Source organism: Malaclemys terrapin, chromosome 2 (assembly GCF_027887155.1).
Source record: "Malaclemys terrapin pileata isolate rMalTer1 chromosome 2, rMalTer1.hap1, whole genome shotgun sequence".
Lineage (NCBI taxonomy): Eukaryota > Metazoa > Chordata > Testudines > Emydidae > Malaclemys > Malaclemys terrapin.
The window spans coordinates 143,783,293-143,852,613 of NC_071506.1; the positions used below are offsets into that span (position 1 = coordinate 143,783,293).

At 54.3% G+C, this 69,321-nt stretch overlaps 3 protein-coding genes across 4 annotated transcripts; 2 read left to right on the plus strand and 1 right to left on the minus strand.

Moving 5' to 3' along the window:
* Positions 1 to 16,483: 16,483 nt before the first annotated feature.
* LOC128832049 (PAX-interacting protein 1-like) lies at positions 16,484 to 28,043 on the minus strand. The gene is made up of 2 exons (XM_054019085.1): positions 28,009 to 28,043; positions 16,484 to 17,099 (listed from the first exon to the last, which is right to left on the minus strand). The coding sequence occupies exons 1-2, from the start codon at positions 28,031 to 28,033 to the stop codon at positions 16,606 to 16,608; spliced, it is 519 nt and encodes a 172-aa protein (XP_053875060.1). The 5' UTR covers positions 28,034 to 28,043; the 3' UTR covers positions 16,484 to 16,605.
* Positions 28,044 to 31,450: 3,407 nt separating this feature from the next.
* On the plus strand, positions 31,451 to 35,291 carry LOC128831818 (phosphoglycerate mutase 2). The gene is made up of 3 exons (XM_054018592.1): positions 31,451 to 31,932; positions 33,626 to 33,806; positions 35,079 to 35,291. Exons 1-3 carry the CDS (start codon positions 31,519 to 31,521, stop codon positions 35,246 to 35,248), a joined length of 765 nt encoding a protein of 254 aa, XP_053874567.1. The 5' UTR covers positions 31,451 to 31,518; the 3' UTR covers positions 35,249 to 35,291.
* A 12,175-nt stretch (positions 35,292 to 47,466) lies between these two features.
* On the plus strand, positions 47,467 to 53,106 carry LOC128831992 (melanin-concentrating hormone receptor 2-like). 2 transcript variants are annotated; one of them, XM_054018985.1, is made up of 4 exons: positions 47,756 to 47,775; positions 48,271 to 48,745; positions 49,460 to 50,002; positions 52,493 to 53,106. In XM_054018985.1, exons 2-4 carry the CDS (start codon positions 48,366 to 48,368, stop codon positions 52,698 to 52,700), a joined length of 1,131 nt encoding a protein of 376 aa, XP_053874960.1. In that variant the 5' UTR covers positions 47,756 to 47,775; positions 48,271 to 48,365; the 3' UTR covers positions 52,701 to 53,106. The 2 variants fall into 2 exon arrangements, with proteins under 2 accessions (XP_053874959.1, XP_053874960.1); XM_054018984.1 differs by having other exon boundaries at positions 47,467 to 48,745.
* Positions 53,107 to 69,321: the final 16,215 nt, after the last annotated feature.

The following is a 69,321-nucleotide window of genomic DNA, read 5'->3' on the forward strand; positions in this document are numbered from 1 at the left end:
CAGGCGTTGCTCCTGGACTTGGCCCCCTCTGGCAGAACCAGCGTAGTAGCCAGCACCTCCCCAGTGAACGAAAAAGTTGGCTATTTCCTAACATGCCCCAGATTCCGGGCAGCTCCTCTTTGAGGCCTCTGCATGCGTGGGATCACTGATTCCACACAGCAGTATGTACATGGCCAGCTGCTCTTTGTGCTGAATCTGCTAATGCACAGAGTCAGTATAATGTTCAGCACACCTGAGCCATCTGCGTGCATTCTTTTTTAGTGCTCATCCCCCACGTCCTTCACTTCCATCCCTTATTCACAATGCCTGCGCCATAGCGGGATTGTCCCTGTTTCACAGATGGAGATACTGAGGCACAGAGTCCAAAATCGCGCATCAGAGCACAGGCCCCCTTGCCCACACTGCTAGCTGTAGGAAATACTGTCCTTGGGTCTAGGTCTGATTGTTTCTAGCCATCTCCGAAAGATGCTTCACACTAACAGGCTGTGCTGCTTTGGCGGCCTACAAGGCTGTAGTTTGGAATTCCAGAGGTGTGATGGGAACTGAACAGATGCCATAGACTCTGGTGAGGGTGAGTCACCAAGGGCAGGGTTGCCCCCAGGCGGCAGTGGTAGAGGCTGCTCCGCCTTCTGTTGCAATTTCATCTTGGCCATCTGTCAAAAGGTTTCAAAGCTCAGTGCCCAGATTCCTGCCTTACAACGGGCCTGGGATGACTGGGGGAAAGGGGTGTATGAAAAAAAGGGACGGGGGAGGTATGAAATCAGGCAACTTAATTAGAATCCTAGGGTTGGAAGGGACCTCAGGAGGTATCTAGTCCAACCCCCTGCTCAAAGCAGGACCAACACCCAACTAAATCATCCCAGCCAGGGCGTTGTCAAGCCTGACCTTAAAAACCTCTAAGGAAGGAGATTCCACCCTCTCCCTAGGTAACCCATTCCAGTGCATCACCACCCTCCTAGTGAATGTGAAAAAGTTTTTCCTAATATCCAACCTAAACCTCCCCTACTGCAACTTCAGACCATTACTCCTTGTTCTGTCATCTGCTACCACTGAGAACAGTCTAGATTCATCCTCTTTGGAACCCCCTTTTAGGTAGTTGAAAGTAGCTATCAAATTCCTCCGCATTCTTCTCTTCTGCAGACTAAATAATCGTAGTTCCCTCAGCCTCTCCTCATAAGTCATGTGCTCCAGCCCCCTAATCATTTTTGTTGCCCTCTGCTGGACTCTTTCCAAATTTTCCACATCCTTCTTGTGGTGTGGGGCCCAAAACTGGACACAGGACTCCAGATGAGGCCTCACCAGTGTTGAATAGAGGGGAACAATCATGTCCCTCGATCTGTTGGCAATGCTCCTACTTATACATCCCAAAATGCTGTTCTCCTTCTTGGCAACAAGGGCACACTGTTGACTCATATCCAGCTTCTCATCCACAACCCCTAGGTCTGCTGCCTAGCCACTTGGTCCCTAGTCTGTAACAGTGAATGGGATTCTTCCATCCTAAGTGCAGGACTCTGCACGTGTTCTTGTTGAACCTCATCAGGTTTCTTTTGGCCCAATCCTCTAATTTGTCTAGCTCCCTCTGTATCCTATCCCTACCCTCCAGCGTATCTACCACTCTTCCCAGTTTAGTGTCATCTGCAAATTTGCTAAGGGTGCAACCCACGCCATTCTCCAGATCATTAATAAGATATTGAACAAAACCGGCCCCAGGACCGACCCTTGGGGCACGCCGCTTGATACCGGCTGCCAACTAGACATCGAGCCGTTGATCACTACCCGTTGAGCCCGATGATCTAACCAGCTTTCTATCCACATTATAGTCCATTCATCCAGCCCATACTTCTTTAACTTGCTGGCAAGAATTATGTGATCCTGCCTCAGCTGTGCTTTTACACAGCTGTTTTACCACTTGCTGTGGGAGTTTCCATTAGGCGAAGACTGCAGCTAACCACTTCCCCTCCCCCCAGGAAACCCAAGAATCTTTAAAAAGAACAGGAGTACTTGTGGCACCTTAGAGACTAACAAATTTATTAGAGCATAAACTTTCGTGGACTACAGCCCACTTCTTCGGATGCGTACAGAGTGGAATAAATATTGAGGATATATATATATATATATATATATATATATATATATACACACATACAGAGAGCATAAACAGGTGGGAGTTGTCTTACCAACTCTGAGAGGCCAATTAAGTAAGAGAAAAAAAACTTTTGAAGTGATAATCAAGATAGCCCAGTACAGACAGTTTGATAAGAAGTGTGAGAATACTTACAAGGGGAGATAGATTCAATGTTTGTAATGGCTCAGCCATTCCCAGTCCTTATTCAATCCTTTGTTGATTGTGTCTAGTTTGCATATTAATTCCAGCTCAGCAGTCTCTCGTTGGAGTCTGTTTTTGAAGTTTTTCTGTTGTAATATAGCCACCCGCAGGTCTGTCACTGAATGACCAGACAGGTTAAAGTGTTCTCCCACTGGTTTTTGAGTATTATGATTCCTGATGTCAGATTTGTGTCCATTAATTCTTTTGCGTAGAGACTGTCCGGTTTGGCCAATGTACATGGCAGAGGGGCATTGCTGGCACATGATGGCATATATCACATTGGTAGATGTGCAGGTGAACGAGCCCCTGATGGTATGCTGATGTGATTAGGTCCTATGATGATGTCACTTGAATAGATATGTGGACAGAGTTGGCATCGGGCTTTGTTACAAGGATAGGTTCCTGGGTCAGTGGTTTTGTTCAGTGATGTGTGGTTGCTGGTGAGTATTTGCTTTAGGTTGGGGGGTTGTCTGTAAGCGAGGACAGGTCTGTCTCCCAAGATCTGTGAGAGTAAAGGATCATCTTTCAGGATCGGTTGTAGATCTCTGATGATGCGCTGGAGAGGTTTTAGTTGGGGGCTGAAGGTGACAGCTAGTGGTGTTCTGTTATTTTCTTTGTTGGGCCTGTCTTGTAGGAGGTGACTTCTGGGTACTCGTCTGGCTCTGTCAATCTGTTTTTTCACTTCAGCTGGTGGGTATTGTAGTTTTAAGAATGCTTGATAGAGATCTTGTAGGTGTTTGTCTCTGTCTGAGGGACTGGAGCAAATGCGGTTGTGTCTTAGAGCTTGGCTGTAGACAATGGATCGTGTGGTGTGTCCTGGATGGAAGCTGGAGGCATGTAGGTAAGTGTAGCGGTCAGTAGGTTTCCGGTATATGGTGGTATTTATGTGACCATCGCTTATTAGCACAGTAGTGTCCAGGAAATGGACCGCTTGTGTGGATTGATCTAGGCTGAGGTTGATGGTGGGATGGAAATTATTGAAATCATGGTGAAATTCCTCAAGGGCTTCTTTTCCATGGGTCCAGATGATGAAGATGTCATCAATGTAGCGCAAGTAGAGTAGGGGTGTTAGGGGACGAGAGCTAAGGAAGCGTTGTTCTAAGTCAGCCATAAAAATGTTGGCATATTGTGGGGCCATGCGGGTACCCATAGCAGTACCGCTGACTTGAAGGTATATATTGTCCCCAAATGTGAAATAGTTGTGGGTGAGGACAAAATCACAAAGTTCAGCCACCAGGTTAGCTGTGACATTATCGGGGATACTGTTCCTGATAGCTTGTAGTCCATCTGGACAGCTAACCTGGTGGCTGAACTTTGAGTTAGAGTAGGTGCGCTGTGGTTGGGGTCAGAAGGGCCTATGTTACGTCACCGGGGTATGCATGCCCAATGAGCACATGATGGCCCGGTTATCCTTCAGACTCTGGAGTCTGGAGTCAGTTTTGTCTGAAAACAGCCCCTGGCCATCAAAGGGCAGGTCCTGAATCGTTTGCTGCAGCTCCAGTGGGAGACTGGAAACCTGCAACCACGAAATGCGGCGCATAGCTATGCCCGAGGCTAGAGTCCTAGCCGCAGAGTCTGCCGCATCTATTGAGGCCTGCAAGGATGTCCTGGCTACTTTCTTGCCCTCCTCTAGCAAGGCCCCGAACTCCTCCCTGGACTCCTAAGGAACTAGCTCTTTAAACTTCCCCATCGAGTTCCAGGTATTATAACGACTCAAGAGGTACTGCTGGTTAGCCACCCTGAGTTGGAGTTGTAGAAAAGATCTTGCACCCGAATAAATCCAGGCGTCCTTGGAATTAGGGGCAGGAGCTTGTTGACCCTGTCTTTCCCTCTCATTACTGGACTGTACAACGAGAGAGCACGGTTGGGGGTGAATGTACAAGTACTCAGTCTTTGGAGGGGACCAAATACTTCCTCTCCACCCCCTTGGCAGTGGGAGGAATAGACGCCGGAGACAGCCAGATTGTATTGGCATTAGCCTTGATGGTCTGAATAAACGGCAAGGCTATATGTGTGGGGGTATTGGCAGAAAAAATGTCCACCACTTGATCCTTGACCTCCATCACCTCCTCCACCTGGAGGTTCATGTTTTGTGCCACCCTACAAAGTAAGTCTTGGTGTGCACAGAGGTCTATAGGTGGTGGGCCAGAGGAGGACGTGCCCACCACTGCCTTGTCAGGTGAAGACGAGGAGGATATGCCCGGGACTAATGGGTCCTGGGGCAAGTCTTGCTTGGGGGGGGTCTGGCTGCTCTAGGTCCGCCATGCTAGGGGCATGGGCCTGAGCTGAGGGTAGGGCCGTTGCTTCCAATCCCTCTGGGGGGGGCGACTGACAGTGACCTCCAGGACCCGGGGTTCCAAGTGGGCAGAGCGAGAAGCCCCCGATGGGACACCTTGGGCCTGATGGTATGCCCAAGGGGTCCAAAAGGACCATTGTGGGGGTCCCTGAACAGGATCCTGCCCTTCATCGTGCCATTGACTAGCACTGTCCGCGTCTTGGTCATGGATGTAGGAGCCACTCTCCGCTTGGGATGACCTCGAGTTGGGGCGGGACGGCCAAGGTGGAGTCGATCGCTCATGCTGGGTCGTACTGTCCTGTGTTGTTGGCCTGCGCCGTGGAGATGGAGATTGGTGCCGTGGTCTCGAGCGGTACCGTGACCTGGACCGGGACCGATGGTCGTATTGGTGCCGGGAGGCAGATCTTGACCTTGAGGAAGATCTACGGCCAGAGTGGTGTTGGGAACGACTCCAAGTAGACCGGCACCGGGGTCGGTGCCGGGAGCTGGACCAGTACCGACCATACTGGGAAGAAGATCTCCGTGAGGCGGAGCGGCACCGCAAGTGAGACCGGCACCGAGATGGTGATCGATGCCAGGACTGCGAGCGGTGCCATGGATGAGACCAGCACCTGGATCGGGACCATGACCTGGACTGGGACCGAGATTGGTGCCAACCCATCTTGCTCTGCAACGGAGGGCGCATCATGGAAGGCTTCCCTTTCGAGGGAACAGCACGCACTGGCAGTACCGAAGGTTGTGACGGTCCCGGCTCAGCGAGCGCAATCAGGTCGCGAGCAGTGGAGAAAGTCTCTGGGGCGGAAGGCAGGCCGAGCTAGACCGCGGTACGCACCGGGGAGCTTATGTGCACCAGACTCAATGGTACTTGCGGCGCCGGAATCGACGGTGCCAAGGGTTGGAGCCAAGGGGGGCTCCAAGGGATGTTGGATGTTGCTCCAAGGAGGGCACAGGCAGTGCCGGCAACTGTACAGGAGCAGCAGGTTGCTTGTGCTGCTGCTTAGATCCCGGAGACAGTGAGCGGTGCCACGCTAGTAGCCGTGCCGGAGACGTCCGGTGCCGGGAGTCTTTGCCGGTGCCAGGTCGTTCCGGTGCCGGAGGCGAGCTTCTGACCGATGGCACCGGGTCTCAGTGCAGGGCCAAGGACATCGGGCTAAGTGCCACTTCCATGAGGAGCTGCTTCAAACGAAAGTCCCGCTCCTTTTCTGTCTGAGGCTTGAATGCCTTACAAATGCAGCACTTATTTGATTGATGGGATTCCCCCAGGCTCTTCAGACAGGAGTCGTGGGGGTCTCCCATAGGCATCGGCTTGAGGCAAGCCGAGCACGGTTTCAAACCCGGAGACCTAGGCAAGAGCCCGGGTACCAGGAAGGAGAGAAACCCCTTACTTCCAATTACTATATATGCTAACTACAAAAACTGCTATTAACTAGAAACTGCTAACAACTACTCTATAACAACTATCTACAGGTATAAACGAGCTAGGGAAGTGGAGATCAGCTAAGCCGCGCTCCACAGTTCCAACAACCGTCACGGGCAGTAAGAAGGAACTGAGGGAGCACTGGGTCGGCAGGGGCGTATATCCGGCGCCATAAGGGCACCACTCCAGGGGGCGCCTCAGCCGACCCACCAAGTGTTGCCAGGGTAAAAATCTTCCGACGATCATTCATGCGGCGTGCGCGCACCTCATTGGAATCGATATGAGCAAGCACTCGAAGAAGAACATTTAGTGCCCATGGCTTCCACTCGTGGCATGTGAGGTCAGGCTCTTTTGACCAGCAGTGTCTATTGGGGTTGTGCTAATTCCCTCCATGTCTTCATTCCCTCCCCGCATGGGGGTACACATAGGGTAGCGCAGCCTCAGCTCTCTCACTAATCCAGAATCCCAGCAGCGATGGACTCTAAAGGAGTGGGGATGGCAGGTGAGGCCTGGGACCCACACAGACAAAACATTGGAAAGAACCCGTCACAGCAAGGTTTTAAGTCTTCGTTTGCGTGGATCCCTCTTACAGTGACTAGCTGGCAGTAGCCAGATTAATCAGAGGAGGGTCTGAGGAGTCCTAGCTACATCAGATCTAGTCACCTAATCCAGGATGTAACAGTTGGTAAAGGTCTTGGCTGATCACTGAGTGGCTATCTTGTACCTCTCTGATATAGCGATGTTTCTTAGGCATGCTGAAGGGGCTGCGCGGGGGTGAGGATTCTTTCCTGGTACCAGAGAGGGCTTAGTTCCACTTGGCCCTGCTAAGTCTCTCCAAGATCAGGCCTCTGAGGTTGTAGTTTGGAAATCAGAGGGGTCCATGGCTCTTCTCATCTCTCCCATCCTGGGAGAGGACTGGTACTGGGAGTCACTCTTAAAGCAACTCTCACACCTGCCCTGACTGCACACAATGATAGTGGTACCTGGCTTCACCACTGACCCCCCCAGCCACTGCCAAGTTCAGTTTGGAGGGTGGCTGATGGACAGGACAACAGACCTCTCTCTACCAGCATCGGGAGCCTTAAGGGAAATCCCTACTTATAGGAGCACTTAAAGATCTTGGGGAGGAGAGTCCCTTGTCTTTCCAAATACCAGCACTTCCCCTCCTGAGCTGCTTCAGCAGGCAGAGCTTTAGCAGTCTCTGGAGTGGATAGTCCTGGAGGAGAACAATCAGCCTGCAGAGCAACAGTCTGGAATGTGACTCTGGCCCTGGCAGAAGAAACATCAACACCACCCGTCAGTTAATGGGATGAGTCAACACTCCAAGAGTTTATGCTCTTTTCCCAGGTGTTTTTTGGGGGCGGGGGGGGGAAAGGAGACAGTCTGGACTTATTTCATCTATGTATGTTTCTATGCGGGGTTCGGAGGAAAGTGTTTTTTTCCATGAGGAGTCTGGGTTCTGTCGAGCCTGAAGACTCTGCAGCGTGCCTCTATCATCATTGCTTTCTCCAGGCCAGAGCATGAAAGCTCCCTCTATTCAGAAGCAACGGGCTTCTTAGTTTCGTTTCCCCCATTTAACTCCAATGACTAATGTACGTTTGGGAGAAAGGAAGCCTTTGTTAAAGATTCACCAGGCCTGCCAAGCTGAAGTATTGGTGGTTGGAGCTCATGCCACACCCCTCTGACTCACAGCCCTCTGGTGAAACCAGTCTCAAACGTCACTGATACTTCTAAAAAAGACAAATCCACCATCTTTTTCTGTGTGGGAGGCAAGGCCTTGCCACAAAGTAAAAAAGGGGACCCATGCAATCCTGTGGCTCTCTCTGTTAAACACACACCAGAACCGGCGTTGCAGGGAACAGTCCTACACTAGCTGGGTCCGGAGCTACTGCTCCGCTGTTCAGATCAATGATGGAACTTACAGCATGGAAATCGGTTCAGGAGGATTTTCACTGCCCCCCAGTCATGTGCTTCCCACTCCACAGTATGGAGTCATGAATAGGTAAAGATTCTTGACAGGTTTCAGAGTAGCAGCCGTGTTAGTCTGTATCCGCAAAAAGAACAGGAGTACTTTGTAACAACTATTACAAAGGTCAATAACTGTCTTTTTTGAGGAAGCTCGGTTACTGTAAAGTAAGTCTTGACGGGACCGTGACCAGTTACCATCTGTTTTAAAGAAACAACCAGATTTCCTTTGAGTTACTAAAAACAGCCGAGAGAGGTTATCTCTACTGATGCTGTTTTACCTTCTATCTGTCTATGGTACACTTACGGCAGCCATCACTGTAGTGTCTGAGCCCTTCACTATCTGTAATGTATTTAGCCTCCCATCCGCCTGTGAGCTAGGGCCTCAAAGGTACTTGGCAGGGGCACCAATTGACAGGCTTGGTGGGGAGCGCGAATGTAGGGGCCCCCTGGTTTTTGCACTTGCTCTAAGTTCCATAGGCTGTGAAGCCAGAGGGGGTGAGGCACAACCCGCAGCCACTTTTAAGTGGTGGTCCTGTGCTAAATCAGTACAGCTGCTGCCAGTGTGATCTGGAGTGTTGCTCTGGCTGCATGGTTGAAACACCACCGATATTTGACCCAGCCGCCCTGCCATCCAGAATGAGGGGCTGCCAGGCCACATTTCAGTGTGTGGCATTGCCACGTGCTGTCGGGTCACAACGCCACTCAAAGCTGGCCTGGCCTTCCCTCCCTTCGGACAGAGGGGGGTGGGTGAGCGGGGAATGGAATAGGGTCCCTGCCTGGAGGCCAGAGACTGGAATTCCCTCCCCCTGAGAATTGGCACCATTGTTATTGGAGTGCCTGACTCTCAATCGGGACCCTTTGAGGACCTGGAGACAAGGTCACGCAGACAGTCTGCGGCAGAGCAGGGACTAGTTGGATCCCGGTCTCTGAAGATGCAGATTAACTACCCTAACCACTGGCTACCTTTGGTCTCCTGCCCACCTGAGACCATGGAAATAGGCAAGTCGGTTTCATGCGTGCTTGGAGTTAGCTTTTAGTCAATTTCACTCTCAGGTGCTTAATATTGCAAACACAGCTGGAGGCTGTTGGGTTACAGATACCGACATTCATTTCTCTTGGTCCTGGTTCTGGAAAAGCTCGTTCACAAACCCAACATTGGACCCGCCTCTCCTTCTGCAAGGATCAGCTGCTGTTTGCTGGGTTCTCCCTGAACAGAAGTGCTAGCAGATTAACTTTGCTTCCACCCAGTACAATCAGGCTGTGCTCAAAAACCCTGTGTGCATTTTTCTCTGTAACCGTTTAAGGGGGCAGTCACTTTGGGGGACATTGGAGAGTCAGATGGTCTGTGTATGAAGAGCAGAGGGGGACGGATTTCACACGTTGGGGAGAGAGCGGCTTCCTGAAGTGAAAAGCTGGCTAATTAAATATAAACCTGAACCAACAAGCCGGCATCCTCATTATCTAAGGAGACCGAGGGAGGTTGTTCAGGCATGACAGGACTTGGAGATTCCTGCCCTTTCCTGTAATCTGTGCTGGAATCCGAGATGGGGTGTCAAGGAAAGTCACTGCTTTGGTTTATATCCTCCCTTTGTTAATTTACCGCCCCCAAGTCTGCCGTTTCAGAAGCAGCTCAGCCAGATTCCAGGGCTTCCATTCCGGCTGGGCAGGGTCCGGGCTGGCCCATGGCCAGGGATCTCTCTGGCCAGCTGTCAGAATCTTTGCTGCTACTCAGCCTGGCCGGGGGGGGGGGGGGGGGGAGGGGGGTGGTGGGTGGGTGTGTGTGTGTGTGTGTGTGGAGGGGGGGGGCTCATGACAGGTCAGAGAACAGGCATACATTTCCAGAGGAGTCCAAGTAAAGGGAGGGGGAGGGATAGCTCAGTGGTTTGAGCATTGGCCTGCTAAACCCAGGGTTGTGAGTTCAATCCTTGAGGGGGCCACTTGGGGATCTGGGGCAAAATCAGTACTTGGTCCTGCTAGTGAAGGCAGGGGGCTGGACTCAATGACCTTTCAAGGTCCCTTCCAGTTCTAGGAGATGGGATATCTCCATTATGTATGTTTAAAGAGCCCCAGTTAGTGCCTGGGGCTTCCTTCTGCATGAGCAGAGACCTCTGCTCACTTTTTGTTTCCGTCCCTCCAAACGTTCCCAGTTTAGCCTTGGGGTGTAGGAATCGGAAGCTCAGCTCCCTTTACCTGGCCTGTGCTGGTTGCAGGGGACTGGTGGAAGAGTGGGAAATGACACCTTTCCAGCCTTGTTCACCGAGCAGCCAGCAAAGCACTGCAAAAGCTGGCAGGGCTATCCCTGGAACAGGGAGGTAGCTGAAAGCCCTCCTCCCTCCATAGCCGCAATGACAAGCTCAAAGGATCCCCAAAGAAGAGACAAGTGACCCAGGGTTCCAATGAGACAAGTGGATTTCATCAAAGGGCAGATGCTGGAGGCTGCGATTTTAGCCCTGAGCAGAGGTCAGTGCAGTGACGGTATCACTTCAGCCCTCATGTGGCATGGGAAACGTAAGAAACAGTGATACTGCAAAGCTTAAACACAGGCTCCCTCGCCACAGACAGGGTAGCAGGTAGGGTTGAGCTGGCATCAGACTGACATGCACGGGGATCAGTGCTGGATCTACACAGAGTTAATATCAAGCAGAGCAGAAATCATGAGCCTGAGTGCATTGTGGATCTCACATTTTGAGGGACTTGCCTTCCGTTTTGTGCACTTTCAGAGCGTTCGGTTTGGAACTAGTTGATGTTTCTGTCTTTTTGCCTGCAAGAGATGTGGGCATCGTGCACCGTCTGCACAGCACCTGGCTCTTGGCCATGTGGGGCTGTGGCCGATGTGCAGCATGGCAGCACTGGTGCAGTTTGCTCTGCAGAAGATGTAAGCTTGGGTGCTGGGGGAATGATAAACTCGGCAGGAGCAAAGCTTCTTCCTGGAGGGCCATGATCCTGCAGGAGCACAAAGGTTTCCGCAGGGAAGGCTGGACTGACTAAATTAAAATTGGCTGTGTTGCGCCATTTGCAGCATTCAGACAGCAGCAGATTAGCTGCATCTCCTCTACTGAGGAGACCCCAGCACAGGGAAGTTCCCAGCAGGCACTAGTTAGCTCCTACACATCTACTCCCCAGCAGTCCTTGGCATAGGGTTGTTAGGTCACGTCAGGGATGTGGCCAGAGTACACTGTGCTCCAGCAATCCCCAGCTGACACAGGGTTCCCTGGGGGCATCACCAGCTGCCAACATTTAGAGCAGCTCTGGGAAGTGAAGCAAAGCTGGTCTCAGAATCAGCGGGCATGGCCAGCTCCCACGTTTTTCCTAGGCCTTCAGCTGTGGAGGCCCTGTTTGAACAGCAGTGGAGATATCGCTCACCACACCAGCTCTTGGTTGCCTCTCTGCCCCCAGGGCTTTCCCCTGAGTACCCTTCACTTGCTGCCCCTCCCTGTCCTTGGCATCCAAGTGCCTCTCCTCTCAGCCCACACTTCTAAAGAACTGACCTACCACCTTCATCAACAGGGCGATCTCTCCGCATGGCCCCATGAGCTCTGTGCAGCTGGGCCTCACTTTCTCACACTGCTCCAGTGCAGCAGCTGGGAGAATCCACAGCAGCTTTAGTGCAAGGGCTGATAGGAAAAGGAAAAACACAAAGAGCATGGGGCCCTGGAGCCCTTTACGTGGGTCTCAGACTTTTACCATCCATTCCATTGCTCCTCTATTTTTCCCTGTGCCAGAGACTTTTGCGCTCGCCCCACCTAGCACATTGGGGGCAGAAGCTGGAGGCTTTGTAATAACACCTCCCTCTCCTATAGGCAGGGCCGGCTCCAGGCACCAGCCCACCAAGCTTGTGCTTGGGGCGGCACCTGGAGGGGGGCGGCGCGGTGCGGTGCTCCGGCTCCAACCGCCAGGGAAAGCGGGGCCATGGCCGGGCTCTCTGCCCTCCTCCCAGGGCTCTGGCCGCCCTCCCCCTCCAGCGCCCTCCCCCCGGCCACCGGGGAGAGCGGAGCCCCCACCGGGACTTGCTGCCCTCCCCCGGCGCTCTGGCTGCCCTCCCCCCCGCCCTCCCCTGCCGCGCTGGGGGGGGGGTGCGGCCAGAGGCTTTTTTGCCTGGGGCGGCAAAAAAGCCAGAGCCGGCCCTGCCTATAGGAGCCCTATCCCCGAGCGCTTTACAAAGATCGTGGCGTGGCGTTTGTCAAAGCGCCCAGTGGGACTTGTGTTCCCCCTTGGTTACTCTTGGAAATGTCGCCCGTTATCCCTGTGTTACAGGAGGGGGAAATAAGGCTCAGAAAGGGGCAGGCTCAGAATCCCAAATCTAAACATAGGCAGCTAACTCCCTTCATAAGCGTCTGACGTTCAGAGGTTTCCAGCCATGAGACCCACGGCTCTGAAAACTTAGTGCTTCCTACCGAAGTGGGTAATGGGGCTTCGCTTTAGCCACCCAGATGTGAAACTTGCTCACCGCCTGTCCGCAGCACCAAACCCAGGTGTTCTGGTCCCCACCCAATGCCCTCGCCACTAGACCACGCTCCCTCCTCTCCCACTTTTGGCAGCTACACAGGGGAACGCTGAGCTATCTAGAACCCACAAGATCGTGGGTGGCCTTCTGTGGTTTTGGCACCAGCAGATGCTGAAGGGTTCAGGTGCTGGGGACAAGACATGCTGTCTCCTTCCCACCCAGCACAGGGGGACTATGCTTGAGTCATCGATTTCAAGGCCAAAAGGGCCTATAATGTTAACTTAATCTCAAGAACCTCACCCAGGGATTCCTGCATCGAACCCAGACAGTAGGCTGCGGACAGCAGATCGCATAGGCAGATGCCCTACCTTGACTTAGTGCCTTCAAGTGATGGAGAACCCACCTGTGATAAATAAAGGGGTGGGAGGTAGCTCCCTTTGATGGACACCCAGCCAGCCAGTTAGCTGTAAAATCCCTCTGAGTAGCTGTTCTTTACTTGCTTTACCTGTAAAGGGTTAAAAAGTCCTCCAGGTAAAGAAAAAAGAGTGGGCACCTGACCAAAAGAGAATGGGAAGGCTAGAACTTTTTAAAATGACAAAAGAAACTTTCCTTTTGTTTGTGGTTGCTCCCTCTGGGCTGCAGGAACGAAGCAGCAATGCTATAAGCAGGAATTCTGTGTAAGGTTTGAACCAGGTATGAAAAAGTATTTTCCATACCTAAAAGGAATAATTTGGATAGGGAATGTTTAGTTAGACGCTAAAAGGTTTATTTCATATTTTAGCTTGTGGACTCCTCTCTGCTAACCCCTGATGCTTTTGTTTGCTTATAACCTTTAAGCTGAACCCCCAAGAAAGCTAGTTTGGGTGCTTAATTTTTGGAATTGCTCTTTTAAAATCTAGCAAATGCCTAAGTTCCAGATGTATTTTCTTTTATAACATTTACTTTTTTTAAGAACAGGATTGGATTTTTGGTGTCCTGAGAGGTTTGTGCATGTTGCTTGCTTAGCTAATAGCCACAGCTAATCTCCTTTGTTTTCTTTCTCAGCTCTTCCCCGGAGGGGTGGGTGGGTGAAAGGGCTGAGGGTACTCCACAGGGAGGAATTCCCAAGTGCTCCTTCCTAGGTTCAAAGGGTTTTTTGTATTTGGGTGTTGGCATCGTTTACCAAGCCAAGGTCAGAGAAAAGCTGTAACATTGGGAGTTCAGTACAGGCCTGGAGTGGCCACTATTAATTTTTTTAAATCCTTGCGGGCCCCCACTTCCTGCACTTGGAGTGACAGAGTGGGGATTCAGCCTTGACGCCACCATATCCTTAGGTGAGTTCTTCCACCCATTAATTGTCCTCACTGAATGCTGGGAGTGGGGCTTGAACTCCTATTTCCCCAATACCCATCTAGCTCATTCTCTCCAACCCGTTACTGACCACTGTACCCCAGGGCTTGGAGATGCCCATTCATCGGATGGCTCTGCCAAAACCATTGGCAGTGAAAGCAGACTTGAAAAATAGGCATCAGTAGGTTTCAGAGTTAACACCCTACTGGGCTCCATGAGGAAAGTTCACACCTCTGAGGGTATGTCTACACTACGAAATTAGGTCGAATTTATAGAAGCCGGTTTTATAGAAATCGGTTGTATACAGCCGATTGTGTGTGTCCCCACATAAAATGCTCTAAGTGCATTAAGTCGGCGGACCGCATCCACAGTACCGAGGCTAGCGTCGACTTCCGGAGCGTTGCACTGTGGGTAGCTATCCCACAGTTCCCGCAGTCTCCGCCGCCCATTGGAATTCTGGGTTGAGATCCCAATGCCTGAATGATGCAAAACAGTGTCGCGGGGGGTTCTGGGTACATGTTGTCAGGCACCTCCCCCTCTGTCAGAGCAACGGCAGACAATCGATTCGCGCCTTTTTACCTGGGTTACCTGTGCAGACAACATACCACGCCAAGCATGGAGCCTGCTCAGCTCAGCTCACTGTCACCATATGTCCTCTGGGTGCCGGCAGACATGGTACTGCATTGCTACACAGCAGCAGCTAATTGTCTTTTGGCAGTAGACGGTGCAGTATGACTGGTAGCCTTCATCGGCGATCTGGGTGCTGGCAGACGTGGGGCTGCATTGCACACAGCAGCAGCCCCTTGCCTTTTGGTAGAAGATGGTATATTACGACTGGTATCCGTCGTCGTCGTACTGCAGTGGCTGTCAATCATGGGCACCTGGGCAGTCTCAATGATGATGGCTATCAGTCGTAGTATGCTATTTTCTGCCAAGCGCCCAGTATTTTCTGCCAAGCACCCAGAAGATGCCGAGGGCTATCAGTCATGCTGCACAGTCATCTGCCAGCTTAAGATGTAAAAAATAGATTTGTTCTGTATTCATTTGCTTCCCCCTCCCTCCGTGAACCCTGCTAAACCCAGGGTTTTGAGTTCAATCTTTGGGGGGCCCATTCTGTGTGACAGTTGTTTGTGTTTCTCCCTGATGCACAGCCACCTTTGTTGATTTTAATTCCCTGTACCTGTTGGCCATGTCGTCACTCGCCCCTCCCTCCGTCTGTCAGATACTAGTTTTGCGCCTTTTTTCAGACCAGATGCCATAGCACTGGGATCATGGAGCCCGCTCAGATCACCGTGGCAACTATGAGCACTATGAACACCACGCGCATTGTCCTGGAGTATATGCAGAGCCAGGACATGCCAAAGCAAAACCAGGACCAGCCGAGGAGGCGATTGCAGCGCGGCGACGAGAGTGATGAGGAAATTGACATGGACATAAACCTCTCACAAGGCACAGGCCCCAGCAATGTGCAAATCATGGTGTTAGTGTGGCAGGTTCATGGCGTGGAATGCCAATTCTGGGCCCGGGAAACAAGCACAGACTGGTGGGACCGCATCGTGCTGCAGGTGTGGGACGATTCCCAGTGGCTGCGAAACTTTCGCATGCGTAAGGGCACTTTCATGGAACTTTGTGACTTGCTTTCCCCTGCCCTGAAGCGCCAGAATACCAGGATGAGAGCAGCCCTCACAGTTGAGAAGCTAGTGGCGATAGCCCTGTGGAAGCTTGCAACACCAGACAGCTACCGGTCAGTCGGGAATCAATTTGGAGTGGGCAAATCTACTGTGGGGGCTGCTGTGATCCAAGGCAATCAAAGACCTGGTGATATCAAGGGTAGTGACTCTGGGAAACGTGCAGGCCATAGTGGACGGCTTTGCTGCAATGGGATTCCCAAACTGTGGTGGGGTGATAGACGGAACCCATATCCCTATCTTGGCACTGGAGCACCAAGCCACCGAGTACATAAAACGCAAGGGGTACTTTTCAATGCTGCTGCAAGCCCTGGTGGATCACAAGGGACGTTTCACCAACATCAACGTGGGATGGCCGGGAAAGGTACATGATGCTCGCGTCTTCAGGCACTCCGCTCTGTTTCGAAAGCTGGAGGAAGGGACTTTCTTCCCGGACCAGAAAATAACCGTTGGGGATGTTGAAATGCCAATAGTTATCCTTGGGGACCCAGCCTACCCCTTAATGCCATGGCTCATGAAGCCGTACACAGGCAGCCTGGACAGGAGTCCGGACCTGTTCAACTACAGGCTAAGCAAGTGCTGAATGGTGGTAGAATGTGCATTTGGACGTTTAAAAGCGCGCTGGCACAGCTTACTGACTCGCTCAGACCTCAGCGAAAAGAATATCCCCATTGTTATTGCTGCTTGCTGTGCGCTCCACAATATCTGTGAGAGTAAGGGGGAGACATTTATGGCAGGGTGGGAGGTTGAGGCACATCGCCTGGCCGCTGATTACGCGCAGCCAGACACCAGGGCGGTTAGAAGAGCACAGCAGGGCGCGGTGCACATCAGAGAAGCTTTGAAAACGAGTTTTGTGACTGGCCAGGCTACGGTGTGAAACTTCTGTTTGTTTCTCCTTGATGAACCCTCTGCCACACACCCCCACCCGGTTCACTCTACTTCCCTGTAAACTAACCACCCCACCCTCCCCTCCCCCTTCGAGCACCACTTGCAGAGGCAATAAAGTCATTGTTACTTCACATTCATGCATTCTTTATTAATTCATCACACAACTAGGGGGATAATTGCCAAGGTAGCCCGGGATGGGTGGGGGAGGAGGGAAGGAAAAGGACACATTGCATTTTAAAACTTTAACTCTTATTGAAGGCTAGCCTTCTGATGCTTGGGCAATCGTGGGGTGGAGTGACTGGGTGGCCGGAGGCCCCCGCACCGTGTTCTTGGGCGTCTGGGTGAGGAGGCTATGGAACTTGGGGAGGAGGGCTGTTGGTTACACAGGGGCTGTAGCGGCGGTCTCTGCTCCTGCTGCCTTTCCTGCAGCTCAACCATACGTTGGAGCATATCAGTTTGATGCTCCAGCAGCTGGAGCATCGACTCTTGCCTTCTGTCTGCAAGCTGACGCCACCTATCATCTTCAGCCCGCCACTTGCTCTGTTCATCCTGCGATTCAGTCCGCCACCTCTCCTCTCGTTCATACTGTGCTTTTCTGTAGTCTGACATTGACTGCCTCCACGCATTCAGCTGTGCTCTTTCAGCGTGGGAGGACATCTGGAGCTCCGTGAACATGTCATCCCGTGTCCGCCGTTTTCTCCTCCTAATCTTCACTAGCCTCTGTGAAGGAGAAACATTTGCAGCTGGTGAAGGAGAAGGGAGAGGTGGTTAAAAAAGACACATTTTAGAGAACAATGGGTACACTCTTTCACGTTAAATTTTGCTGTTCACATTACACAGCACATGTGCTTTCGTTACTAGGTCGCATTTTTCCTCTTATATTGAGGGCCTGCCGGTTTGGTATGAGAGATCACTCACGCAGTGCTAGGCAACAGATTTCAGCTTGCAGGCAGCCATGGTAAGCCACAGACTTTTGGCTTTTTTAACCTTCTTAACATGTGGAAATGGTTTCAAACAGTAGCCCCCTCATTTTCCATACCAAGCACCTGTTGGGTTGGCCATTTAAAATGGGTTTGCAATGTAAAAGGAGGGGCTGCGGTTTCCGGATTAACATGCAGCACAAACCCAACTAACCCCCCCCCACACACACACACACACCCAATTATTGGGGATGATCACTTCACCCCTCCCCCCCAATGGCTAACAGCGGGGAACATTTCTATTCAGCAGAGAAGGAACGGGCACCTGTGAATGTCCCCTTAATAAAATCGTCCCATTTCAACCAGGTGACCGTGAATGATATCACTCTCCTGAGGATAACAAAGAGTGATAAGGAATGGATGTTGTCTGTATGCCAGCAAACACCGGGACCATACGCTGCCATGCTTTGTTATGCAATGATTCCAGACTACGTGCTACTGGCCTGGCGTGGTAAAGTGTCCTACCATGGCGGACGGGATAAGGCAACCCTCCCCAGAAACCTTTTGCAAAGGCTTTGGGAGTACATGAAGGAGAGCTTTCTGGAGATGTCCCTGGAGGATTTCTGCTTCATCCCCATACACGTTAACAGACTTTTCCAGTAGCTGTACTGGTCGCAATTGCCAGGGCAAATTAATCATTAATCATTAAACACACTTGCTTTTAAACCATGTGTAATATTTACAAAGGTACACTCACCAGAGGTCCCCTGTGTGCCCTCAGGGTCTGGGAGCACGCCTTGGGTGAGGTCGGGGGTTATGGTTCCAGGTCCAGGGTGATAACATATCCTGGCTGTTGGGGAAACCGGTTTCTCCGCTTCCTTGCTGATGTGAGCTATCTACATTATCTTCATCCTCATCTTCCTCGTACCCCGAACCCGCTTCCCTGTGTGTTTCTCCAGTGACGGAGTCATAGCACACGGTTGGGGTAGTGGTGGCTGCACCCCCTAGCATGGCATGCAGCTCCGCGTAGAAGTGGCATGTTTGCGGCTCTGCCCCGGACCTTCTATTTGCCTCTCTGGCTTTGTGGTAGGCTTGCCTTAGCTCCTTAATTTTCACGCAGCACTGTTATGGCTTCTGCCCTTCATGGTCTTGGAGACCTTTTCTAATATTTTGCCATTTCGTTTACTGCTACAGAGTTCAGCTACCACTGATTCATCTCCCCATATGGCGAGCAGATCCCGTACCTCCCGTTCGGTCCATGATGGAGCTCTTTTGCGATCCTGGGACTCCATCACGGTTACCTGTGCTGATGAGCTCTGCGTGGTCACCTGTGCTCTCCACGCTGGGCAAACAGGAAATGAAATTCAAACGTTCGCGGGTCTTTTCCTGTCTACCTGGTCAGTGCATCTGAGTTGAGAGTGCTGTCCAGAGCGGTCACAATGAAGCACTGTGGGATAGCTCCCGGGGGCCAATAACGTCGAATTCCGTCCACACTACCCCAATTCCGACCCGCTAAGGCCGATTTTATCACTAATCCCCTCGTCAGAGGTGGAGTAAAGAAACCGGTTTAAAGGGCCCTTTAAGTCGAAAGAAAGGACTTCGTCGTGTGAACGTGTCCAGGCTTAATTCAATTTAACGCTGCTAAAGTCGACCTAAACTCGTAGTGTAGACCAGGCCTCAGAGACGTTGGTGCTGGCTGGGGGCAGACCTAGGCAGGTGACTCCAGACAGATCTAGTTAATGAAAGCTTGGAGTCTATTACACAGTTCTTTAACAGGGAGGTGGATTATTATTGTTTATATTGTGGTAGTGCCTCATCCTGGACCAGGGCCCCATTATGCCCGGCCGCCCATGCACCTAGGGGCTGCAGGGACCTGGCAGCTGCTTCCAGGAGCCGTGCAGAGCTAGGGCAGGCAGGGATCCTGCCTTAGCCCCAGGCCCCTGCTGTGCCACCATCTGGACTTTTAACGGCCCAGTCAGCAGTGCTGACCAGAGCCGCCAGGGTCCCTTAACATCCGGTTGAAATTCGGATGCCTGGCAACCCTACGGGCTCTACGCCACCATGCTGCAGTGCAAATATACCAGCTTCAGCCCAGCATGCTGCCCTAGTGTTCCAGTGCCCTGGTATCTTGCATGCTGCCCCATGCACTGCATGGAGCTGCATTCCCCTGGTGATTGGCATGCTTTCCCATACCCAGTGGTGCACTGTCTTGATGCCCAGTGCTGCAGTACCCCAGCCTGTCATGCTGCTGAATGCACTGCCCGGCGCTGCAGTGCCCAGGTGCCTGGCATGCCGCCCCATGCACTGCCCGGCGCTGCAGTGCCCAGGTGCCTGGCATGCCGCCCCATGCACTGCCTGGCGCTGCAGTGCCTGGGATGCCGCCCCATGCACTGCCCGGCGCTGCAGTGCCCAGGTGCCTGGCATGCCGCCCCATGCACTGCCTGGCGCTGCAGTGCCTGGGATGCCGTCCCATGCACTGCCCGGCGCTGCAGTGCTCTAGCACAATGGGTAGCCCACAGACATGTTTTCCAAGCAGAGGTGCAATGCAGACGCCCAGCTGCACTTGAAGGAATGACATCACCGCTGTGCCTGAGAACAGCCCTCCCAGGGGGATGGCACAACCTTGCTGAAAAATTGCTGCCTGCTCACTCGCTTGCTCAGGGTTTCTCTGGCTGCGGAGGAGGCTGGCGGGGAAGCTGAGAGCCCGCGGTGCCTCTTGCCTGGTGGAGACTTTCAGCTGTTTCAGCCAGCGCACAGATGCATCTCTCTGTGTCTCCATCTCTGCAGCGGGACACTGCCCCTGAGCCTGCTCCCATGCCGCTCCCAGCCATTAGGTGCTGGAATTAGGGAGCTTCTGCACTTCCTGGCTTCAAGTGGTTTCCATCTTATCCAGGGTTTACAGTTTGGTTCAATGGCTCTCAGCAACCCTGCTTCCAGGCCACAGCAGTGACCTTCTCCAGGCCTGGAAAAGCGCCTTGTGGGAAGTGGTGGTGCAGGGGCGGGGGGACAGGAGATGCAGCCGCAGGAATGGAAAAGTACCGCTCCCTCCCCCGGGGTTGTCATTCTGCGGTGCAGGCAGCGGGGATGTTTCTTTTTGCTGCAGTGAATGGAGCAGCAGCGCCCTCAAGTGGCCGAATGGGGTTAGGGTCCTAAATGGGAGAGCCAGAAGGGCCCATCTAGTCTGACCTGACCAGAGCACCTGGCCCCAGGGGTTCCTGCATCCAGCCCAGAACCCCGGTTGAGCTAGAGCAGATCTCTGACAAAGAGACGTCCAACCTGCTTGTTTCCAATCTCCCCTTCTGCCTGCACAGAGGCTGCCTGAGACTCGCAATCCGTCAGGGTTATTCCAGCTGGGACGGAGCCACAGCATTTGGTTCGACATCTGGCCCCCCCTCAGTGCCGTGTGATGTTCAACGTACGTGTCCTCAGACACCCTGGGAGGCAGGGCAGTGCTATTATCTGAGGCACAGAGAGGCTCAGGCATTGCAGTTCCTAGTGTCTATTTGCAGTGGCAATCAGTGCCTCTGAGGCTCGAGGTCTAAGTGATGTAGCCAAGGTCACACACAGAGAATGTGGCAGAGAATTGAACCCAGGCGTGCCAAGTCCTAGCTGGTACCCTAACCACTTCGCCACCCTTCCTCTCTTAGTCTTTCAGGCCTGAAGTGACTGATTCTTCTTTGAACTATTGGAATGAATGGAGGGCGGGGTGTTCCGCAGTAGCAGGAGAAGCCGGCTGCTGCATGGTCAGCCCCAAGCCTTGCAAAATCCTGAGTCAGGCCCCCGAAATCAGGAGATTAGGTTAAAAATAAGGAGATTTAAAAAAAAACCATTAAATTCTGGGTTTATTTTCTATGCTGGTTTCTGAGTCTACAGTTGCATTCTCATAGAATCATAGAATCATAGAATATCAGAGTTGGAAGGGACCTCAGGAGGTCATCTAGTCCAACCCCCTGCTCAAAGCAGGACCAATTCCCAGCTAAATCATCCCAGCCAGGGCTTTGTCAAGCTGGGCCTTAAAAACCTCCAAGGAAGGAGACTCCACCACCTCCCTAGGTAACGCATTCCAGTGTTTCACCACCCTCCTAGTGAAATAGTTTTTCTTGATATCCAACCTGGACCTCCCCCACTGCAACTTGAGACCATTGCTCCTTGTTCTGTCATCTGCCACCACTGAGAACAGCCGATCTCCATCCCCTTTGGAACCCCCCTTCAGGTAGTTGAAGGCTGCTATCAAATCCCCCCTCATTCTTCTCTTCTGGAGACTAAACAATCCCAGTTCCCTCAGCCTCTCCTCATAAGTCATGTGCTCCAGACCCCTAATCATTTTTGTTGCCCTCCGCTGGACTCTTTCCAATTTTTCCACATCCTTCTTGTAGTGTGGGGACCAAAACTGGACACAGTATTCCAGATGAGGCCTCACCAATGCCGAATAGAGGGGAATGATCACGACCTTCGATCTGCTGGCAATGCCCCTACTTATACAGCCCAAAATGCCGTTAGCCTTCTTGGCAACAAGAGCACACTGTTGACTCATATCCAGCTTCTCGTCCACTGTGACCCCTAGGTCCTTTTCTGCAGAACTGCTATCTAGCCATTCGGTCCCTAGTCTGTAGCAGTGCATGGGATTCTTCCGTCCTAAGTGCAGGACTCTGCACTTGTCCTTGTTGAACCTCATCAGGTTTTTTGGCCCAATCCTCTAATTTGTCTAGGTCCCTCTGTATCCGATCCCTACCCTCTAGTGTATCTACCACGCCTCCTAGTTTAGTGTCCTCTGCAAACTTGCTGACAGTGCAGTCCACACCATCCTCCAGATCATTAATAAAGATATTAAACAAAACCGGCCCCTGGACCGACCCTTGGGGCACTCCACTTGAAACCGGCTGCCAACTAGACATGGAGCCATTGATCACTACCCGTTGAGCCCGACAATCTAGCCAGCTTTCTATCCACCTTACAGTCCATTCATCCAGCCCATACTTCTTTAACTTGGCGGCAAGAATACTGTGGGAGACAGTATCAAAGGCTTTGCTAAAGTCAAGGAATAACACATCCACTGCTTTCCCCTCATCCACAGAGCCAGTTATCTCATCTTAGAAGGCAATTAGGTTAGTCAGGCATGACTTCCCCTTCGTGAATCCATGCTGACTGTTCCTGATCACTTTCCTCTCCTCTTCCTCTTCCTTCTCAGTCCTTTCCCTGCCACTGGAAGGAAACCTACTTTATTTTAAATGACTCTGTGCAATCACAGGACTCCAGGAGCTTGGGGCTTTACAAGAAAGTCACCAAATACCCTGAGGCTCACTGGGACACCACTGGGATGGCAGAATCCAGGACCAAGGCAGTCAAGATGCCACGTGGCAACTTTGTGCTTCTTTAGCCACCACCGGAAACACCATTAGCTGAGAGTTGCTCATTTCCATTACCAGCCAGAGGAATGGCACACGAATGGCCATTTCTATTGAACCCCACGTGTTCCACCAGGTAGGAGATGGATGGGCCGATGCCTCCCCAGAGAATCGCAGGGAGCGTGCCTAGCTTGGTGGTTGGGTTAACTGGTAAATGGGAGAGGAATTAGGGTGACCAGACAACTAGTGTGAAAAATTGGGACAGAGGGTGGGGAGTAATAGGAGCCCATAGAAGAAAAAGACCCAAAAATCGGGACTGTCCCTATAAAATCGGGACATCTGGTCACCCTAAGAGGAATCAGAGAAGAGCCACGAGAATGATTAAAGGATTGAAAAACCCACCTGACAGTGACAGATTCCCAGAGCTCCATCTATTTAGCTTAACAAAGAAGCTTGTGGGGTGACTCAATCCCTGTCTGTAAATACCTACAGGGGGAACAGCAATTTGCAGACAGCGGTTTAATGAGATCAATGGCTGGAAGGTGAGGCGAGACAAATTCAGACTGGAAATTGGGCGCACGTTTTTAACAGGAAGTGTAATTAAGCAGCAGTGGCAATTTGAAAATGAAGACCGGATGTTTTTCTAAACAGGAATGAATCCAAGGAAGTCCCCTGACCTGTGCTATACAGGAGATCAGACAAGGTGATCACAATTGTCCCTTCCAGTCTTTGAAGCACCAGGATCATTGACTTTAGGAGAGATGAGAGACGTACTGGGAAGGGGCCATGCAACTAACACATGACATTAAAGCTCCTGTGCACTGGGGCGGAGGGCCAGGGGCAGGGCTAGATTGTTTGGCCTGTGGCCTTTGTCTCCCTTTGTTCAGGAGGCATCTGCTTATCTCTGTGTTGTCAGCGGGTGTGCCTGGCTGAAGTTTCCATTCCAATCCCCTGCTCCCACACGCAGGTAACTTTCCAAAATGCTTGCCCTTTGGGCTGAAATTTTCCAGACTTGGCCTCTGCTTCTCAGGTCAGTTCCTGTGGAAAGTTTGAGCCAAGTCCCGTCAGCCACTGTGGCATGAAGGAAAGCCAGGAGGGTACATGCTGCCTGGGGCAAAACGACTCCTGCTGGGCTATCTCCGACAGGCCTGTGGCCAGTACCCTTAACACAGGAAGCTTGGCTTGGACCTGGGCCTTATCTTGGGCTGGATTTAACTTGCACTCTGTACCAAGGTGTGACAAAGTGGGGGATTTTCTTGTTTTTTTCTGATGGTTTGCATGCAGAGGGGGTGGGACTCAGTTTCCCTGGGTGTTACTGGTTTAACGAGGCGAGGGGAGAGGGCGTTTGTTGTTATAGAGGACCTGCGATGGAACTTGGGACCCCAGCCAAGGGCCTGGAGAATGGATACCCCAGCGACTGGCGACCTGGTGACCCGGAGGCCCAGCTCAGGAGTCACAGCCAATTCTGGCCAGTGGGAGGACAACGGGCTGTAAAGAGAGGATGCCAGTAACCTGACCAGCCGGTTCCAGCCAGAGGGGGCCAGAAGACAGTAGAGAGGAGAGGAGGCCCAGGTGACCCTGTTTACCTGGATAAAAAACAATGGACAGAGGCGGGGCTTGGGGCCTGCCCAGCTGGGAAGCAGGGGGGCTCTGGGCTGGAGAAGGGGAGCAGGCAGAGCCCACCTGGATGCAGAGAGACTGGGATGTGCTATGCTGAGGGAGGCCAGGCCTGAGGCCCTGAGAGTTTCCTGTGCTGTGTTCAACCCTCAATAAACCCTCCTGTTTTATGCTGGCTGAGAGTCGCTCCGGTCTAGAGAACAGGGGGGCATTATTCCCTCTGGGAGTGGAGGCCCTGGGGGTCCAGAGCGAGGGGACTCCCTGAGGGGGCCCACGGACAGGCGTGCTAAGGCTCAGAGAGGTGCGGTTCCAGGAGATGGGGGGGCTTAACCCCCGAGAGAGAGTGGACCCTGAGAAGGGCTGTCTCACTGAAAGGGGCACCCCCAGGGACTGCACGGGGCCAAGAGTGGGCACGACCTGTGAGTCTGTGACACATGGACACTATTATTATTATTTGCACTGTGATAGTGCCTAGCAGCCTCAGGCACCCATTGTGCCAGATGCTGGACAAACACAGAGCAGAGACAGCCCTTGCCCTGTCCCACCACGACCCTGGGCACAGCATGGGGCAGCATGCTGGACAGTGCATGGAGTGACAGATTCTGCCTAAAAGTGTGGGGACCATGCGGCCCCATCCCCTTTGTGGCCCTGCCCCTGCCTTTCCTCTTTCCACAGAGGCCCTGCCCCCCAGCCAAGCCAGAAGCTGGAGCCAGGCCAGGCAGCCCAGACTCCTCCACCTGCCCGGGAGGGGGGGGCGGCCCCAGAGCAGCCCCCAGCCCATGTCCCTGACTCTCAGGCTGCCCACCCATGGCAGGTGGAGGGTCCACATCTCCCCAGGCTCTTTAGGCCAGGCTCCATTTCCAGCCTGGCCTGGGGACAGGGCCTCAATGGAAAGATGAGGGGCAGGGAGATGGGCCTGTGGCAAAAAGTGGACAGGCCATGGTCCTTTGGTCCAGCCCTGTTCTGGTGCCCTTGCGCCACAGCCAGGCCAGGGGTAGCACAGGGCTGTAGTGGCTCTGTCTGCGATGCAACAATGCAGGGGAGCCCATTGGGCCCTACGTCACCGATACGGCCCTACCTCAGGGACCAGTGAGATGATTCTGATAACTCTAACAAGCTGCCATCACAACACACCAGTTGCTGGGCCATTGTGTAGCTTCTCCCTGCCATTGGGTCGTACTCTGCCTTTGTCAGTTAGATTGAAGGGCCTTCTAGTATCAGAAATCTTCTCCTCATGTAGATACTTAGATGCCGATCGAGTTGCCTCTTAACCTTCTCTTCAAGTTAGCTGACTAACCGGAGCTCCTTCAGTCTGGCATTGCAAACCTTTTCTCCAGACCTACGGAGCTCTCTCCCATTTTCCAAAATCCGTTTTGAAGTGCGGTCGCTGTCTGGAGACAGGATGTAGTGCTGGTCTCGCTAGTGCTTACACAGAGGTAATGTAATCTCCCAACTCAGGGTTCCCCTGCTTATCCATCCAAGAATCGCATTAGCCCTCTTAGCGATAGCCTCGCCCTGGCAATTCATGTTCAGCTGATTATCCACCCGGAACCCTCAGTCCTTTTCAGAGTCACTGCTTCTCAGGGTAGAGTTCCTATCGGGCAAACGTGACCTACATTCTCTGTTCCTAGATGTCTGACCTTGTGCTGAGCTGTATTCAAAAGTCTGTTGCTTGAATGAGCCCAACGTATCCACATGATCGCTCACTCCGTAGCACAGACCTGGCCTCGTTGCTGCTTACCTCCCTGCCGGTCTGTGTGTCATCTGCAAACATGACTTATTTTCCTCCAGATCATTGGTAGAAATATCACCCCAATCCCACCCACCACCAAATATCTGTGGCAGCATCCAGGGCTGGTTTTTATAGTGCCAACAACTCCCCTTCACACACACTCCCCCCCAAAAAACAACCCCAACCTTATTCTCTGCCAGGCTTTAGGAATTAAACTCGCTGGTCCATCCCCATTCGCAAGCCTTCGGGAGTCCTTGAGAACATGGACCCACAAATACCTTTTCTCTGGGAAAAACACAATCATACATTTGCACTAGAAAGTTAGGTTGGCTTAAGTACATGGGGATAATCAGTGGGCCAGGGAGGTGCCCAGTGCAGAGAGAGTACCCCGGAGTGGGGACACCCTAGCCCCTGTCCTAGGTGACCACAGCAGGGTTGGAGGTCGAGCCCCCCAGGAATCCTGGGCCCAGCCTTGTTGGGGTTACGAGGACTCAGCCAGACAGAAGAGTGGAAGGGGAGCCCTCAAGGGCAGGGAGGCCTCTGGGTAAAGGAAGTGGGAGCGGGGACTCAGATCCTTTCGCTAGTCCACTTCACCGGGGTAGTGCAGAAGCCAGGAAAGTTCCCCACAATAGCGGGACCATTCCCCCGCTTACACTAGGGTGACCAGACGTCCCGATTTTATCGGGACTGTCCCGATATTTCCTTGTTTGTCCCGCGTCCCGACCGATGTGCGGTTGGGACACTGGACAAACAAGGAAATGCTCCGGAGCCCAGAAGTGCTCGCGCCCCACCCCCGCCCCGACTCCATCCCCTCCTCCCCCGATTGGCTCCCTCCCCAAATCCCCGCCTCTTCCCCGGGCTCACCATTTCTCCTTCCTCCACAAGGGCTGGAGGGAGGCCCGGAGACGCAGGGGAAGTGCGGGGCCGGGGTGAGTGAGAGTCCAGCCTGGCCCCGAGTGCAGGCAGGACTCAGTTGGGTGGTTGGGAGAGGAGGGGGTGGCCCGCGGAGCCAGGTGGCGGCTGTTTTCCCCCCCCTGGGCAGCGGGACTCAGGAGCAGCCGCTGCTGCAGCTCCCACTGCTGCGCGGGGAGGAAGCGGCCAATGGCCAATCTCGGCGGCTGCGGCTCTGGCACCCAGGCCTGCTGCAGGGACCCAGCAGCGCACACGCTGCACCCAGCCCAGCCCCTGGCCAGTCGCGTCTGGGCTGGTTGCCCAGCTGGTGCTATCCCGCGGCGGCCCTGGGGCGGAGGCATCGGCAGCCCAGCCCCGTTCGTTCCCCTGCGGGACCTGAGCGGGACGGGGGGGCTGGGGCCTGCTGCCCCCACTCCGGGGCTGCCACGGGATAGTACCAGCTGGGCAGCAGCCCAGATGCGACTGGCCAGAGGCTGGGCCCAGCGTACACGCTGCTGGGTCCCCGCAGCAGGCCCAGGCGCCAGAGCCGCAGCCGCCGAGCTTGGCCATCGGCCGCTTCCTCCCCACGCGGCAGTGGGAGCTGCAGCAGACGCTGCTCCTGAGTCCCGCTGCCCGGGGGTGAGAACAGCCCCACCGCCTGGCCCCGCAGGCCGCCCCCCTCCTCGCCCTACCGCCCGACTGGGGCCTGCCTGCTCGGGGCCAGGCCGGACTCTCACTCACCCTGGCCCTGCACTTCCCCTGCGTCTCCCGGGCCTCCCTCCAGCACTTGTGGAGGAAGGGTGGTTTTTTTTTACTCCGGCCCCCCTCATCCCAATATTTGACTTGGGTGATCTGATCACCCTACCTGGTGCAGACACCACTAGGTGGATGGAAGAATGATTCCATCAGCCTAGCTCCCACCTCTCGGGAAGGTGCATTAACTACATTGCCGGGAGAACCCCTCCCATCGCTATAGGAGTGTCTACACTACAGGGGCGCAGCTGTAGTGTTTCTAGTGTAGACGTACCCTGACGTTGTGTATTGGGGGTATGGTCAACTCAACAGTCCCAGCTATTAACCACCCAGCTTTGTTGAGGTCCAGAGCTTTCAATCACAACAGTCCCCAGCCACCCACACCCTCACTCACCAATCCATATTGCTTCCTCATCCATCCCAGAGTCTATCAGGGAATGGCTCTCCTCCAGCCAGTCCCCCAGGGCCTGCACTGATCTGCTACTATCCTGTTCAGCTTTGCAGATTCAGTTCCACTAAGTCAGCTACCACCTAGTCCGGCCCCACAAAGTCACCTCCACCACTGCCAGGCAAGGTCAGCTCTAGCCAGGGTTGAGAATCTTGAGGAGGTGTGTGTCCCACTCTGGCAGCAAAAGAATTAACTGGAGCCAGAGAGCAATTAGTGCACCTGATTCCAGCTGGGGAGGAGCTGGATGGCTGAATTAAGGGCATGTCTCAACCTGGCAGAAGGTAAGTGACCTTGGGATACTCCCCTGAGATGGGAGTTCTGGCAAAGGGCTAGGTGAGTGATGCATGGGTGGAGCAAACTCCTGTGATGAACCTTGACACAAGGGCAAGACCCTTGGGAGGCAGCCTGGGGATTGGGGTTCTGGAGGACAGAGACATGGAGAGCCTGGGGGAGAGGCTGATGGGGAGCTGGAGCTGGAGTCCCACCTCCAGGGAGAAAGTCCTGGGAGGCGTCACTTGGTACAAGAGAAGAAAAGCACTCTGCAGCGCTGGGGGGAAGAGTTTGCAGATAAGTGAGCCCAGGGAGGGGCTGGGGGAAAGGGCTGAGAGATAGTTGTTTATCATCTCCACCTAGTAACAGATCTATACCACTGCTGGGATTCGTATCATGCCTGTTATATCTTTACAAATTCCTTCTTGTTCTTAATCCAGCTGACTGCAGTTTTTTTTCCACTGATACCTTTTGCTTCCCTTATCAATTCACTGCATTTCATAATGTCTCATTTATATTCATTGCTGTCAACCTCCCCATTTTACATTTGTTATTGACTGATTTTTAATTTTTGTCAGTTACTGCTTTAATTGTGTCCATTTAATAAGATGTTGGGGGGGGGGGACCAAAGTAGCCTTTTTCATGACTAAAATGCTTGTTGGGCACTTAGTACAGTGCTCATAACAACTCACTTGGGATGTTTATTAGAAAGTTATTTGTGTCTTTCTTGAATAGCAGTATAGAAACCTTAGGGCGTCTCCCCCACTTGGCGCTATATGCCAAGGTTCAGAGTCACTGGGCCAGATCCAGAAGAAAAGGGTCTTTAATGCCAGTATTGCCCTCAATATTCTTCAGGTTGGGGGGTGAAAAGATCCCTGCCTGCTTTAACTTACAGCAGTTGGTTCTAGGCTACCTGTAGGCTTCAGTGAAGCCTAAAGTCCTTGTGTGTTACTTGGTTCGTGGGAATGTTCCTGGACAGTGAATTCCAGGCAGTGGCTGAGGTTCTAGTCAAAGTAGAAGCAAAATTTGCTATGAGTTGGAATGAAATGATCTCCTCATGAGAATGACAGTAGTGTATGAAAAGGCAGGTCCCCAATAAGGGGACAGACGTGCGCTCGTGTCATGTGGCAACAGCCAACTACATTAGCTACACCAGAATCATTTGTTTGGTTATATGAGAATATAAACCTTCCGGCTACTGGACACAAACCTGCCTGGGGCCAGGAAAAACCTGGCCTGGAGCTATCACAATCGACCACTAGAGGGGGTTCTTGCATCTTCGGCTGAGCCCCTGGCAGTGGCCACTGTCAGAGGCCCGATCCTGAGCGGATGGACCCTTTGGCGCTACCCTGTCCGTCAGTCCTCGTGCTCCCAGGACTCAGGCCTGTGCAACATGCACAGTGCTTGCATGACTTGTGGGGGGAGAGAGGGGATTTTTGTATGAGTTGTACCGGTACGACTCCTCGTGTGGACAGTGCTGCTGGTGACGCTTATAACCCTGGCTGTCCAGGAATAGCCATACTTAACGGCTCAGCGCCCACCTGCTGAGCTCCCCCAGAAACCCACCATGCAGCCCCCAGCGCCAGGAACCTCCAGCCACCCGTGCCCTCCACATACTGTCCAACATACACCCACCCAGTACTCCCGCGGGCATCACCTGGCTAACCCCATCTTGCTTAGCGTCCTTCAGCCAGCCCAGGACCCCCAGCAGGCTCGAGGCCTCGGTGACTCATCAGGGGTGTCACCCATGGAGCTGTCAGGTCTGGCCTCACACTGCAAGGAAGCTAGAACCCCTCCCACAGGCTGGATTCCAGGCCAGCATCCAGCTGGGAGGGACATATTGCTTGGCCCCTCTGTTCTGCCCCTGCAGGTCGTTGGAGAAACGAGCCCTTGCCTAGGTTCAAGCCAGCCCCTTTCGCTACGGCATTGGGGTGGCAGGTGCCCTGCCTGGATGCTACATAGCAGGGCAGAGCCCTGGTGCACAAGCAAGCTCTGAATTCTTTGCAATTCAAATCAGGGCACATGAAGGTAGCTTTCGGCCTTGGATCCAAGAGTTGTCTCTGTGCTTGGCTGGGGGCTCATCCGAGCCGACAAGCTGGAGCAGCTCACAGTCAGATTTGTCCTCACACACCCCTGTGGGGCAGGCCAGGCTGGGGTCCCCATTGGGTGGGTGGGAATTGAGGCCTGGAGAGGCTAAGTGACTTGCTCAGGGTCACACAGAGTCTGTGGCGGATAGGGACTCAAACCGGGTCTCCTACATGTGAGGCTAGTGCGCTAACCATTGCGCCATACTTCCCTGTCCTCCATGACCCCTCTCCCCAGACACTGCACTCACCCTCCAGTCGCCCACAGGAGTGACAGTGCAGTGGGCGGAGTGGATGTCGTGGGCACAGGGTATAGACAGATACACAGATGGGCTGGGGAGGGAAGAAGCCAGCCCATGCCATCTGCTCTGTGGGGTGTGACAGCCGAGACCTCCTGGTAGACAAACCCCGGCAGTGCTTTTATTGGCAGGACAAGCTGACAGCACTGGGAGAGCCCGAGCCCCCAGGTGTGTGTCGGGGCGGGCCCAGCCCCTTCCTCCACCTGCCCCCGCCCCTTACTCAAGGGATCTCCCCCTGGTGCTGTGACCCTTGCGGCACTGCGCAAGCCATGTCAGTCTTGGGGAGTGGCTCCTCCACCTGGGTGTCAAGGTGCAGAAGGGCACCTCCATGGGCAAGGCAGGCTGGCATCCCTCCGCTCCCCCCACCCTTTGCATCCACACTGCCACCTCTCCAAAGAGGCCCCGGGGCCAGTGACCCTCCCAGGCTGGAGAAGCAGCTGTAGCTTGAACCATTCTCTGCCCCCAGACTGGAGTGTTACTCTGTAGCCAGGTCCTGGGCCCAGCCCCCTCTTCCAGGCGGCTCCAACAGCTAAGGTCACAAGGCTGCTCAGCTCTGGGCTATTTCTGTCCTGGAAGGGGGAGGGAGCCCCTGGCCTGGCTGTTACTGGAGCCCAGGAAGGGGGTGGGGGAACCTACCCTCCCAGCAGCACCATAATTGGCTGCCTGCAACTGTCTGTCTGCCCCAGAGTGGGTGCTGATTGGGCTGACGGGGTATAAAAGGGGCACACAGGGCCATGGGGAAGTGCTGTTGCAGCTGCCACAGAGCTGGGCTCTCCGGGCACGCTGCCCTCCCTGCTCTGAAGATGTCAACCCACCGGCTGGTGATCGTGCGCCATGGCGAAAGTACCTGGAACCAGGAGAACCGCTTCTGTGGCTGGTTTGACGCTGACCTGAGCGAGAAGGGGGCAGAGGAGGCGCGGTGCGGGGCCCAGGCCCTCCGGGAGGCAGGCTACGAGTTCGACATCTGCTACACCTCGGTGCTCAAGAGGGCAATCCGCACCCTCTGGGCCATCCTGGATGGCATCGACCAGATGTGGCTGCCCGTGGTGCGCACCTGGCACCTCAATGAGCGCCACTATGGGGGCCTGACCGGCCTCAACAAGGCCGAGACCGCCGCCCGGCACGGCGAGGAGCAGGTGAAGATCTGGCGGCGCTCCTATGACATTCCCCCTCCCCCCATGGACGAGCAGCACCCCTACTACCAGGTCATCAGCAAGGTGAGTGCCAGCTGGGCGCCCCGGGGAGGGACAACCAAGCACCTGGGTTGGCAGGGAGGAGTACGTGGGTGTTGCTAGCTGGGCACCCAGGAAAGGAGGGGTGGGGGTGCTAGCCGGGTCCCCTGGGGGCTGGCTGGGGGGGAGACAGAGGGAGTGTCAGCTGGGGTTCTGTGAGGTGGGTGAGTTCCAGATGAGGGGGCAGTGAGTGCCAGCCTGATGTCTTGCTCAGCATCCTGGGGGGAAGATAGGGAGGGTGCCCAGCCTGGTACCCCAGGCAGGGCAGGCGCAACCCATTAGGCTACCTAGGCGGTCGCCTAGGACACTAACATTTGGGGGGTGGTGACCGCGGCGGCTGGATCTTTGGCCGCCCAGGTTGGGGGTGGCATTTCGGGGGCGGGACCTTCCGCCACCTAGGGCAACAAAAAAGCTGGTGGTGCTCCTGACCCCAAGGGAGGGCTAGGGGGTGCCAAGCCAGCGGCACTGGGGCAGAGTGGCACCGGGAGAGGCAGACGGAAGCATCCGCTTCCCGGCGGGCTGACACCCCTGGCAGGGGCAGCAGGTACTGGGGGTTGCTGAGTCAGTGCTTGGGGGGAGGGTTTGCTGGGGGGGCACAGGGCTTTTTGCTAAGCAAACAAGGATCTGGGGAACAATGGAGGGGTAGGGACAGGAGGGCACACGCTCACCCAGCGCTGGCCCCCAGGCCTCTCCCTCCCAGGACATGGTAGAGGCCGGATCAGGTGCAGAGAGATGCCTGAGGCTCTCACCAAGCAGCTGGGCTGGTGCAGCTGCTGCCCGACCTCTCCTGGCACAGACACCGGGTCTGTGGCACGAAGCCCCCACCCAGCCGGCGGGCACAGGGCCTTCAGGATGGGCATCAGCACCGTGGCTACTGGCAAAGATCTCTGGGGCAGCCCCCCAGAATCCCCGTCTCAGTGCTGGGGGGCATCAGGCTGGGGAGACCCCCACCCCTTGGGCAAGATGGTCAGGCTGATCCATTGTTCTCGAGCACAGCTGGCCCATCTCGGCAGGGCCACACATGGGGTCGGACTGACAGTGGAGTCCCTGTGCAAGGCCTCACACACACCCGCACCCCCACAGGAGGGGTGATGGCCCCAGCCAGCCAGCCAGCCTGTCCCTGCAGGGTAAATAGTCTGCTAGGGCCATTGTCTAGCTAATCCTTGCTGTGGGGTGGGGATGGGGGGGGGGCAGGAACTAGGATCCCACCCTGCCAGAAGCCTCCAGGCTGGATCTGCCTCTGGGAGCGAAGCTGGGGACAGGGTGGTACGGGCCCCGGGGTGCCAATCTGGGTGGGAGGTTTGGATGCCTTGCGTGGTGGGGGAGGGCAGCGCATACACTGTGGGAAGGGGCTAGCGAGGAGACCCCGGTAATCCAGCCCCTTCAAGCAACAGGCTCACGCTGGGTTCTGGGCTGAGCCCAGCTTTGGTTCTGATTAGAAAATCCCCCCACCCCAGTCTTCTGCCTCTGGCTGAGCCCCGGGAGGGCTGGGAGGCAGGAGGCTGGGGGAGGCTGTTCCCCCTCCCATGTTAAAATGTTCGTTGTTACCCAGGTGTCCAGCCCGATTGTGCTCCCCACCGCCGCATCTGCCCCTGGGCTGGAGACCTGGGGGAGGGGGTGTTGGGGCAAGTGTGGCTTGTGTCCCTAGCACTATCGGGCTGTCTCTCCTGCCCCCTAGGAGAGGCGCTACGCAGGCCTGAAGCCAGGGGAGCTGCCCACGTGTGAGAGCCTCAAAGACACCATCGCCCGCGCCCTGCCATTCTGGAACGAGGAGATTGTCCCCCAGATCAAAGCCGGCAAGAGGGTGCTGATCGCCGCCCATGGGAACAGCCTGCGCGGCATCGTCAAGCACCTGGAGGGTATGTTCCCCTGATGAGTGACCTTTAGCTGGGCCAGGTGCCAGTCCCCATGCTCTCCTAGCTATGCGCCCTTTGTAAGGTCCCCAGGGCTCGTTACCTCTAGCCTTGGCGTCTGCTCCTGGGGACATGGGGGCCAAACCGGTCCCCATCTGCCTCCTGGAAATTCCCTCCCTGTCACCTTGCTCTGGGGGAGAGAGGGTCCCCAGGGTGATTAGCAGGGCAGCCAGCGGGCAGGAGACTGCTCTGCCGGGGGGCCTGGCGAGGAAGGGGGGCAGGGAGTGCCAGGAAAGGAGCTGCAGTGCGACTAGAAGGGACCCAGTAGGGAGGTGCCCCTAAGCTCTTCCCCTCCCCATGATCTGGTTAAAGGCTGTAAGCCACACAGCAGCCAGCTGGGATGGGCTGTAGGGGCAGCAGGTCTTATCCACCCTGGGACCTGTAGCTAGAGATGGGCTAGGTCTAATATGGGCATCAGGAGTCCGGAGGGCAACTCCTCCACCCCCTCTGTGTCTCAGTTTCCCCCACTGTATCATGAGGCTGACGGTCTGGGGCTGGGAGGTCTGATCAGCGGGCAGGTGAGGACCCTGGTGCAGCACCCGCAGTGAGCGACTCCCAGCCCCGGCGCAGGTGCAGCCCGGGATGGGTACGCCGCGTATCCGAGGCCCAAGTGAGCCTCGTGGGGCAGGGGGGAGTAGGAGCTGGCAGCTCCATGACCGGCTGCCACAGAAGGTTGTTGCTATTTTGAGCCGGGCGTCACATTTCAAGGCTCTGGGAGGGGTCTGGTTTCCACGCTGACCAGCCTCCCCTGTCCAATTCTGACGCTGGGATTCGGTTTCCCTGGCCTCTGTGAGCCCCGGCCCTAAAGGTCACTGAGGGATTCCAAGGAGCTTTTTCAGATGCAGGCGGATGGAGCTGCACGACCCAGCCTGTGAGATGTGAGGCAGCTCCTCAGGGGACTCCTCACAGCGCCCCGTGCTGGGCGAGGCTGGGGCTGGAGTAGCTGGGAACTACCTCCACAACCAGCGCTGCTGCCTTGCTCCCCACAGCGCCCCCTGCTGGGACATGCTGGGGCTGGAGTGGCAAGGGGGCTCCCCCCACAGCCGACACTGCCACCTCACTGGCTGTGTTTCTGCCTCTGCCAGCAGCAGGCGCTGTAACTTTGTTGCTGTGCAGTGGGAAAGTGCCGGGTGTCTCTGTGCTGGGGCAGCCCCAGTGGGCAACAAGGGAAGCAGCAGGAGCCACGGGCCTGTCTGACCGTCCCCGCTCTCCCCACAGGGATGTCTGACGCCGCCATCATGGAGCTGAACCTGCCGACCGGGATCCCCATCGTGTACGAGCTGGACAAGAGCCTGAAGCCCACCAAGCCCATGCAGTTCCTGGGTGACGAGGAGACCGTGCGCAAGGCCATGGAGGCTGTGGCGGCCCAGGGCAAGGTCCAGAAGTGAAGGGGAGGGAGAGCAGCTAGGGCAATAAACCCGTGAAACCCGACTGAGTGAGTGCAGTGTGAGCGTGGGGGCCCTCAGGGCCTGGCGCAGCGTGTGAAACAGGGGCTTCAGGGCCTGGTACAGCCTGGGGAGGGTATGTAGCCCAGTGGTGGGGGGCTGGGGCTTGGAACAGCTGGGGGGGTTATGTATTCCAGTGGTGGGGCGCTGGGGCCTGGAACAGCCTTGGGGGGCATGTAGCCCAGGAGGGGAGAGGGATATGTAGGGGGTCCACCTACAGCCTGGGTGATCCAGCTTGGGGTGGACCTCACTTGACACAGCCTGGGGGCCCTCACCCAGTGGCAGAGGGAAAGTTTGGTGCTTGGCACCCCTGGGAACTCAGGGCCTGTCAAAGCTTGGTGGCTGTGGAGGAGGATCCAGCGTGCTGGGGGAGGACAGCTTGGGGGTCTGGCTATGCTGCTCCCTCCCCAATGGGAGGGAGAAGTAGGCCTGGCCTTGAGGCCCATTGGTGTGGGGGCCCCGTGTGGCCAGGGAGGGGTTACAAAGCCATAAGTCTGCCCCAACCTGTAGCAGGGGACTAAGTGCCACTCCCTGTCAGGTCCTCTCTGGGCTCCGAGCAGGGAGTGAGAGTGGCTCTGGGACAAGCAGGGAGCTCCCGGGTGGGTATGAACAGGGGGCCTGGTACTGCCTGTAGTTGAGGTGAGTCATTTTTCCTGGGGAGGGAGGCTGAACCCTACTACCTGGGCCTGGAGCAGCTACCATGCCGGAGGGATCTAGAAACCTTCTCCATAGGCCGCCAGCTGGGTTTGAATCCTAGGCCTTCAGCACCAAAGCACAGGCTGCTGCCTATGAGCTGAAGGAACAACCTCATTAACCAGCACATTAATAGGCTCTTGTCCATGGACCAGACTATAGGGGGCTGCCGCACACTTCACAAACATCCCTCGGGGTGCAGCCAGTATTTGCCCAAGGAGGGGCCCAGGGAGAGGTGCCAGGGCAGAGAAGATGGTGGGGCACACGGCACAGCTTGGTGCATAAGACGCAGAGGGCAGAGCCAGCCATAGAAAGGCTTGTGGGGCTGCAGCCTGGGATGGAATCGCTGGGATGTGCAGAGGCCGGGGCCCCACTGTCAGGAGAGTGCAGGGGTTGGTACCTTGCCACCTTAGAATCATAGGATATCAGGGTTGGAAGGGACCTCAGGAGGTCATCTAGTCTAACCCCCTGCTCAAAGCAGGACCAATCCCCAACTAAATCATCCCAGCCAGGGCTTTGTCAAGCCTGACCTTAAAAACCTCTAAGGAAGGAGATTCCACCACCTCCCTAAGTAACCCGTTCCAGTGCTTCACCACCCACCTAGTGAATGTGAAAAAGTTTTTCCTAATATCCAACCTAAACCTCCCCCACTGCAACTTGAGACCATTACTCCTTGTTCTGTCACCTGGTACCACTGAGAACAGTCTAGATCCATCCTCTTTGGAACCCCCTTTCAGGTAGTTGAAAGCAGCTATCAAGTCCCCCCTCATTCTTCTCTTCTGCAGATTAAACAATCCCAGTTCCCTCAGCCTCTCCTCATAAGTCATGTGCTCCAGCCCCCTAATCGTTGTTGCCTTCCTCTGGACTCTTTCCAATTTTTCCACATCCTCCTTGTAGTGGGGGGCCCAAAACTGGACACAGTACTCCGGATGAGGCCTCACCAATGTTGAATAGCGGGGGATGATCATGTCCCTCAATCTGTTGGCAATGACCCTACTTATACATCCCAAAATGCTGTTCTCCTTGGCAACAAGGGTACACTGTTGACTCATATCCAGCTTCTCATCCACAACCCCTAGGTCCTTTTCTGCAGAACTGCTGCCTAGCCACTCGGTCCCTAGTCTGTAACAGTGAATGGGATTCTTCCGTCCTAAGTGCAGGACTCTGCACTTGTCCTTGTTGAACCTCATCGGGTTTCTTTTGGCCCAATCGTCTAATTTGTCTAGGTCCCTCTGTATCCTATCCCTACCCTCCAGCGTATCTACCATTCCTCCCAGTTTAGTGTCATCTGCAAACTTGCTGACAGTGCAGTCCACGCCATCCTCCAGATCATTAATGAAGATATTGAACAAAACCAGCCCCAGGACCGACCGTTGGGGCACTCCGCTTGATATCGGCTGCCAACTAGACATGGAGCCATTGATCACTACCCTTTGAGCCCGATGATCTAGCCGGCTTTCTATCCACATTATAGTCCATTCATCCAGCCCATACTTCTTTAACTTGCCGGCAAGAATACTGTGGGAGACCGTATCAAAAGCTTTGCTAAAGTCAAGGAATAACACATCCACTGCTTTCCCCTCATCTACAGAGCCAGTTATGTCCTCATAGAAGGCAATTAGGTTAGTCAGGCATGACTTGCCCTTGGTGAATCCATGCTGACTGTTCCTGATCACTTTCCTCTCTTCTAAGTGCTTCAAAATTGATTCCTTGAGGACCTACTCCGTAATTTTTCCAGGGACTGAGGTGAGGCTGACTGGCCTGTAGTTCCCCGGATTCTCCTCCTTCCCTTTTTTAAAGATTGGCACTACATTAGCCTTTTTCCAGTCATCCGGGACCTCCCCCAATTGCCATGAGTTTTCAATGATAATGGCCAATGGCTCTGCAATCACATCCGCCAACTCCTTTAGCACCCTCGGATGCAGAGCATCCGGCCCTATGGATTTGTGCTCGTCCAGCTTTTCTAAATAGTCCTGAACCACTTCTTTCTCCACAGAAGGCTGGTCACCTCCTCCCTATGCTGTGTTGCCCAGTGCAGCAGTCTGGGAGCTGACCTTGTTTGTGAAGAGAGAGGCAAAAAAAACATTGAGTACATTAGCTTTTTCCACATCCTCTGTCACTAGGTTGCCTCCCTCATTCAGTAAGGGGCCCGCACTTTCCTTGACTTTCTTCTTGTTGCTAACATACCTGAAGAAACCCTTCTTGTTACTCTGAACATCTCTTGCTAGCTGCAACTCCAAGTGTGATTTGGCCTTCCTGATTTCATTTCTGCATATCTGAGCAATATTTTTATACTTCTCCCTGGTCATTTGTCCAATCTTCCACTTCTTGTAAGCTTCTTTTTTGCGCTTAAGATCAGCAAGGTTTTCACTGTTAAGCCAAGCTGGTCGCCTGCCATATTTACTATTCTTTCTACACATTGGGATGGTTTGTTCCTGCAACCTCAATAAGGATTAAAATACAGCCAGCTCTCCTGGACTCCTTTCCCCCTCATGTTATTCTCCTAGGGGGATCCATCCCGCCCATCAGTTCCCTGAGGGAGTCAAAGGCCGAAGTCTAGGGTCTGTATACTGCTGCTCTTCTTTCTTCCTTGTAGGTCTGCAGCACCCCTGCTCTCCATGGAAACCCTGGCATCCAGCTGCAGCTCCCCTTGCTGCTTCCTCACCTGGGTCAGGGGGGTTGGGGAAGGATGGACCCCACAGCCTTTACCTCCTGGGTGGAGGGCAGGTCCCCTGTCTCAGGCAGCTGTTGGCTCTCTGCTCGGTGAGCTGCTCACCAGAGATGCTAAGAAGTAGCAGCCCCCTCCCACCCGCCACACAAACAATGTTCCATTTGCTCCATGCTAGTACACCCCAGTCCTGTTGCTAGGGTGACCAGATAGCAAGTGTAAAAAATTGGGACAAGGGGTGGGGGGTAATAGACACCTATAAAAGAAAAAGCCCCTAATATTAGGACTGTCCCTATAAAATCGGGACATCTGGTCACCGTACCTGCTGCAGCAACGCCCCATCCCCCGCCCAATTGCTGCAGGAAAGTCACTGTGCGAACAAATCCTGGTCCAGGGTCTATTGCAATGAACTGGCTAGTGTATGTGACACCCAGGGGTGGCTCCAGGCACCAGCGCAGCAAGCGCGTGTCTGGGGCGGCAAGCCACGGGGGCGGGGTGGGAGGAGGGGGCGGCATGCCGGTTGCTGTGAGGGCGGTGGTCAGGCAGCCTTCAGCGGCATGCCTGCGGGAGGTCCGCCTGTCCCGTAGCTTCGGCGGCAATTCGGCGGTGGGTACGCCGAAGGCGCGGGACTGGCAGATCACCTGCAGAAACGCCGCCGAATCCACATGACCACAGGCATGCCGCCGAAGGCCGCCTGACTGCCGTGCTTGGGGCGGCAAAAAACATAGAGCTGCTCCTGGCGACACCACTGCCCTCTAGAGGATAGATGCAGAACCACCGAGCTGTGTGTCACAGACCTTGTACTGCTAACAACTCCTGGGCCTCCTCCTTAAGCTCAGGTACAAGGACCTGGGCTTGTAGAGGTGGGCTCTATCACCACTGCCACCAGGCCTGGCTGTGGGGAGCAGCAAAGAGGAAGTGTGGCTTGTCCACCCGTCTAGCTGGCCATGCATCCTGATGATCTCCCAGCTGGCAGGCAAATGCCCCAGCTCTGGGCTTGGGTTGGCGTGTCACCTGCTGCTCCAGCTGCGGGTTTGCCGGTCTCCTGCTTGTATCCTCTGACAATGGGGCAGAGGCTCATGCTAGACCTCATAGCAACCTACTCTAAGTGCCCCTCACAAGACATCCACCACACCGTGGCACCAGGAGAAATAAACACAGACTGCCAACCCCTCCCACCCCGCTCCGTGTCTGGCTGGTTCTGGCAGTTTCCTTCATTCCTCCTCTTTCTTTCCTGGGGCACTTCTTCTCCTTCACTAGCTTCTCTCTCCCTTTCCCCTTGCTCCCCCCTTTCCTCTTGTCCCCCAGCTGCTGCTGTTTGGCCCCTGCTTCCCACCCTCCCCACTTGCATCCCCACAGAGGAGCCGGGCTAGGGGCCTGCATGCTGCTGTTCCAGCCCATCGGGTGCGTGTGTGTGTGTGTGTGTGTGTGTGTGCGCGCATTGGGCAGGTGGCCATGCTTCAGGAGATGCTATTGTGCAGCAGACCACGGTCTGGGGTCCACTGTCTGAATCCCAGCATCCCCTCGCGTTTACCTTGACTTGCTAGTGCCTCCACACTGTGATGTTGGTTACTCCCTGGCCAAACCCCTTGTTCCCTAGCACGGATGTGCCCTGAGTTAGTTGTGATTCCAGGAACAGGACGTCCAGTAGCGGAGCTAAAAATCTCATCTGGACGCGCCCAACTCTGGAGAGCCCTTGCTGGGTTTTCCCGCTGTCTCCCTGGGTTTGCCTGGACCCTGCCCGCAGACCTGTGCGGGGGGGCAAGAAAATGCAGACAATTTTGGATGAAAAAAATTGAAAATGGAAATATTTCGCTTTGTCAAGGCAACTGCAATGCGTGTGGCCCTCGTTCTTCGGGCACCCGTTCTCCACCAACTGGGTGGACTACGTCCCTCTTGGTGCCACCAGGGTCTTCCCCCTTGGAGATGGCAGGCAGCGAATCATGGGAGTCCCTGGCCACGGTGCATTGTGGGAGTGCTAACCCAAAGGGCAAATCAGGCTGTTACACCCAGTGTGCACCCTCTGGCTCTTCAGCACAGGTAGGAGTAGCCCTTGGCAGCTCCTTGGCAGCTGTTGTCTGGCCCCACCACTCCGGGATGCCATGGTGTCAAGACTGATTCCCCACTCTGTCACTCCGAGTGCAGAAGGTGGGGGCCCACAGTGATTTAAAAAATTAATACTGGCCACACCAGGCTTGTATTAAACTCCCAAGGTTACAGCTCTTCTCTCACCTTGGCTTGGTAAACGCTGCCACCACCTAAATGCAAAAACCCCCTTGAACTCAGGAAGAAACACTTAGGAATTCCTCCCTGTGGGGTACCCTCAAGCCCTTTCACACCTCCTCTGGGGAAGAGCGGAGAAGAAAACACAGGAAATTAGCTGTTGTCACCAGCTAACCAAACAACACGCACAAACCTCTTAGGACACCAAAAATCCAATCCACAGCATTCCTGCTTATAGCATTGCTACTCTGTGTCCCTGCAGCCCAGAGAGAACAACAGATGAAGCGGAAGTTTCTTTCCCAATTTTAAGAAGTTCTACCTTCCCATTGGTTCTTTTGGTCAGGTGCCCACTTCCTTTTCTTTACCTGGGGGACTTTTAATCCTGTACAGGTAAAGCAAGCAGAGAACAGCTACCATGAGGGATTTTACAGCTAACTGGCTGGCTGGATGTCCATCAAAGGGAGCTACCCTCACCCCTTTCATTTATCACACATGGCCACGCTGACTCTGATCCCAGGGGCCATGTGGGCCCAGGCATGGCTGGATGTCACCCCGCTTCCATCCTCCTGCTCCGTCCCCTCCTCCCACACCCAGCCCCCCATGCCCAGACCAGCCTCCCACTGCTTGTGCCCCAGGTGGGCACCCTCCCTCCTCCAAACACCTCCTTAAAACCTGTGCCCCTGTAACCCACACACTTTCTGGGTGTGGTGTTCTGTCCCATCTAGTGGCACCGAGACCACTTAGAGAGAGTTAAATGAGTCTGCTTCACACACTTACCTAATAGCTAATTGGCTTTTAGCTCATGCGGTAGAGGCTCATGCACTAAGCTTCAGAGATCGCTGGTTTGAGCCCACCTGCCAACGACCGTGGTCTGTCAGCGTTACACCACTGCCATGGCCCCTTGTTTCTCGCCCCACCTGTGCCGCTGCCCCGTGTCTCCTCCACTGCCTGCCTCTCTAAGACCCACTGCTTCTCACTCAATGGCATGGGAAGAGCCCCGGCCCCTGCTCGCTCCCTGATACCCAGGCCTCCCGGAGTCCCCAGTGAACACGCTCTGAAGAGCAGTCATTCCCGAGGGCTCCTCTGCTCAGTCATGGGGTTCATGGGCGAGTCCCTGAACTGGTTTCCATGTGCTGGTCGCCTTGCCTGCCGTGGCTCAGGGCTGGCATGCTAATCAGCTCCATTTCACATCAGGGAGCACCGGGATGAGTCAGCCTTGCCCGCCCCCGGCCTCAGCCCCGCAACCAGGGAGGAGCTTGCGGTTTGTGCTTTTGTCTCCACTTAATCCCAGCCCTAAACGCAGGAACAATGAGCGTGGCTGACAGCTGCATGCGTCATACCCCACTGGGGAAAGGACTGGGCACTGCTGGCACCTTCTGGCCCAGTGAGCCCCCAGTGCTGAGACAGCGGGGAGGACTCATAAACTGGCCTGTAGCTGCAGCGTCCCCTCCCCCGGGGGCTGAGCTCCTCCAGACCAAACTCTGGGTGGAGGCTTGAGGCCTCCCAAGAGGGGCTCAGATACAGTGGTGATGGGCACCGTGTATAAAAACAGAGAGAGAGATCTGGGGATGGAGGCTTGTAGGGGAGCCTGTTTAAGGTCTCTCCCCCTCCACTCCCGCCCTGCCTCACCCATGGCACTGTGGGAAATAGAGCTTCCAGTATTGTCAGCTCAGGGCAGTTCTGTGTGGGGCGGGGACTCCCCCCTTGGCAAAGAAGCAGCAGATGAATTCCCTGCAAGGATCCCCCAGCCTCTGGCATCACACTGGCCTCCAGGCCTGGGGCTGGCTCCGCTGACAGCCCCAGGGCACTGCAAATGCCTATCTATCTTATCCCTCCCCGCCCCCGGCCTCCCCTCCCACTCTGAGACCAAAACTTGCCATGATCGGACACATCCAGGGCCCACAAAACCCTCTCAGCAGAGCCCTTGAGGGTTTGAATCTCACCTCTCCCCCACCCCAGCACTCCTTGGCCCCCAACCTGCCGCCACGGGGTGCTGCAGTGTGTGTGGGTTGGCATAACGTAGAGATCACAGACCAGCATCATGTCCTGCTGCATCTGGGCTCACTGACTGCAGCCCCACAGCAGCAAAGAGATGAAGCCAAGCCGGGTGGGCGGCCAGGAGGATTAAATGGAGGTGCAGGCCTCCCGTTTCCAGGCTGACTCAGCCAGCTGAGAACCATGTGTCACGGGCACGTGGGGTGAGCGGTGCTGGGTGTACTGCCAGGATCTGCACCCCGCAGAGCAGACTCACAGCAGTGATGTACACCAGGGCAGAGCCCAGTGTGGGCAACTAAATCCCAGCAGGTGGTTCCTGTTGATGTTTCAGGAGAGAAGTGGGAAGGGGGTGTTGCCTGCTTGCATTTACACTAGAAATTCAGGTCTTGTCTACCCGGTTTCTCCTGGCAGACGCCAGCGAGTGAAGAACCAGGCATCACATATCCTGGGGATGTGGCTTTATCTGGACTGTTTAAAATACCTTGTTTATTGTTTGGGCTTTGATGCCCATTTAACTCAAAGGTCTGAGAAACAGGTGGAAGGAAAGCGCTCTTTGTTAAGATTTGGCACTCTGGCCTCTTCATGTGAGGGACCAGAGAGCTCCCAAGCAATGTATGTGAGATCGCCAAGGAGTCTGTCCCAGGGTGGCTGGCCCTTCAACAGGAAATGGGTCTCTCTGCCCCACCTGCAACATTGTTAACTCACCTGCCCAGGTGGGAAAAAGGATAATGACTTATGTGACTCAATTAGGCCTTGGGGGTAAATAAGGGAGTATTAACCAGGAATTCAGATCTTGCCTATGGTTAACTGGATGTGCTCTCAGGTCCACACCTCAGAGTCCCCACCCAGCAGACTCGTTCCCCCAAACCGCATCTATCAATGGAGAGAAAACTAAGGACAGGATTAACTATAAAGCAAACTGGTTTATTAAACAGTGACTCAAACAGGAAACAGTAACTTATAGGACCCACAGCAAAACAATATACAAAGGGCATACAGGTACAGGTTGGCATAACAAACTGACTTAAAGTCAAGGTCCCAAACCCATAAGGACAAAGGGGAATTTACTACAGGTAAGGTACAGAGGTATACAGCATACTACACCAGGTTCAGAGGCAGTGGCGGATTAATGATTTTTGCCGCCCCTAGGCCTAGGGTTTTTTGCCACCCCAAGATCGAAAATCCCGAAGCAAAAAAAAAACAAACAAACCCTCCGAGTAGGCCATGTGACCCTTGCTCTTTCCCACCGTAGAGAGAAAAAGGCACCAGTTGTCTCAAGAAGAAGGTCACAACATGGTGGACAAACAACAACTCCTTACAAACAAAATGGCGACGTGCCTAAACAAAATGGAACTTGTAGTTTTTCCCCTACAGGAGAGGCCTGAGTAAAGGGAAAGGGACATTTCAGCAAAGGCCTGGCGAAGATGGCTGAGTAGCACCAGAACAGCAACAGGTTTTTTTTTGGCTTGCTGGCATCTCTGAGCCGGAGTGTGTGGAGAGACAAGAAATCCTAGGGGGTGTGGCTGGAAAGAGAGAGAGAGAGCAGAAAGCCAGCCAGACACTTTGTTTCTACCACTTCATTGGCAGAACTGAAATCAGCCCTTGGAAAGGGAAACTTATTTTGAACTGTGGTGGGGAGTAGTTCAGGTGCCCTATGGAGAGGGGAAACTGAGGCAGGGCCACTGCAGCACCAAGGCAGGCCACGAGGGGGTGCTTGGGAGGTAGCCAGCCCTGTTCCAGTGTCCTTCTGCAGGATCAAGGCAAGCAGATCTGACAGGGCTGCAAAACAAGCAGAAACAAGACATGAACCCTGGGCTCCCCTACCCTCCAACACCATCTCCTCTTTCCATCCCAAAGCTGGGTCACCCAGCTGTGAAAATGGGGCCCCTGGTGATGCTGTGGGGGTGGGCTGTGGGCAGTAGGGGCAGGGCTGATCTGGGGTTAGTAGATGGTGTATGGGCCTAGGAACCAGGACTCCTGGTTTCCACTCCTGGCTCTGGCACTGACTCACCGTGACCTGGGACATGTCCTGTTAGCATCTGTCACAGGGAGCTAATGATCTCAGGTCTCCGGGAGAGCAGTGCAAAGCTGGGCTGGAGGAGCTCTGCTCTGCACATGCCAGGCAGTCCCAGAGTGCTGCCCCCACACCCTACCCCATTACTCCTGGTCGTGCCGGGGGGGGAGGGAGATGGACCAGGCACCATCCTGCATGCACTCCCATAGCAAACACTCCCATAGCAACAGACAGCAGGGTGCGCTGGGGGTAAGCAGCCTCCCCCGCTATAATGAGGAATGAAAAGGGCTCGGTGGGGGTAGGGGAAGATGTGGGTCTGGCCAAAATCAAAGCAATGCAGCAGCAAGCTCGCTCTGGGCAGCCCAGAACCTCAGCGTGGTCCCCTGAGCGTAAGCAGACTGAGCAATCGCTTAGGGTCCAGGGTAACTCAACGGGGGGGGGGGGGGGAGAGGGGCGTGGCGGGAGGGCTGTTTGCTTTTAAATATTATTGGGGGGACAAAAATATTCCTGCTTAGAGCCCCCAATGGGCTGGCACCACCTCTGCATGACAGTGAGCCTGGCCCTGCAGCAAGAGCTGTCGATACACACCCGCCCCCTCAGACAGCTGGTACATACATATATAATCATGCATGACAGCCTCACCACCCCTCGCACGCACACACCGCTGCTTTGACACTTCGCAAACGCCCGGTCCAGCCCTTCTCTTCAGCTGCTCTGGGCAGCATGCCGCTCGGTACCCACTCCCCTGCCCACCCAGCTCCTATCTCCGTTCCCTTGCAGGAGGCACAGTCCCACAGTCTCAGCTGCTAACAGCCTGGCAGATGGGGCCTGAGCTCCACTCCTCGGTACCCCAGGCTATTAGAGCCAGAGCCCAGCGGGGAGACCAGGGGCATGGTGCAAGCCTGCCTGCCTCACCAGGCCTTTTGCCAGCTCTCCAAGCCGCTCGCAAATCAATGCAGCTCAGCAATCATCTGTAACAAGGGAGTTTCCTATAGATGCATTTCCAGCCCCTCACGGGACCAGAGCCTTCCCCCATGGCCCCTTTTCCAGCCACCCTGTATGACCAGCAAGGTGTGTCCATGGCTTCTTGCCACCATCCACACAAGGTAATTGTTGGTTGTAATGATCAAGCCCCTGTCTTCCTGGTGGGGGTTCCCTGTGCTGCCATGGGGCCTAGATCCCAGTAGTTTGAGGAGGCTGGAGACCTGTGGTGGGGCTGAATCCCCCCTTCCTTGGGCAAATCCCTAGTGCAGGGATTCTCCACCCGTGCAACCTGGAGACAAGAATCCACCCTCTTCAGGTCCGACTGAGCCAGACACAGTCTCTCTCTCCCCGCTCAGGCCCACATCTCAGTCCCCATTTGTAGATCGCACCATGGCTCACTCATAGTGCTGGTGGCTCACTCCCGCACCCTGGCAGACCTAGGAGCTCCTGCTGGGCTGGAGTTGATTCTGCGACACTGGAAATCAACTCCTCTTGGCCTGCAATCCTCAATGCTCTGTGGATGGAGCCATGGCCTGCCTGATGCAGGAGCAGTGGCGCCGGGGACCCGGCTTGGGAGCCAGCAGCAATCAAAGAGTTTGTCTGGGACCAGCAGCCGCAAATGAGAATAACTTACACACAGCCTTTGTGCTGCCGCCGCCACACTCTCCAGGGGCTGCCATTTGGCCTGGATGATGCCCCGGCTGTGCTCAGTGCATGGGAGCAGGAGAGATGCTGTGGGTGCCCGGCTCCTGCATAAGGATGGAGAAAGCAGCCTCCACGGGGGAGCTGGCACCTACCTCATGGTCTCACAGTGTCCCATGCCCTGAACCTGACCCCACCCACCGGTGGCTATCAGAAAGGGGAACCAAGAGCCGTGCTGCCATTGGCCATGTCCGTGCACACCTGCCTCTCTGAGCCAGAAGGTGGTTAGCGCCCCTATGACCAGCAGTCACTAGAGCACCGAGTATCCGGCCCCACACTGGCAGGGTTGGAGTGTTACCTACAACATCCCCTACTGTCCTGTCCCAGGTGAGATGTCACAGGGTGGCTCATCTTCCATGCAGGTAGGCACGGCTTGGGGATTCCACACCCCTGGATGGCGAGGTAGCGGGAGAACTGGCAGTGCCCCTGCAGCACAGGGAAGAGCCCCAAAATTGGAGGCATCAGGGGAGCCACCAACTTTCCTGCCAATCCAGTTACCCAGGCATGCCCCCCTCCCTCCGGCCAGGCTGATGTTACCGTGGGGCCTGCTCCTGCTGCACTAAGGGATGTAGATGTGATTTGGGCCACTGACTCACCACCAGCTCAGAAAGACTGGGGGGGGGGGGTGTTTGCTGGTTTCTCACACAGGGTTGAATTGCTGGGCGCAGGGGACAGCTGGTTCCCCTTCCCCCAATGCACAGTCACCCGCTCCCTCTGGGCTGCATTCGCCTCTCCCCCGCCTTCCCCCTTCCCCGACCGGCTGCACTGTCTCCCCTCCCCCATCTGCATTCTCGCCCCTACCCCCCCCCCCCCAGGCTGCGTTCTTCCCCCAACCCCCCTCACACCCGGCTGCATTGTCCCCCGCGACCGGCTGCGCTTTGCCGTGACCTCCCCCCCGGAGCATTGGCAGGCGGCTGTCTCTGAGCTCCCGCCCGCATTGTTTCCCCCGCTGGGAGCGGGGGCGCGGACAGGGGCTGGCTGCGCGGAGCTGTTTGGGGGGGCAGCGGCTCAACGGATCTCGGCTCCCCCGGCCCCGCAGGCGGAACCGGCCGGGCCCAGCTCCAAGGGGGTCCCGAAGAGCCTGGGGCTCCGCGAGCCTCTGACCGAGCCCTGGGCGCGGGGGCGGCTCCATCCGCCGGCGCCGTTAGCCTGCGCAGTCTGGTCGGGGCTGTCTCCGGGATCCAGGCACCGGTGAGTGGCCGGGGCGGCTCCTGGACAGGAGCAAGTGGCTCCGGATCCGCGGGGATCGGGCCCAGCCGCGCAGCGCAGTGCCCCGGGGAAGGTGCCCTGCTGGGCGTCGTCTAGCCACGCAACTCCCGTGGGCTGGATCCGGGACTCAACGAGGCCGGGGTCCCCCCAGTGCCTTTAAAGGCTGGGGTTGACGGGGCGCCACGCCCCCGCCACCTGGGGACGGCCAGGGGGAGCGGGCAGCAGCTAGCCCGGGAGCCGTCGTGGGGACGCTAGCTGACGGGTCCCCGTCTAGGGGCCACCCCCATTCCCAAGGGCCCCCTCCTGGGCCAGCAGCACAGCCCGAGTGCTGGCAGGAGAAGGGGGCTGGTGCATTCTGGGTCCATCCCTGGACACCCTCTGACCCACACTGGGTGCCCCCTGCCCCAGCAGTGGCCATGCCACAGTACTCGGGGCAGCCTCAGGAGCTGCATGCCAACGTGTCGCACCTGGGGCCAGGTGTGGCTGCTCTGCTGGACAGGAGCAGTGACTTCACCCTGGGCCTGAACATCTTCTCTGGCGCTCTGCATGCCGGGCCCCCCAACCTCTCCCTGATGCCGTGCGAGCTGGAGCCGCTGGGCTCCCTACCCCTGGACACCGAGGGGTCTGCAGCTTGGGGTAGCCTTCTGGGGCCGGCCCTGTCACTGGTGCTGCCTGTGGTGTACACCCTCATCTGTGGCTGCGGCATCCTGGCCAACGGGCTGGTGATCTCCATCGTGCTGAGCTGCAAGCACAAGCTGGTGTCGGACGTCTACATCCTGAACCTGGCCGTGGCTGACCTGCTCTTCCTGGTGGGGATGCCCTTTATCATCCACCAGCTTGTCCAGGAGCACGGCTGGATATTCGGGGACTTTCTGTGCCGTGCTGTCACCACCCTCGACCTCAACAACCAGTTCACCAGCGTGGCCATCGTCACCGTGCTCTGCGTGGACAGGTACCCACCAGGGCATGCTCTGCAGCACGGCCTTGGCCCCATGGGGTGTCCTGTTTTCCCTTTGGGAAAATATGGTCACTTTACTTCTGGGCAGCTAGTGTCACTCTCACAGCTGCGGTGTTGGCAGCCATAGCACAGGCTGTAGCCTGCGGGGTTGGGGCAACCCTGGGGGGTGGACAAGCCCCCAAAGGCTGAACTCACACAGGGCCCGAATGGCTGCAGGGCTGGAATACTGGAGGTGGGGAGAACAGGGCTAGAATAGTGGGAGGGCTTCAGGATAGAGGCAGAGCTAAGGGATGGCAGGGCTGGAATGGGAGGGGGGCGCCGCAGGGCACAGGTGGAGCTGGGGGCGGGGCAGGGTTGAAATGAGGATGGGGGCTGCAGGGCTCCGGTGGAGGTGGGGGTGTGGCAGGGCAGAAAGGGGTGAAGTTGAGCCCCAGCAAACCCCCCTGCCCAGCCCCCTCAGATAGTGTTGAGCTGGTGTAGGGGGTCTGCACCCCCTGCTCAGGGCCTGAGGGTAGGGACCCCCTGCATCAGCACTTGGGTCATTGTTTCCTGGCCTCTTCAAGCTGGGGCAGCTAGGAACTCTGTCCCCTCTTTGAAACATGGGGCAAAACAGCTGTCTCATCCCCAGCCCCATTGTCACCCCTAGATCTCCCTGCCTCACCCCCCCATCCTGCTCTGTGCCCCTCCTGATGGCCACTCTCTCCCCAGGTACGTGGCAGTGGTGTACTCGTCCACAGTGGGCCAGAAGCGGACACTGCGCTGCACGGCCCTGATCAATGCCGGCGTGTGGGCCAGCAGCCTGGTGATGGCCACGCCAGCCATGCTGTATGCCCGGGTGCAGCGGGAGAACCAGACGGAGCTGTGCCTCATGGATCTGCCAGGCCCCAGCAGCCTGTACTGGTACACGCTCTACCAGTCACTGGCGGCCTTCCTCCTGCCGCTGCTGGTGATCACGGTGCTGTACTCCCTCACCCTGCACCACCTGTTCCGGGCCATGCACCGGGCGCAGCGACGCTGCTCGGCCCGCAGCCGGCGAGTCACCCGCATGGCGCTCACCATCATCACTGCCTTCCTCATCTGCTGGACACCCTTTCATGTGGTACAGCTGGTCAACCTGACGGCCGCCCCCTCCGTTGCCTCCTTCTACCTGAACCAGCTCACCATCTGTCTCAGCTATGCCCACAGCTGCGTCAGCCCCGTCCTCGTCCTCTTCTGCACTGAGTTCTTCCGCGAGCGGATGGCCCACTCTAGGTGCGGGCGGGGCACGGGCTGCTGGGGACGGGGATTAATAAGGGGATCGGGGTGGGGGGGAGATGATGCTGCAGGTGTGCTCATGGTTCCGTCAGGCCACCCTACAGGCTGGAGCAGGAATTGATGTCTCTCCCCACCTACTTCTCCGGGGGGAGGGATAGCTCAGTGGTTTGAGCATTGGCCTGCTAAACCCAGGATTGTGAGTTCAATCCTTAAGGGGGCCAGTTAGGGATCGGGGCAAAAATCTGTCTGGGGATTGGTCCCCCTTTGAGCAGGGGGTTGGACTAGATGACCTTCTGAGGTCCTTCCATCCCTGATATTCTATGATTTAACCCCTGTCTCCAGCCCCCCTTCCTGGGCAACTCCCCCCCCCCAATCCAGCTTTGCCCCACCCCAGTGCAGAGATAGGGCTCTGTGTCCTGTGCCTGGCCTTGAAGGTGCTCTGGGGGTGAGGTGAGCCCAGCCCTGCGTTACTGGCCAAGTCAGGCACAGAACCTGCATCCCTGCAATCCAGATCCCCGGGGGGACAGCCTGTATTCGCTCCCCTCAGGAAGCCACTGCAAGGGCTGTGATCCCTGGATCTTTGCTGGGGATGATCAAAGGCCAGGCAGCTCCTTAGTACGCACCCCTGCTGCCCTACACCTCCTGTTCTAGTCCTCACATCTGGCCATAGCCCAGCTCCCACTCCAGGTGTGAGCAGGGCCGCCAAGAGTGGGTTTGGGCCCTGGTGAAAATTTTTTTTCGGGTCCCCCAGCAAGGGCAGACTGGCTAAACAGGGCCAACGAGAGGGGGGGGAAGCTGGGCCCCGGGCCCCCTTCTGGACCGCCAGGCCCCGGTAATTTGTACCAGCTTCCCCCCCCTCTCGTCGGCCCTGGGTGTGAGTGCATCCTGGTGAGTGAGCCCAGGATCGGGCACCACTCCCGGTGTGGGCAATGAGCATGGAGGTCGGGCCCTGTTCCAGGGGTGGGTGGTGAGCCCGGGGGGTCAGGTCCATCCCTCACTCAGGGCTTTTGAAGTTTCACTCCAATCCCCCAAGTCTGGAGAATTGCCCTTGTCTGGGAGCTGCCCCTGACCTCTGATCCCAGGCCTCCTTTTGCCCTCCCTGTGTCAGCAGCCTATGGAAGACCCTGAGATCTGCCCCGTCCCCTTGCTGACCTACCCCCAAAATCCCCAGCCCTCGTGGGTTCTGCTCCCCCATTGACTCTGACACCTCTGCCCAGTCCTTCCCCCATCGGAGTCCCCTGGCGTCCTCCCCTCTGCTCCTCCATCCACCCCTCCCTTCTGCCCCAAATCCCCCTTTCCCCACAGATAGTGCCCAGCTCCACCACACCACCATCCCTGGAATGACACCCCCCACACACACTTGCTGCCTCTCCAGGGCCAAGCCACCAGTACCTCCAGCTCAGTGTCTCCCCAGTGCCTTCCTTGGCCTGCACCCCCCATGCCCAGCCATTGGGGGTCACAGTTCACCTGCTCCTGCCATCTCCTCCACAGTCTGCCCCTTCCCTGCCTGCACCCTGGCTGGTTTGCAAAGCAAGTGTGTGTGGCGCTAGCTGCATAGTAACCCCACTCTCCCCTGCTCTCTCTGCTCCCCAGGCCAGTCTAGTGCCAGCCTGCTCTGTCCTTTCACACCCGGCACATGAGCCTGCACCTGGGCAGCTCCTGCTAGCTGCCACATCTCAGCAGAGCCAGCAGCCAGAGCTCAGGGTCTGAACAGGGACCCGAGCCCAGGGGATCGCTCTGCCGTCGTGGTACCTGAGGGATTGGGGTAATGGGGATTTGGGTTTCCTCCCACAGAGCCCTGCTGGTCCATGGGCTCCCATTCTATGAGCCCCACATCTCTGGCTGGAGCAAATGTCAGGATTGGGGGTGAACCCAGCTCCTGGGGGGAGTTCAGCCAGGACTGCACGTCCCACTATAGCTCCCAGCCCCTTCCCACCAGGCAGGGGGTCTCTCATGCCAGGGTCTGCTGCCTGCTGTGCTGCCCCCTGTTGCTGGCACCCTGCATAACAGCCTCCTCCTGCATAGAGAGCTTGCTTGCCAGGGCCGGCTGGAGTACGAACGGCTGTTAACTCTCCCCCACCCACCATGGGCCCATTGGTGCCACAAAGGGCCAGGAGCAGGAGCCTGGGGTGCAAGGGGCAGCACTGCTTCTTGTGTCAAGCAAAAAACTCTGACCGTCCCCTGCCCCCAGGCTGGTGAGATCCTCCCCCTCCCAACCAGACCCCTTCTCTGCCCATGCATTGTTGCCACTCCATTCTTGGACACTCGTCTTCCTGCTATGTTGCCTGTGCCCTGATGTCAAGCTGTGCCCATGCCATACAGGCAGCTTGGGCATTGGCACACCCTCTGCCAGTGAGATGCTCTTAGTGGCATTAGTTGCTGGGGCTGGGCTCTAGGGAGCTCCTTAGTTTCTAGCCTGTCCCTCCCCCCCGGCCCCCTTGCACCCTGGCTGCCCATGTGAGAGTGACTGTGTCCCCCTCTCCGCAGGTACTGCAGATTCATCGCCAGGTGGAGGGCGCTGCGTGCGGGCACTGCCCTGCCCAGCCAGGAGCTCACCTCCACCGTCTACAGCCCACAAGTGGGCAGCACCACGGCCCAGCGCTGCCGGCGTCCCTTCGGCACTGAGCAGCTGCCATGCTCCATGACCGAGGCCAGTGTCACCATCAATGGGCAGGAGGAGCAAAGCGCCGTCTAGGAGCCTCTGTGCTACCAGAGCATTGACTTCAGTTGGAGCCCATGGATGGCCCCCACTGCTGCAGCATGACTTGGGAGGCATGGGGACAGAACTTTGGTGATGCCAGGCCAAGGCAACATGCCAGGAGCCTCAGCCACGGCTCAGATGGGACTTTTCACCTCCCCACAGGACAGTGCAGATTCCCACCCCTGAGGCTGGTGGGAAGAGCCAGTCTAGCTCAACCACCAGATATGGACTTGATGCAGGAATTGCTGGGTGAGGTTCTCTGGCCCGGGTTACGCAGGAGGTCAGACTGCATGGTCGCAGTGGTACCTCCTGGCCTTACAGTTGGCAGATCTATGAACCAGGGAGTCTGGGCAGGAAATGGCAGTGACAGAAGAGACTTTAATAAAGCAAAAAGAACGCACTGGGGTGGAGCCTGTCTGTCACCCTCACCCCCATCTCCCCGGGGATGGATGACAACTTAAAGTGGAAGTTAAGTCCTAGTGAGGAAATTGAGGTGTCATTAGGGGAAGTTTTGGAAAAAATTGATAAACTAAACAGTAATAAGTGTCCAGGATCTGATGGTATTCACCCAAGAATTCTGAAGGAACTCAAATGTGAAATTGCAGGGCTACTAACTGTCACCTGTAACCTATCATTTAAATCAGCTTCTGTACCAAATGACTGAAGGATAGCTAAGGTGATGCCAATTTTTAAAAAGGGCTCCAGAGGTGACCCTGGCAACTACAGACCAGTAAGCCTCACTTCAGTACTGGGCAAATTGGTTGAAACTATCATAAAGAACAAAATGTTCAGACACATAGATGAACATAATTTGTTGGGAAATAGTCAACATGTTTTTTGTAAATGGAAATCATGCCTCACCAATCTACTAGAATTCTTTGAGGGGGACAACAAGCATGCAGCCAAAGGAGATCCAGTGGATATAGTGTATGTAGATTTCAGAAAGCCTTTGACAAGGTCCCTCACCAAAGGCTCTTAAGCAAAATAAGCAGTCATGGGATAAGAGGGAAGTTTCTCTCATGGATTGGTAACTGGTTAAAAGATAGAAAACAAAGGATAGAAATAAATGGTCAGTTTTCAGAATGCACAGAGGTATATCGTGGTGTCCCCCAGGGATCTGTACTGGGCCCAGTTCTATTTAACATATTAATAAATGATCTGGAAAAAGGGATAAACAGTGAGGTGGCAAAATTTACAGATGATTCAAAACTACTCAAGATAGTTAAGTCCCAGGCAGACTGCAAAGAGCTACAAAAGGATCTCACAAAACTGGGTGACTGAAGAACAAAATGGCAGATGAAATTTAATGTTGATAAATGCAAAGTAATGCACACTGGAAAACATAATCCTAACTATACATATACAATGATTGGGTCTAAATTAGGTGTTACCACTCAAGAAAGAGATCTTGGAGTGATTGTGGAGAGTTCTCTGAAATCATCCACTCAATGTGCAGCGGCAGTCAAAATATGCCCACACCTTAAATACTGCATGCAGATATGGTCACCCCACCTCAAAAAAGATATATTGGAATTGGAAAAGGTTCAGAAAAGGGCAACAAAAATGATTAGGGGTATAGAACAGCTTCCGTATGAGGAGAGATTAATAAGACTGGGACTTTTCAGCTTGGAGAAGAGGTGACTAAGGCGGGATATGATAGAGGTCTATAAAATGAGTGGTATAGAGAAAGTAAATTATTGTTATTTACTCCTCATAATACAAGAACAAGGGGCCACCAAATGAAATTCATAGATAGCAGGTTTAAAACAAACACAAGAAAGTATTTTTTCACGCAACGCACTGTCAACCTCTGGAACTCCTTGCCAGAGGGTGTTGTGAAGGCCAATACTATAACTGGGTTCAAAAGGAGCTAGACAGATTCATGGAGGATAGGTTCATCAATGGCTATTAGCCAGGATGGGCAGGAATGGTGTCCCTAGCCTCTGTTTGTCAGAAGCTGGGATTGGGTGACAGGGGATGGATCACTTGATGATAACCTGTCTGTTCAGTCCCTTTGACGCACCTGCCATTGGCCACTGTCAGAGGACAGGATACTGGGCTTGATGGACCTTTGGTCTGACCCAGTATGGCCATTCTTATGTTCTTATACCTGCAGCATGCAACTCTCAGCTGCTGCACACCACACGAGCACACAGCACCTGCACTTGGGCATACTCCACATACCCCTCCTCCCCGCATGCATACTTCCCCCACTGTGCATAGACACTGCACACCCACACACCTGCCCTCCTCCATGTACCATGCCAGTGCACACCCACATGCTCTCCCTGTGCACACATAGCCTGAGCCCATGGTCATACTTAGCCCCCAAATTTAGGTTCAGCAGAAACAGATTGGAATTTAAAATAGCCCGACTGACCCACCCCCTTGCCCTGATTGCAACCCAAACATCACAGCAGGGGCTGGAGCATGAGAGCTACAAAGTGAAACTGACGAGAAGCCAAATGGAAACTGACCAGGCTGGCATTGACCTGGGGCTGGGGATTACACTATAAAACCCATTTGTGTGCTGTCATTGCTGGGTAATTAACAAATCAGGGCCTGACCCGCCCTTTCCCCTGCCTTGGCCAGCCAATGGGGGAAGTGGAGGAGAATCCTGGTGCTGTCCCTTTAAATTCATGCCCCCGTTGGATTTGCCTTGGTGCATTTCATGTCACAGGGGTCATTGCCCTGTCCGGGATTTGCCCCTTCATGCCTCAGGTCCCCGCAAACAGCCCTGCACACAGATCCCCCTCCTGTGAGCCAGCCGGTTCCAGCCATGCCCACAGGTCCCAGCCGATCCTGAGCTGAACTGTGGGGGCAGACAGAGCCATTCGGGGACCCCAGGGCTGGGCTAGCAGGGGCTGCGGGTTGGGCGTGAGGGGCACCGGTAGAGCTGGAGGGAGCCCAGGGCTGGGCTAGCAGGGGCTTAGAGTCAGGAGTGAGGGGCACCAGCAGACATTGGCACTGACCCCAATGTTCAGTCTAAACCAAGATGTGGGGGATTCATGTCTTTGCCCAAGCTCCCCGTGGCTTGGCGCGTCCCCCCCACACCCCGAGGAGGTGGGGGGCTGGGAAGGGCCCTGCGCAGAAGTTAAACATTGGCAGCTGGTGGCAGAGGCCAGGTGCCCTCGGGTGTGGCTCCCAGGGCTGCCCCATGGCGTGGAGCCTGGGGGATCAGCTGGGAAGGGTGGTGCTGGCATCTGTGCCCACAGGGACCTGACCTTGCCCAGCCGTCAATGTTTAACTTCTGTTTAACTTGCCCCCTGCCTCGGCAAGATCCACCCTCACCCCCCCCACCAGCTCCCCCCACTGGTCCGAGTTGTTATAATCACAGTGCTGCAGAAGATGGGGGAGCGGGGCTGGGGAAGGAGAAACCCCAAAGATTTCTGGCAGGATTGACTTGGGCAGGAGGGGGGCATGGGTGAGTGAGGGAAGGGATGGGTGAATGTGGAGATCGATGGGGGATGGGCTGGTCCAGGGGGGCAGTGAAGGGAATCTAGAGCAGTGGTTTCCTCAGGAATTGAAATTAGGGGGGGTGTTCGAATTTACGGGGTGGGGGGGTGTCAGGGCAGATGAGATATATAAAAGAGATATAAATAAAGTAAATGTTTTGTTAGGATAATGCAAGTTACACCAAAACACAGAACAGGTCTATATTTCTAAAAAAAATATAATTTAAAAAAAATGTATTTAATTTAAATTGGCTTTTGAAAAGTAAGCCATCATGGGATAAGAGGGAAGTCCTCTCATGGATCAGTAACTGGTTAAAAGATAGGAAACAAAGGGTAGGAATAAATTATCAGTTTTCAGAATGGAGAGAGATAAATAGTGGTATCCCTGAAGGGTCGGTACTGGGACCATTACTGTTCAACATACTCATAAATGATCTGGAAAAATGGGTAAACAGTGAGGTGGCAAAATTTGCAGATGGTACAAAACTATTCAAGATAGTTAAGTCCCAGGCAGACTGCGAAGAGTTACAAAGGGATCTCACAAAACTGGGTGACTGGGCAACAAAATGGCAGATGAAATTCAATGCATTTATCAACAAAGTAATGCACATTGGAAAACAATCTCAACTATACATACAAAACGAACGAGTCTGAATTAGCTATTAACACTCAAGAAAGAGATCTTGGAGTCATTGTGAATAGGTCTCTGAAAACATCCACTCAGTGTGCAGTGGCAGTCAAAAAAACAAACAGAATGTTGGGAATCATTAAGAAAGGGATAGATAATAAGACAGAAAATATCGTATTGCCTCTATATAAATCCATGGTACGTGTACACCTTGAATACTGTGTGTAGATCTGATCACCCCATCTCAAAAAAGATATATTGGAAATGGAAAAGGTACAGAGATGGGCAACTAAAATGATTAGAGGTATGAAACAGGAGGAGAAATTAAAATGACTGGGAATTTTCAGCTTAGAAAAGAGACAACTAGGGGGGATAGGATAGAAGTCTATAAAATCTTGACTGTTGTGAAGAAAGTGAATAAGGAAATGTTATTTAATCCTTCACATAATACAAGAACTAGCAGTCACCCAATGAAATTAATAGGCAGTAGGTTTTAAAAAAAACAAAAGGAAGTACTTCTTCACACAACATAAAGTCAACCCGTGGAATTCTTTGCCAGAGGATGCTGTGAAGACCAAAACTATAACAGGATTAAAAAAAGAACTAGATAAATTCCTGGAGAATAGGTCCATCAGTGGCTATTACCCAGGATGGGGAGGGATGCAACACCATGCTCTGAGTGTTCCTAGCCTGTTTGCCAGAAGCTGGGAATGGGCAACAGGGGACTTGATGATTACCTGTTCTGTTCATTCCCTCTGAAGCACCTGGCCTTGACCACTGTCGGAAGACAGGATACTGGGCTAGATGGACCATTGGTCTGACCCAGTATGATCATTCTTATGTAAAAATTAATTATAATTAAAAAGTTTAGTACAGAAACTCCCCAACATAATGACCTCTCAAGATAGCAACGATATGAGATAACAACCTTGGCAAATAATGCATTTTAAAAATCTTGGCCTACTAGGAAACATATTTATGTAAGTTTCCATTCCCAGTCACAAATCTAGCATTCTGGAGCAAAGTCACTAAAATATAGTCCAACAAACAAATGTTTATTTAACGTGCCCCTCACTTTTCCCTCCACTGCACCCCACTCGCTGGTGTTGTCCTTGGTCAGTGGAGACTCAGAGTTCAGAGGTGCTTTCACGTGAATTCATCTCCCAGGTGGGGGGCAAGAAAGTGCCTTGCTCATTCCTCCAGCTGCTCACTGTTCGCTCTGGCCACTGCTGTTCATTGTGCCACCGTTCACTCCATCGCTCTGTTGCCAATGGCCTAGGGTGACCAGATGTCCCGATTTTATAGGGACAGTCCCGATTTTTGGGTCTTTCTCTTATATAGGCTCCTATTACCCCCCACCCCCTGTCCCGATTTTTGACACTTGCTGTCTGGCCACCCTGCAATGGCCCTGCGCAGTCACCTTCTGCTGCCATCTGCCACTGTGACCTCGGCGAGTTGGTCTCTTGAGGTTCCACCAGCTCTCAGTGATTTCAGCTGAGCTCTCAGTGCGGGAACCTCGCTGCTAGTGCAGACTGGGCCATCTCTTCCACAGAAACACTGTCCCCACAGCACAACTAAGCACTTAGACCTGATTATCAAAACAACAAAGAGTCTGGTGGCACCTTAAAGACTAACAGATTTATTTGGGCATAAGCTTTCGTGAGTAAAAACCTCACTTCTTCCGAAGAAGTGAGGTTTTTACTCACGAAAGCTTATGCCCAAATAAATCTGTTAGTCTTTAAGGTGCCACCAGACTCTTTGTTGTTTTTGTAGATACAGACTAACACGGCTACCCCCTGATACCTGATTATCAGTGATTTCAGCTGCAGTGGTCACTTAACAGAACAAAAGACTATCTATGGGGCCTAATCAACTCTGTCTTTAAACAGTGGAGGGGGACAGGTCCCCACCCTCTCACTTGATGCCCTCAATCAGCACAGGCTAAGTACAGTTCTACTGACCTTTACTCATACAATAAGAACAACAATATTTCATTCTCCCCTCCCCCCACCCTGCATTCAAGTGATTTGTAACCCAACCCCAGCCAAAATATATCACTTGGGCAACACAGCTCTGTTTGCTGGATACCTAGGTAGATTAGGTGTGAATGTAAATACAATCTGGCCCTGAAGCCTTTTCCCCCCAACCCCCAGCTCATCGGGAACTGTCAGGGAGAGCTCATTTAGACTTTGCTTACAAATCATCATTTGAAATTATTAGGTTGGCCAACATCACCAAAATGAATGCACTGACATTGTCATAAAAAACAACAGCTGTATAAGGAAGCTAGTCTATGTTCATACTTTTCAAATCTATTATACTTTTTCAGATACACGTATTTTATCATACACTGTATATGCTTTTAAAGTGTGTATTAATGTTTCAATTTCAATTCAAATTTCCAAACAGTCACTAAATTGGCATGTTTCAGAGTAGCAGCCGTGTTAGTCTGTATCCGCAAAGAGAACAGGAGTACTTGTGGCACCTTAGAGACTAACACATTTATTTGAGCATAAGCTTTCGTGGACTACAGTCCACTTCTTCGGATGCATAGAATGGAACATATAGTGAGGAGATAAGTTTCAGAGTAACAGCCGTGTTAGTCTGTATCCGCAAAAAGAAGAACAGGAGTACTTGTGGCACCTTAGAGACTAACAAATTTATTAGAGCATAAGCTTTCGTGGACTACAGCCCACTTCTTCGGATGGGCTGTAGTCCACGAAAGCTTATGCTCTAATAAATTTGTTAGTCTCTAAGGTGCCACAAGTACTCCTGTTCTTCTTTTAGTGAGGAGATATATATACATACAGAGAACATGAAAAAGTGGGAGTTGCCCAACCAACTCTAAGAGGCTAATTAATTAAGATGAGCTATTGTCAGTAGGAGAAAAAAAACTTTTGTAGAGATTATCAGGATAGCTCATTTAAGACAGTTTGACAAGAAGGTGTGAGGATACTTAACATGGGGAAATAGATTCAATGTGTGTAATGGCTCAGCCATTCCCAGTCTCTATTTAAGCCTAAATTGATTGTATCTAGTTTGTATACTAATTCAAGTTCAGCAGTTTCTCGTTGGAGTCTGTTTTTGAAGCTTTTCTGTCGCAAAATTGCCACCTTTAAGTCTATTACTGAGTGACCAGAGAGGTTGAAGTGTTCTCCTACTGGTTTTTGAATGTTATGATTCCTGATGTCAGATTTGTGCCCATTTATTCTTTTGCGTAGAGACTGGCCAATATACATGGCAGAGGGGCATTGCTGGCACATGATGGCATATATCACATTGGTAGATGTGCAGGTGAATGAGCCCCTGATGGCATTGCTGATGTGATTAGGTCCTATGATGGTGTCACTTGAATAGATATGTGGACAGAGTTGGCATCGGGCTTTGTTGCAAGGATAGGTTCCTGGGTTAGTGTTATTATTCTGTGGTGTGTGGTTGCTGGTGAGTATTTGCTTCAGGTTGGGGGGCTGTCTGTAAGCGAGGACAGGTCTGTCTCCCAAGATCTGTGAGAGTGAGGGATCATCTTTCAGGATAGGTTGTAGATCTTTGATGATGCGCTGGAGAGGTTTTAGTTGGGGGCTGAAGGTGACTGCTAGTGGCGTTCTGTTATTTTCTATGTTGGGCCTGTCTTGTAGTAGGTGACTTCTGGGTACTCTTCTGGCTCTGTCAATCTGTTTTTTCACTTCAGCAGGTGGGTATTGTAGTTTTAAGAATGCTTGATAGAGATCTTGTAGGTGTTTGTCTCTCTCTGGAGCAAATGCGGTTGTGTCTTAGAGCTTGGCTGTAGACAATGGATCGTGTGGTGTGTCCTGGATGGAACCTAGAGGAATGTAGGTAAGTATTGCGGTCAGTAGGTTTCCGGTATAGGGTGGTGTTTATGTGACCATCGCTTATTAGCACAGTAGTGTCAAGGAAATGGACCGCTTGTGTGGATTGGTCTAGGCTGAGGTTGATGGTGGGATGGAAATTGTTGAAATCATGGTGGAATTCCTCAAGGGCTTCTTTTCCATGGGTCCAGATGATGAAGATGTCATCAATGTAGCAGAAGTAGAGTAGGGGCATTAGGGGATGAGAGCTAAGGAAGCGTTGTTCTAAGTCAGCCATAAAAATGTTGCATACTGTGGGGCCATGCGGGTACCCATAGCAGTGCCGCTGACTTGAAGGTATATATTGTCCCCAAATGTGAAATAGTTGTGGGTGGAGGACAAAGTCGCAAAGTTCAGCCACCAGGTTTGGCATGTAACTAGTTCACAAAACTGGGGGAGGGGAGTGTTGGGGAAATTCAGGGGGGGTGTAGGGAAATCACTGATCTAGAGCCTTTCCCAGTTCTAGTCTCAACCCAGCTCCACCAGGTGTTGTCCTGGGGCCAGCCCTGCCTGTCAGGGGAGAGTGCCATCTGCTGAGTCCCCGCCCCACTCCCTGCAGCACAGCGCCCCCCTAGCGCCACCCTGAGCCCAGCCCTGCCTGCCAGAGGAGAGCTCCCCCTGCTGAGACCCCCACCCTGGTCCCTGCAGCCCAGCGCCCCCAAGTGGTGCATTGGGTGTAGGGAGTGCTCTCCACTCACTATCAGTGCAGCAACCTGTTTCTCACTCCAATTTGCAGACCCAATGACTCTACTGAGCCTCCCCGCAACCTCCATCAGACGGGCTGGTCCTGCTCCGATAACGTGCTGGCAGCACTGGAAGCCAATGACCCCAGCTGTGCCAGGATCTCCAGCTACCTGCAGCCCAAGCTTCCCCATCTAAAGAGATGGCAGGCAACTCCCAAGCTAGAGTCCCAGCCCCCTCCCCCGGCGCTTCTGCCAGCAGGGCTTGCCCACCCCACCCCTGCACATAGGGCAGAATCAGCTTCCATGTTAGAGATGGGGAAACTGAGGCATAGAAAGGGTACTAGAGAGGGCTGGGTATATTACCCAGGAGTCCTGGCTCCCAGCCCCCTTGCTCTAACCACTAGACCCCCCTCCCCCATCCCCCCAGAGCTGGGGAGAGAACCCAAGAGTCCTGGCTCCCAGCCCCTGCCACATTCTATCCAGATGACCTGCATTTACCCCTGGGGTGCTTATGGGCATGGGGGAGGGGCTGAGCAGAATCTCCAGGACCATAATTAAGCCCAGGGGCGAGAAGTGCTCTTGACTGCATTTCAATTTAAAACAGTGCTAATGACACTTCCCTTCACCTAGGCCCTCACTCGGAGCTGATGCCAGTGCCTGGCGCAGCTAAGTGTGGCGGGGGGGGGGGGGAGGGGGCAGGTGAGACCGACGCCTGTCTTGGGGAAGGTATGAGGAGGGATCAAGATAGTGTCCCCGAGCCCCCACGAATCTCTCCTGGCCTGTGCAGGGTTGGCCCCAGGGTGACAGGGGCTCTGTGGAATGGAGGGGATCAGCAGGGGGCGCTCTCTCCTGAAAGGCAGGGCTGGCCCCAGGGCGGTGCTAGGGGCCTCTGTGGGGACAGGGAGTGGGGAGGGGGACAGGACACAGCAGGGGGCGCTCTTCAGGGCTCGGCCCATGTCCCAGCTGCTCCCCGAGTCCGTGCGGCGGGTGAATGCAGTGGGTGGTGCTTTGCGCAGCATTGTGGGCCTTCAGCTAATGACCACTCCTGGGAGGCGGCCAATGGGCTGCGCGTGCCTCCTTCCTTGGGGATCTTTGTGCTGACCCAGGGTGTTGGGGAAGCCTTCGCCAGAGGGAGGGAGCTGGGATCCAGCCGCGTGGGCGAGATCGACTGTGACCGTGCGGGGCATTGGGGCTCTGCACGCCACCACCGCCTGCCTCTTACATAACGGGGATCGGAGCCCCGAGTTCCAGAAAGTGCTTTGGTCAGTGCAGCGCCCGGCACGACGGGGCCCTAATCGCACTGGGGTGTGTGTGTGTGTGTCTGTGCAGCGCCCGGCACGACGGAGCCCCGATCGAACTGGGGTGTGTGTGTGCGCGCGCGCGTCTGGGCAGCGTCCGGCATGTCAGGGCCACAATCTCGTGGGGGGGGGGGGGGGGGTCTGGGCAGCACCTGGCGCGATGGGGCCCCGGTCTCGGTCAGGGATCTGGGCGGCGCAAACTCCATGCACACTCCTCCGCCCCACACCCCCGCCCCCGCGCGGCAAGGACGGGGGTCCTGGGGACGTCTGGACTGAGTCCCTCCCTCAGGGAATTTGAGGAGCCCCCGCTCCTTCCCGTCCTTTCCCTCCCTCCAATCAGCTGCCTCACTGGGCAAGATTGACAACTTGTCCTAGTCCCACCCCTCCCTTTTGCTCCCGCCACTCCTCCTGATTCTCCAATCAGGCATCTCTCTCTGTAGGATTGACAGGGCTGCTTCCCATCCTAGTCGCTCCTCCAAGCACCCCTCACCAACCGTCACTCAAGCGGCGCGCGCGACTTCCCCGGTCCCTTCCTCATTGGCTCCCCAGCAGGCTCGCGCTCCTCTCCAGAGCGTCCGTTGCTCGGGGAGACGCTGCCGGTGGGAGAGACCCGAGGAGCGAGTTGGAGTGGAGCTTGCGGGGCAGGGGTGAGGTGGGGTCGGAAGTGCGAGTGAGGGCATGGGCAGGTGGGAAGGGGTAGGGGAAGCTGTGGGGGAGGAGGGGGGCAGGTGGGAAGGGGTAGGGGAGGCGGTGGGGGGCAGGAGGGAAGGGGTGGGGGAGGCTGTGGGGGAGGTGGGGGGCAGGAGGGAAGGGGTGGGGGAGGCTGTGGGGGAGGTGGGGGGCAGGTGGGAAGGGGTGGGGGAGGCATGGCAGAGGAGTGAGGGGAATGGCAGGTTGAAGGAGGGGCTGGCTGGGGGAGGGAGCAGGTGCGGGCAGGTGGAAAGGGTAGCTGTGGGGGAGGTGGGCAGGTGAGGGGAGGAGCAGATGTGAAGGGGAGGGGGAAGTGTGTGAGGTGAGGGGGCAGGTTGGGGGAGAGGAGAGCAGGGAAAGGATAGCTGTGGGAGGGGTGGATGTGGAGATGAGGTGAGCGGCAGGGAGGGAAGGGTGTGCGGGAGAGGGGGTAGGTTGCAGAGGGAGGGAGTAGGTGGGGAGGGGGCAGCTGTGAAGGGACAGGTGGAAAGGGTAGCTGGGAGGGAGGTGGGCAGTGAAGGGGAGGGGGAAGTGTGTGAGGAGGGGACAAGTTGAAGGAGGGGCTAGCTGGGGGAGGGAGCAGCTATGGGGCAGGTGGAAAAGGTAGCTGTAGGGGAGGGGCAGTTGTGAAGTGGAGGGAAGGGCGGGGAGGGGAAGGGGCAGGTGGGGGTAGGTGTGGGGGAGGGGAGGTGCAGGTGGGGGAGAGGCAGATGGTGGAGGGGGGCAGTTGGTGGAGTAGCAGGTAGGAAGAAGCTGGGCGAGAGGGCAAATGGGAAGGGTGTGGATGGGAGGGGGACAGTTGTGAGTGGACGGGGGAGGGGCGGGTGTGAGAGAGGAGGGATGGGAGAGGTGCAGGAGAGGGCAGGAGCTAATGAGAGGGAGTCAGGAGTTAGATGGCAAGTAAAAGAGTGGGGCTGATGTGTGGTATGGGTGGGGGCAGATGGAGGTTGGAGGATGGGTGAGAAAGGGAACAAGTGAGCGGCTGGGGTGGAGAGGAAGGGGACAAGTGTGAGGTGGGGAAGGTGTGGGGGGGTGGTTGGGGAGGAGGGCAGGTGAAAACAGGTAACAGCTGTTAAGGGAAGGGAGCAGTTTACTGGGAAGAAGCCAATGACTTTGAAGAGGAGGAGGAAGAGGGACTGAATTCAGGGAGAAGGAGAAGGAGCAGATGGATTGCCTAGAGACAGGAAGTGACTTCCCCAAAGTCACAGCTACTTAGTGGTAGCGCAGGAACAGAACTCCTGATTCTCCGTTGCTCTGGGCCACGTGCAGTCATTTACCCCAGAGCAAGCAGGATAAAAGCCACCCAAAGAGAATGGTAGCACTTTACACCTGCTTCCCTCTTGGGTAAAGGGCAGGGGAACAGAGTCTCCTGCTCTAACCCTTAGACCCCACTCCCCTCCTAGAATCAGGGATAGAACCCAGGAGTCCTGACTCCTAGCCCCCTGCTCTAACCCCTAGATCCCACTCCCCTTCCAGAGCAGGGAATAGGACCCTGACTCTCTGTCCTACCTGCTCTGTTAGACTGTGTTTCCTTCCAGTTATGCTGTCAGTTTCCTAAATACAAGTTTGTTTTTTTTCACAGAGCTTTTGGTGAAGGATGAGTGCCTGGTGACAAAAAGCAGCTCAAAAGTGCTGTACGGAGACCCTCCTTGGTATTGGATAGTGAATTGGGTCTGCTGGCACACCTCCTCCCCGACCCTCCCACCCCCGGAGGAGACTGGTATTTCCCCAAACCCTTTACTAGCACTGCCTGCTGCGCAGATGATCCAACTCTCTGAGCAACCTGTGGCTTCCTGGGAGTCACAAGTGCTTAGCACCTCTGCAAATCCTGCCACTAGCTATATCCTAACTTGTACCAAACCTGGGTGCAAAGGTCATGTAAAATAACTAGACATTTGGCCAGACTGCCGCCTCTTGGGCCTTGTCTACACTACTCTTTTGGGGCCTGGTTTTCAAGTGGTGAGCTGAAGTCAATGAGAGCTGCAGGCCCTTAAAATTCCCTGCCATTGTTTTGACTGTTGCAGCTGCACCACTGTACATAGAACTGACAAGGTTCTCCTGGGTCATGGAGTCCAGTTCCCTGCTGTCCGAGGTCACCTTGTCATATCCCGTTTAAACTTATCAGGCTCCAGCTTCAAACTAGTTAGGTTGTTTGCACCCACTATTCCTATTGGGAGGCTGTTCCAGAACCTCTCTTTAAACCTTCCTGCACAGTGAGAAGCTCAGACCTAGGTTGTGCTAAGCCCAGGCACCTAGACCCCACTAGGAGATAGATCTTTCAAAATCTGGCCCACTCCAGATGAGTAAACCACAGGAGGAAGGTCGGGTTAGAGTTAGAAACCTTCTTCTCATTCCCAGCCTAGATTTACTCCTGGCCAGTTTATCCCCTTTTATTCTTGTGTCAACATTGTCCTGGAAAGGGTTTGGGCATTTTAGTCACCATAAAATTCTTCTAACCCAGTGGTTTTCAGGGGTCCGCAGACTATGTCTAAGGGCTCTGTGAAAGGTTATCGTTCCCATAGAACAATGGTTTTCAATCTGTGGTCCATGGGGGGTCTGCAGACTATGTCTATCATTTTCAAAGGGGGGGCTGCACCTCCATTCCAAAATTTTTAGGGGCCTGCAAAGGAAAACAGGTTGCAGACTGCTGCTCTAATCTGCTCTCAACAAGTCTATTATGATTACAGTAGCACCTGCAGTGCTATATTGTACAAACACCCGGTGAGGGGTACTCCCTGTTGCAGAGCTAAGAATCTAGCTAGACAATGGGTGAGAATGAAACACAGGCACAGGAACTTACCCACGGCTATACAGTAGATCTCTGTCAGAGCCAGGAATAGAAGTCAGGTCTCTTGGGTCCTAGTGCAGTGGTGTAACCACAGGTCCACATGAGATGCTGGTTAAAACACAGGCAGCAATCTGGGTCCTTTCTACATGCTGCTGGAGCTGTTAGAGTGGGAAGTTATACGGGACATAAAAATGTCCAGTATAGGGCTCACCTTGTTAAATCAAACTAGTGTTACCTTCATGGCCTCCTGATATAGGGAGTGAAGTGCAGCCTGACCCTTTACCCTATTAAAGATACAGGCAAGCTGAAGACATCTGCTAGGTTTGTTCATTATGACCCAGCTGCCTTTAAAATAGTTTTAATATTTGGGGTTTTTTTGTTTTGTTTTTGTTTTTTAAAAAGCCATCAACCTGGGGCTGAATTAGAACTGCTGTTGTAGATCTGGAAGGCTCTTCATCCCACTTCCTAAACTAACCAATCAACTAAATTAGAGCCACTGCTGTAGAGGTGAAAGGCCCTGTGTCCCATTCCCTGCCTCCCAAGAGCCAGCCAGCCAATGCTCCTCTTGTGGGGCTGGATCAGAACCAGTGTCCTGGAGGTGAAAGGCCCTATATCCCATTTCTTGCCCCCCTTAAGCCAGCTGGTCCCCCACCTGTGAGACAATACTGGAACTGATGCTCTAGAGGTGAAAAGCTCTGTCTCTCAGTCTCAGACTGACGATCTGTGCTGTCTTTTCAATCATTCCTTTCTTCAGACTTATCATTTAAAACTCCTAGATGTTTATCTTAACCAGGTGTGTGAGTCCCCCTCCCCCTCAAATTGTTTCCCTTCAGTGTGTTACCACAGTAACTCATCCAGATTTCCAGCAGCAGCTTTTCAAGAGCTCATGCTAGCTCTTATGTTCCAGTGATCATCGCTGCCTAATGTAACATGCACAAAGTCAGCTCTGCTCAGAGCTTCTGCTCCAATCCAATCTGCTGCGACAGTGAAATGACATCCCCTGTCAAGTAGCTGATCGCTGGCTGAATTGGGAAGCACATCCATGGGCGTGTTCCCTGGGAGATGAAGCCGCGGGAGGATTTTATTCAGCAAGTGTAGAGGATTTGATTAGGGACAAGGGAGCATGAAACAGAAGACAAGATGAAAGGAAGCAAAGATTAGGTCTGTAATACCAGCTTCCAGGCATGGCCTGACTGCCTGCTGGTTCCCCTTGACATGCCCTGAGTCATCAGGGCCAGATGTAGACATCCTCTGTCGGCAGCTGACTCCCCATGCCTGTCTGTCTCTCTGGCCATTGTTGTATGCAGAGTTGTTGTAGCCATGTCTGTCCCAGGTCACTCCCACCAACAGAAGTTGGTCCAATATTGCTTAACCCACCTTGTCTATCTAGCCATTCACGGTAACAAATCCCTTCAGAGGTGGCCACTCTGTTTTTTGGGTTCTTATATTGAGGCACCCTGGGCTTGATTTTCAGAGCTGCAGAGCAACAAACTCCCATTGGCGCTGTTAGGAGCTGGGGATGCTCAGCACCTCTGAAGATCGGGTTCTGAATTTCTAAAATGGGGCCGCGAATATTAGAGGCACCTGGATTTGAACATGTGGTGGCTAGTGACAGCCAAGAGGTCCTGCGCTGTGCACGGTGGTGGCTCAGAGCCGCACTGCAGAGGCAGATCTAGAACTCAGGATATGTGTACACAGCAGTCAGGAGGCATGTGTTGGCATATCTAAGCTAGCTTTAATTGAGTTGGCTTGCGAAGACTAGTAGTGTAGTTCCAGTAGCATGGGCTAGCTGGCAGAGAACAATCCTGTCTTGGCCCCTAGGTACAGTACATTTGCAGGGAGCTAGCCCCATACTGCGGCAGTTACACTGCTATTTGTAGCAAGTTAGTTTGATCCAAGCTAGCTTGGGTATGCCTATGTGTGCTGTCTCAGTTGCAATGAACATGTACCTGTAGTTCCTCCTGCTCCAGAAGGTCAGACCCCTAGCACTTGGGTGAAAGGAGACTCTCCCTCAGCTCTTAGCAATGCAGGGGCTAAGAAGCATGTCTGAATTGTTTGAGTCCATCCAGCAGGGGCAGTGGTACACTCAGCAGTTCATTATAGAATCCATGACTGCCTGTCCTCCTCCAAGACACCCCCCCCCCATTGCATATGATGGCTCAGTCCCTTCATTGTCCACTAATAAGTTGTGCTGTTTCTAAAGCAGCAGAAGAAGGAGAAGAAGTGAGGGGGAGAGAAGTGGGGAGCTGCTGGATATGTGGCATTACCACCACTCAGCAATGGGCTGGCCATTGGGTGGCAGCGGAGGAGGGAGAGGAGGGGAGGACAGATGCTAGGCAGAAGGTAGATCACCAAACTGCATTTTTCAATTCAGTAGGGCTTTATTGGCATGACAAGCTATATACAGCGTATTGCCAAAGTGTAAAAGGGAATGGCTGTCAAGTCTGTCTCCAAAGCAGATACCATCTACACAGGAGGGGGCATCACAGCGGGTCAGGGCTTTTATCCTGTGTCCATTTGCCGCTGCAGTTCAGTCCTGTGCTAGTGGAATGCTGCTCTAGCTTTGGGATGAAAAGTTTTTTGTGATTCTTGATAGTTTGAGGAAATTTCTCTGGTACTCCCTCTTATTTCAGACTCTGCAGTAGGAAGTCTCTCTGTCTCAATCTCTCCTCCTGTGTCATGTTGGCTGCACTGTCACATCTCTCTAGCTTGGAACCCTGTTTCCCGGTTTCCACATCTAGTTTATGGTCGCTAGTGGTATACCGCTCAATAGCATTCATCACCATGCATTTTTTAACAGGTTTCCACGCCCCATTTAGGGCTTATGTCCCGCCTTCCCACCCCGTTTCCGTTGCCGCTGAAGTTTGGCGCCGGTGGCCATTTTGAAAATTTTGTGTGTGTGTGTGTGTGTGTCTTTGACTAGGGGAAGTGTTGTGTGTGTTTGTGCTTGGATACATGGAGAGAAAAAGGTTGAAAGAAGAGAGTGAGAGAGTTTAAAGATGAAAAAAGAAAGTTTTGAGTAAGGTTTGAGAAAAAAAGGAAATTTGAAAGAAAAGAGGTAAGTTATTCAAGAAAAGAGGATGGTAAAGACAGGTTATGAAAGAATAGAAAGATAGAACTTAAAGAAAAAAGGAAATATTTGTTTTTAAAGAGTTAAATAATATTAAAAACTAGGTTTAAAAAAGGAATTTACCAAGGCGCTCTGTT

Excerpts from the sequence above, each read along its gene's own strand:
- LOC128831818 (XM_054018592.1), top strand. The coding sequence starts at position 31,519 with ATGTCAACCCACCGGCTGGTGATCGTGCGCCATGGCGAAAGTACCTGG. Across the intron at positions 31,933-33,625 it reads ACTACCAGGTCATCAGCAAG|GAGAGGCGCTACGCAGGCCT; the intron begins GTGAGTGCCAGC and ends CCTGCCCCCTAG. Across the intron at positions 33,807-35,078 it reads CATCGTCAAGCACCTGGAGG|GGATGTCTGACGCCGCCATC; the intron begins GTATGTTCCCCT and ends CTCTCCCCACAG.
- LOC128831992 (XM_054018984.1), top strand. The coding sequence starts at position 48,210 with ATGCCACAGTACTCGGGGCAGCCTCAGGAGCTGCATGCCAACGTGTCG. Across the intron at positions 48,746-49,459 it reads ACCGTGCTCTGCGTGGACAG|GTACGTGGCAGTGGTGTACT; the intron begins GTACCCACCAGG and ends CTCTCTCCCCAG. Across the intron at positions 50,003-52,492 it reads GAGCGGATGGCCCACTCTAG|GTACTGCAGATTCATCGCCA; the intron begins GTGCGGGCGGGG and ends CCCTCTCCGCAG.
- LOC128832049 (XM_054019085.1), bottom strand. The coding sequence starts at position 28,033 with ATGGATGAGGAAGCAATATGGATTG. Across the intron at positions 17,100-28,008 it reads TGAGGAAGCAATATGGATTG|CTGCAAATGTTTCTCCTTCA; the intron begins GTGAGTGAGGGT and ends CTCCTTCACCAG.